We start from the raw sequence: 71,779 nt of genomic DNA, 5'->3' as shown, positions 1-71,779 counted from the left end.
AAATAGGGAAAAGAGCTTGAAATAGCTATTCTACATATCAGTCCAGTATGGTATTGGATGCTTCCCAAGGTTGCTCTAAGCTTTCCCCAGGGCTTTAAAAGCTTGTGGGTGGTGCTTGGCCACTTGCTGGATTAAGGATCTCTATTACTGATGGTAACAGGGCTATGTTAAAGCCACTTGAGCAGTAGATTTTTCTGTGAGAACAAAAAAACTGAGTCTGGGTTGATAATAAAGTGATTTAGATTCCCATTTGTCCCTTGGAAATCAAAATTGCCTCCCATTGATTTAAACATGTACTGGCTTAGGCTCTTGATTAAGCAAAATGTGCTCAATGATTCAACTTTATGGGGGATGCACAAACAAAAAAATACATGGCCAAATACCTCCCTGGCACAATTCAGTGAAATCTGGCATTTTACTCAGTCATCAGCTGCTTGTTGTTTGAGGGTTTCTCTGCTAGCCCTCAAATGGTGCAATAAATGAAGATTTCTTTTGCAGGCATTCTAACTCCTCTTTCTGAAGAGTTCAAGGCAAATAAAACACTGTATCAGGGACTTTAGGCCCAGTAAACTGCATTCGTTATTGCCACAGCAGGTGATATTTATTCTGCAGCCAAGTGAGATGGCCAAAGGGTGAAATGTAACCTAAAAAACAGGGCAGACTCTCTTAATAATCTTTAGATCCTCTGATTTCACTCTGAGATTTCATCCAGGGGCCAAATTATGCAAACATTAGTATTTTTTCATTTTATATTCCTGTCGTCATTCCCTGCCATCCCTGTGGGGTAACCTGGAGGTCAGGCATCTTATTGAAGAACATGAAAATACAGAATAATATTGAATAATAAATGCTTCAGGTCATGCAGGCTGTCTCTGTGTCCCACCTTCTTGGCAGATGCATACAGAATAGCTGAGCTGAGGGAAGTCTGAGTGGCTCACACAGTGATTTTAAGGTGTTCATATGCAGTGTGTGAAACTGTCGATGATCTTACCCTTTGCATGGATCATCAGAGCAGTTTCTGGAGCTCACTAAGCACTTTGGCTTGTGGCAAGGAGGTCCAAAAGCCACCTCCTACCGAAATCGGCATTTCCTTTTCATAGTTTCAAATGATTTAATTTTTCTTGTTTTTAAAAATCTTTCCATTCTAGGAGACATTGTAAGTTATATGATCCTTCTATACCATATGGAAATAGAATTCCCCCCATCTCCTCTTCCCAGACCATTTTTTGATGTCACTGGTGGGGAAGAAGTGCCCAAGGTTTGCTTTGTTTTCCTTTTGTCTGTGAGTGGAGGGTTAACAGCAGAAGAGGGAAGAAGGGTTAGCAAAGGGGAGTGCTAGTCATGTGGACAGAATGCCAGCAGCAAAGCTGGCACATGTTGTTCCACTCGCATGGAAGTATGTTTTATTCATTTGCTGATGGTCATCTACAGTAGCTATGGGAGAGAAACAAAAGGATCAGGGTAAAAGTGGGAATCTGGGTAAAATCCTGTAGCTTTGTCCACCTTCAGTAGTAGGTGGCCACAGGAAATGTGATTTTCTGTGACATTTTCACTGGATTTAAGGCTGGCCCTTTGAGTGGATTAGGTATTAAGCGGAAAACAATCATAGCTCACTTCCTAATTTTATTTACCTGATGTCAGCTTGTTTCCTTGCTGTTTTCACACTTGGCTGTCTTGCCATCCCACCTGCAGCTGAAATGGTCATCCTAAGATCCTGCTATTCTCAGGAAAGAAAAGGATGTGTTTTTGGGATGTGACTCATTTGACGTACCTTCGGGATGCTTTGGGATTAAAAGAGCTCTTGTTCTCCACAGAGTGTGTTGACTAAATCCCAGCTAAGTGCCTGAGGGTTTTGGTGAGTGTAGGCACATTCATTGGTGGTGGGAGTCAGATTCATCTCTGTTCAGTGCTGTTAACACCAAGATTTCTTGGTTTCCAGGAGCTGTGCATGATACTTGTCTGTCTTCAGCAGGCAGGTCAAGGAGTTTGAGATGGGTGTTGCGTAGGGAAGTGGATCCTGTGCTCAGTCAGGTGGATCCTGCTCTTGCAAGAGTGAAATCTTAGGATCTTAAACTGGTACAATCATATGTTAAAAGGCAGCAGGGCTTGGCTGGGTTTTTTTTTGCCTTACAAAGTAAGTGGAAAGTTGTCCTTGGTCCTGCTGCAGTACACCTGCAAGGCCGATAAATGCTACGATTGCTGGTTCAGAATTGAGAGAAGAGGTGCTGAGGAGGGCAAAGACGCCCACCTGCACTGTGTGTGGAGAGTGGGATGAGCTGACCAGGTGGCAGGTGACTCCCCTCAGCATGCAGAAGTCACAGTTCAGGTGCTGGAAGCAGCCATGCTATCAGAGAAGTCCCATCTTGCCTTGCCAAGCCAGCCTGGAGATCTCAGACTGTGGTGCAGCTCTGCCTGAAGTCAGGAAGGAAGCCTGGTAAAAGATGGAGCTGAGCCCAAACCTACAGCTAATTAGCAAAGGATAGCTGGGGCTGTTGTCCCCACTCCAATGAGGATTTGTTTTTTGGCCTGCTGGGAGGAAGTTTAGGGTTTTACATTAAAATAAGACAGGGTAGTTCTGCAAAAGTAGCAAAATCATTAATGACTCTTTAATTGAAGCTTTTACATTTAATATTAATAACCTATTAGAGCCAATGGGGTATGAAACATTTGGAGCTGTAGTTTGAAATCACCTTGGATGGATATTGAACTGTAACCTTTTGTAGCTGCATAACTCTTCAGTAGCTGCTGGGGAGAAAAAACTGATAACAAAAGCACATTAGGTTCTGGAGCAGACTTGTTCTGATGGGAGAGTGGAGATTGCAAGGACAGACAGTGGATATGAAGTGCAGAATTAATGGTTTTTCTGTGTATTTTAGGGGAGGTGATGTGCTGGTTCCAGGCAGCAGCTGGTGAAGTCAAGTCTGGAGCTCTGTGTAGGGCTGGTCAGAGCTGGCAGGGATTTGCCAGGTGTGTGGTTCAGACCAAGGTGTGTATTCCTGTGGAGCTGGTGACTGTCTGGGCTGAGGTGATGTTTCACAGCACAGTGTTTGTTGTGAAAACACTGATTTTTGCAGTGCCAGCTGGTTCTGCTTTATCGACAAGGAGAAGTGCTGAGGAAAAAGGTTTGTCCTTCCTTTGTCCAGAGCAGAAGGATGCTGAATGTACAGATTTGAACTGCAGCTTCCTTGGATTTCCAAGACAAACCTGTAGTGGTATCCAAGGTGAGGGGGCAGCACCTGAGAATGAGCTGCCAGAGGTAAGTTGATGACCCTGTCAGAGCTCCCTTCTGCACTGGAAAGACTTAATTTTCCTATTAATTTGTGTTTGATATGGTCCATTTTTCCAGTTGGGAAAGGAAAATAGAAAACCTCTACCTGGAGCAGTGTATTGTGAGGGATGGCTCCAAATGAGGAAAAGCAAGAGCAACTAGGAGGATAGAAATCTAAATTAAAAAGGGGTAAGGGGCATTTTTCATACACCCTTCCCACTTTGCTTTTAATTCCCTTTTTTGATAAAGCTTAGAGCAAAAGTTGAATCAGTTTATAATGAGAGTGTGCAGCAGTTTAAGATATATCCTCCATAATATCTTTGTCTTTACCAGAGTAAAAAAAAAAAAAATAAGAACAACTTATTGTGATTATTACCCCTCTTATTAAACAAATATTTTGTCTGTGATTCTAGCAGAGGTGAACTCACAGTGTTCTTGTTTGGCAGCTGCTTCCATGCACTGCAAGGACCTACAAACAGTACTAGGTTTGGGGTAGTTATGGGGTTTGTTTTCACATCAGTAAAGAACTCTCCTCATCAATTAAGCAACTTTTGAAGCTCTGAAACCTTCAGTGTCAATCTGACACTGTGGTTCAAATTCTCAAGTGCAGCAAAAGAGAAATTCTGATTTGGGCAATCCATATCTGTGAAAGGGGAACCATGATAGCAACACAAAACGCAGATCTAAAATGCAGGCACAGAATTTAATTTTAAACATTCATGAAAAGAAGTAGCAAGCTCATGGAGGAATATCTTCACTGGTGCCTTTTCACTGTTCAATGTCTCAATACCTTGAATTACATTTGGAAGTCATATGCATTGGAGAATATTTTGCAGACTCTGAGCCCAAACAATCATGGTTTTACTGTGCTTGAGCCCTTATTTTATCTTCCTCCTTTACCCAGGTCCAAAGCCTTTCTCTCACTGCCAATAGGCCTTTTCTTGCTGCTGTTTTCTCTTGTGGATATTATTTATTATCATTTGATATTTATTATCATTGAAACTGAAATTGTAGTTCAGAGAATGCTTTACCAAGAGTAATTTGTTCCCAGCAAGACCTTTTAGCTACACAGTAACATGAAAGCATCAAAATGCCAAGAGAACATTATAAAAATAAACTGCCCTGGTGCTAAAATAAGCTTTAATTGATTGAGAATTGCACTGAGCCTGACAATCTGAACCATTTATTATTATTTTTCTTTCAAGCTTGAGCTACATGTGACTTAGAGTGACTGAATTATAGTTCCCACATACCTTCCTACCCACAGTGCATGAAAGAAAACCCACGCACAAATTTCTTAGCTCCAGAGGAGCTGCTGGATACACCTGGAAGAAAATAAAAAAGCTGATTGAAAGTGATGTTTAAATAAAGGTGATGCTGATGGGAACGTTCTGAAAAAAAAAAAAAAAAACCCAAACCCATTCTGGCTGAATGCCATGCTGTGCTTCCCTCTCCTCATCCCCACTCTTCTGGGGATGTCTCTCCCTGTCAAAGGCATTTCCTTAATATCTGCTTGCAGAGCACTGGATCCTGTAGGCCATATGGTGTTGGATGTTAATATTGGCTGTGGATAAGCTACCATTCTGTCTTCCCCATTTTAGGTTCTTAGAGAAAAAAAAAACATCTCCAACTGATTGTACTCAGCTATTTAAATTAATACCTGTTACAGGGTCTCCAGCAAGAGGTCAATGTCACCAGCAAATGTTGTGGATAAAAGTGGAAAATTTTCTGACTGATGGATGTACTAGTGCTTCTGTTATAAAAAGAAATATGTGGGATACAGCACTGGAAGTAGTTGGAATATAGCTACCATCCATGGGGTCATCATAAATCATAGAATCACAGTTTGGGTTGGAAATGACCTTAAATATCATCTTGTTCCAACTACTGCCATGGGCAGGGACACCTTCCACTATCCCAGGCTGAGTTTAAGACCTCACTGTAAGTCTTTACTTGAATCATAGCCCTGGACAATTCACTCGCAGCCAAGAGCCAAACAAGGATTTTCATTTCACTCCCAGCATCCTGAGGGGAGGAAGATGCTTAAATAAGTTTTTGGCTGTGGCCCTCCATCTCCCTGCCCGTGCCAGCACTGCCTGTAATAGTGCTGTAAGAGCCCAAGCTGCTGGCAGGGGTCAGGGGTGATCCAGGCCATGCCTGTGGTTGGAGTTTATCCTTCTGGGTGGCTGGGGCTGTCCTTGAGACTCTCAAACTTGTCTGGCAGCACAATGGACCGTTGTCTTGGTTTTGCACTTGTTTGGAAGCTGAGCCGTTTCCATGCTACCCAACACGACTTCCAAATTGCAATCCCTGCCGTCTGCCAGAGGGGCTAATAAATCCCACTCTCACCTCTCCTTCTTGCCTGGGCAAATTACAAATGCTCGCGGCAGGAGCTGACTCAGCTGACACCTGGCTGCTGTGTCTGACTGTTCCAGGAATGGCCTTTATTTGTTACCCTAACACAGGAAAGCACCACCCGGGGATTCGTGGCAGATCACAGATCCAAAGGAAGGAATTTGAAAAGGCCACCAGTTTTATTAATAGCCACCTCTGTGGCCACTTTCAGCTCAGACCAGAGACTGTGCAGGGCTTAAAAGCTGAATCCACACTGCCCCAGGAGGGGCAGAAAGAGGTGTCTGCTCACAGTGCTGTAAGGGTAGAGGTGTCTGTCTTCCAGGTTCCTTGTCTAGGTTCCAGTGGGCATTTCCACAGTGTCAGAAGAGCAAAATAAAATATGCCTCACGAAGAATAGAGATTTTTAAACACCACAGGAGCCAGATTTTTTTTTATTTTTATTTTTATTTTTATTTTTATTTTTATTTTTATTTTTATTTTTATTTTTATTTTTATTTTTATTTTTATTTTTATTTTTATTTTTATTTTTATTTTTATTTTTATTTTTATTTTTATTTTTATTTTATTAATAACGTTTTGTCATGGACTGAACTAAACGTGGACTAGCAGGATTATTTAAAAAAACATGATGTCTCTGAACACATACTAGCTTTGGCTAGAAGAGTAACTCAGGTGAACAGTTAGACTAGTGGTTAGTAATGTGTGTGCCCTCTGCTGGAGGGCATAATGAGGAATGGCTCAAAACCTGAATATCTAGGCTGCTTGAAAGGTCATGGGAACTGAAGCTGATGGTTAATTCAAGAGGAATATACTTCATTACTTTGAATACAAAATCACAGCAGAACTGAGATTAAAAGTTGCCCTTGTAACTTTTTCTAAATAATTTTCTATAATAAGTCTCCTTTACGTCTTGATTATAAAAGCAGTGTAAAAATGTGAAGGTTTTAATTAGCTGATGGTTCAGAGGAAAAGTTTCATTTTCACATTTACATCCATTCCAATTAATGCCACTCACTGACAGAGCAAAACGTAATTCAAAATCTGATATACTCTCTCTGTGAATTAATCTGACTTTATAAGCCATATAATGTATTTTTGAAAATATCCGAGATTTTCATTTTTGCTGTAAAAATGTATTGTTGAAATAGTGAAATAATTATTAATTGTGGTTTTCAGCATTAGATAATGTGTGATCCTTATTCTGGTCACAGGAAATATTTGTTCACTGTGGTGTTACTGTTGGGATATTTTCATCCAAAAGAAATATCAATCTTTCAACACCCATTAAAGTGAGTACCACTAATTCAAGCACTTTCCAGGCTTTCACTGGGAAGTTTTAAAAGTGTTTTGGTGAACTATGTGGGAGTTATGACTTGCTTGGAATAGAGAGAGGATGACATTTCTTCTTTGAGAGCAAATGCTGGCCATGGAAACCCTTTGACCAGCCCCCTTGATTTGCTGCTAAACCCAGAGCTCCCATGCAGTGCTCCAAAATCAAACTAATATTTATTACTGATGATTCCTGTAAATGATTTTGGGTCCTGATTCTTTTTTTCTGCTGAATCTGGGCTTCCACTGTTCTTGGTTACTTCCAGGGCTGTGAGTCTGAACAGGACCATAACAATCACACTTGACTTCCTGTGTTTCCTAGGAGTAGGGAAATGTCACTAGGAAAGCAGAGATGTCCCCAGCACCGAGTTTTGCATTTTGCTATACATTTTAGCAGGCTCTGCTAAAAGGAACTGTCAACAGTAAATGTACAGCACTGCAGCCAAGGCAGCCTCTGCAGAGCTTCCTGCCAGAAGAACTTATTCCTTTGAGGAAGACATCACTCCTTTTCCAACAGAGATGATGTCAGCAGGGTAAAAAAGGGGTATTTTATGCACTGGGTCATTTTTTCCCCCATATGGGGCCCTATGTGACCCATAATTGGAAGAAAATTGGTCATGATTAGAAGGATGACGTAATGTATATCCAGTGTACAGACCATATGTTATGTTCAGGACATGTCCTCTAATTCAGCTGTCACAGGTAGGAGCCTGGTGCCAAATTAGCCACCGTCATCTCCACGTGGCTGAACCCAGCTCAGAAGAAAATAAATGTTTACATCTTAGCTGAATCCTTTCAGCTTCCCTCACTTTCTCAGTTTAAGACATATGGATTTGTGGCAGTGATGGGGAACTAGACATTGTGTTAAGCACTCGATTATGCTAATAAATTCATGTTTTATAGCTGCAAAAGAATTAATATTGATAAGCATATGTTTATGAGTTTTGTATTCAGCAGAACCTTCCAGCCATATACCTATGTGCCAGCTCTTTGCAAAATCAGCGATCTAGCAGTTTACACACGCATTGTAGAAACTGTAAATAGACATGATTTCATTTTAATTTAGGGGGGAAAATGAGGCGTAAAAAATGTCCTACTCAAACCGTTTACAGTAGTCTGCAGTGCTGGCTGTGAAGTTCTTTGGTCTGAATAACAGCCATGAAGACAAGAGTGGCTGAGCAGGCAGGAATAGAAAAAATCCTGAAGGGGAGTGTGACACATGTCTTGTTTTACCCTGAACCTGTGTGATTCTGTGAGTTTAACATGTTCAGTTATGTGTTCTGTGATTTAAACAACCAAGAGACAGATCTGCTGTCCCAGACACCAAATACCCTTGCTTTCAGCTGAAATGAAAATGCATGTTCAGTCAAACACTGATTCAAATGACAGGTTCAGTAAAATATACTTTAAAAAATTCCCATGCAGACCTGCCTATCAAAAGTGAATTTTTCTAGTTAATTTGCATTAAAAAGTAAACTGCAGCTCAGTAGGAAGGGCTGTGTATTGTTCTTTCTACAGAGAGAGAGAAATGTGGACTTACTCCCTCCACAAGAGAAGTAGAATCTGACCCCTACCAGATTTTGTCCTCTTGCCAATTCATCTTTCCTCGTATAGAGCTTCAGTAGCATGGTCTTGTCTCCTTTGTCTTTGAGATTTATTGCTAACTTCTTTTATTTTTAAAAATAAATAAATTCAAACCTGTTTCATTGGGCCTTAAGTGCAAATGATGAGCTCCCATTGGAGGGCGTCACTGTAAGGAGCATGTTTGTGTTTGTGTTAGAGCACTCAGAGTCTCACTGCTCAGGCTGGAGGAGTTTCTTGTGACAGATTATCTCTGGTGATATTTAGCAAGCAGCTCACATGCAACAAATAAAGGCCAGACACGTGTAAGACTGACTGCTTCTGGCAGCTTCATATTAAGATCCATTTTGCCAGATTTGCCTTAGACTTTGAAGTCTGTGCTCCAAGAATGGATGCAGGAATACCCGTTCTGAGCTTCTGTCTGTCGCGCTGGAAATGTTATAAAAGAAGGTGGATGCAGAACTTGGGGACATGGGTTAATGTAGACCTGTCAGTGCTGGGGGAATTATTGGGCTCAAAGGTCTAAGAGGGCTTTTCCAATCATTCTTAGACTCTGGAGGGGATCTGTTGTTGTCTGCTGCTTGTTTAAGTGCAGGTTGTAATATTATTTTAAAAAAAAATTTTTTTTCTTCTCTGCAGAGGCCTGATGCTTTCAAGGAGGCCTGTAGTTTAATTCTCAAAAGGCCCTGGGAATGAGTGCTGACACTGCTCATTTTCAGCCCTTCTGCTGCACTCTAAGACAGTTTCACTCACAATAAATATTGCAGACAACCTTGAGCGTCCTGTGAAGATTTGTCAATAGCCATCCTATTTCTCTGTGCTTGCACAGAGCTGGTCTGCTTCCAGTTCTGCAGTGTTGTTGTGCTGGGCTGAGGGCAGCAAACAGATTTCTTTTGCATGTGATGTCAAGAATGATGTCTGTGCAAGCTCTGGCACAGAAAACCTTTCCTATTTTTTGTAGATACCTTTGTACTTCCCTCTGGGTCTGCAGCTCTCCTGCTCTTATGTTTCTCAGGTGCTGTTATCTTCTAGCCAGTCCTGATATAGCAGGGAATGATGAGAGGATGCAGAAAATCAAAGACTGACAGAATACATGGGTTGTTTGCTGCAGCTCAGGCTCACCATCACTCCAGGAGAAAGAGCTTCTGCTAGGCTCAGGAATTTGGTGCATTACTGCACAGATCTCAAGAAAAAAAAATCCCTTTGAATGGAGGGCAGTAAAAGTAGAAAAGCTGAAAGTGTTTTCACCAAAACCTAGGTGATGTAAGAATCTGCAGAATCAATGTCACACCTACAGAAAATCATAGGAAGCCAAATTCTACTTTCTGATACTTTGCTGTTCCTGTAAAATGACTCCCAGAGCAACTGAGGCAAATGTCTGAGTTTTCACAGCTATCAGTAGAAATCAAATAGTACAAATCATTAAGTAAATTTTCCTTCACGTCTGAACTTATTGGCCTTGACTAATCTCCTGCACACAAACCTGCCTGTGTGGTATTGTGGGGTCTCAGCCTGGGAATTTTGGTGGCCATACAGCTTTTCCTGAGAGGATTTATGGTTAGATCCATCAAAATGGTACAGTTCCTGCATGGAAACAGTCTCATATGATGTGAGCTTACATGAACTGATCATTTAAAGAAACATATTTGTCCCCAGAGCTGATGGCTTTGACAATAGGGAATCAAACTACTTTTAGTGTTTAACTTGCAGTCCCCTTGTATGTGTATTATTCCCAGTACAGTGCATCCCACTGAGCTGTTTTTTTTTTTTTCTTTCCTTGGTTCTGGAAGACCCTGAATGACAAAATGGTAGAAGAGTATTTCCAAGGAAGTATCAGTGTGTCCTTACCCTCTGCCTCTACTTTTCCCTGGATAATCTTTGCTCTCACCAGGGGTCTCTGCTCTATTTATATGCAAGGTGATAATGGAAGCATTTAGCAGGGTTGAGAAATAGAGGTGTGGGAGCTCTGAGAGGCACTGAGGCAGGACATATCAGGGGCTGGATCCCTGCACCTTCTCTGCAAAGTCAGTTGTGTTTAAGGTGCTGCTCTCCAGCCTGCAGGAGTTCAGGGCGACCAGCTTCATACCTTAAACACTTGTGTGACTTTCGTTGCTTAAAATCAGGTAAGGCAAAGCCTGCTTTAGCCATTGCCTTGCCTAAATTGCTGTAGATCATGCCACTGGCTACTCCTGTCCTTAAGGACTGTTTAAAGGTTGAAAGGGTTGCACAAAGTTACCTTTGGCCCTTCTTCACATGGAGCACACCTGAAACAGTCTGTGAAAACTCCCTGTTTGCTGCTCCACACAGCTGGGCTGCTGGCACACTAGAGCAATTTGCATACATTGATGTAACTGTTGGAAAATCTGTTCACACAAAAATCTTTCTAATCCCTTAGATAAAAGATGTTCCCCCCCTCATTTTCATGTCAAAATCCTTTTCCCATCTGTTATTGGGGCAAAACAACCTCCTAGCCTGGATGTTTCATTCATGGATAAGGCTTTCATTGGACCCTGTTTTAGGGCTGGGGCAGATTTTGCTCCCAGTGGAATGAGTGACAAAACTCCCTTTGAGCTGAATAGAGCCTCTCCTGAAAATGGAGGATTTTAGAGGAGTTACGGTGGCTGTGGACAAGGTCTTGTTGCTCTGCCCTTTCAAAAGACAACTGTGTCTAGTGGAGGAACAATCAGAATATTTGTCTCTTTAAATAAATGGTTCTTAGAGCCTGCACTGAGAGGCAGGCTCCCTCTCTGCGGCTGTGAGGCTACTCAGAGCCTCCAATAAATCAGCATGCAGGCACTGAGAGCTCTGTCCTTGAAGGGATGCACAGTGACCTTGCTTGTGCTTACTCTGGAGGAATAGGGGAAGGAGAGGAGCCCAAATAGTGAGCTGTGTGTGACTGGAGGCTCTGCATTTTGCATGCAAATGCCACAGCACCGGAGCCCCGGCACGGACGGCGCGCTGCTGCACAGACTGCAGCTTTCCTGCTAGCCCGACCACACTGCTGCTGCTGCTGCGCTTCTTTTCCCCGTTTGTTTGGGCTTTTTTTTTTCCCCCTGCAGGGTTCTGAATGAAATCCTCATGATTGTTGCACGCTCGTTCAATAATAGCACGCCCCAGTCACGTCTCCTTGCGAGCACATTTGGTCGGAACCACTGAGCAGAAGCAGAGAAGAGCTGACGACTATGAGCTTCCAACGCAGGTTGCCGGAGCCCCGTGTTTGCCATTGGCTGCAGTGCTCTGGTTCGTGTGCAGCTTCCCCCATCTGGAATATGAAAATGGGACTGAAGTAGATAATTGCTAGCAGCGGGTTTTCAAGAGAGGCTTAGAGGGAACAGAATGCCTCTCACACAGCAGCGCAGGCTGCCTGCGCTGAGAGAGCTCTGAGAGACGATTTTAGATGTTACCCACGTCCGAATCTCCTGGAAACTTTGCCATGGAAGCAAGCCACTGCACACAGTCCTGGAGCTAACATCCACAAGGGGCAAGGAAGGGGCAGCAGGGCCAAACAATGGGATACCTTGTCCTTGGATTGCTCACAGAAAAGCCAGCAGACACTCCCCTCTGCCCTCCAGCAAAAAGGGCATGAAGGTGGCGATGAACTGAATTTCACCTGGTGAAGCTTCAGTGGCTTTTCGGAAGGATGGGATACACTGACCCTTCATCAAGCCGGGATCTGCTGGGAAACAGAACTTTGTTCTTCATCTTCATCTGCGCCTTTGCCGTGGTCACCTTGCTGCAGCAGATCCTCTACGGGAGAAACTATCTCAAGAGGTAAGGGGGGATAGGAAAAGTTGTCTGATCGGGCTGAGAGGGGATGGAGCTCCAGGCAAACCATTACAGCAGTTCAAACCACTTCTCAGTGTTTTGATGACAATAATAACATCTTGTCAGTCTGGGAAGGTGCATCCAGCAGCTGTAATGTCTGTTAATGACTGTGAATGCAGGAGAAGGTTAGGCAAAATATAACGTTTTGTGAGTCTCCTGGGTTATTGTTTTAATCCTCATATGTGGCAAAAATATAGGTTTGTATTCAACTTAAACAGGCTTGTGCCACCTGAGCATTTGCCCCTGATCAGACCCTGCCTTACAAGGCTTCCCACTCTGTGTAAGTTCAGGCTGAAATGGCTCAGGAGGCTGCACTGAGGTAGTATGTTCATTGCAGAAACTTCAATGTCTTTAGAAACAAACATGCAGATGCAGTTCCTAAAATCAATGTTAGTGTTCCAGATAACCAAGAGAGCACTTTATATTTGCACTGCTGTGTTCTTATGAATTGCTGCTGAGACTGCTTCGCTGTAGAGCTCATCAGTCTTTGATCTGAAAATGCTCTTTTCACAGCAAACACTGATGGGGCTCTATAAATGCTTAACCTTGACCCATGCAGAGTTGATTTTACTTATACCTGGTTTGAGAAGTTACAGCTTGTGTGGTTTTATGAAGATGAATGTTTCCCTTACACGCTTTGAGGTAAGTGTTTCAGTTGTGTAGGCAGCTGCTGTGGAATTTTTTACTGGAATTAAGCTGCATTCTGCCAGGAGAGATCAATGGTTTGGTTCTTGCCTTGCTTGCAACTCATGTAGTTGTTTGCCTTGTGCCAAGAGCAAGCAAAATGCTGGCAAATCAGCAAACATTTCTCTCTGGGAGGGAAAAGCCAGCATGATATTAATATATTTAGACAGGGGTGTTGTTTATCCACAGAGCAATTTGTGTGCCTTGTGTAGCACAAGGCTGTGTGGGGGACTCTGATTTTTGGGCACCTCAGCTCGAGAAAGATGTGACTTCCTCAGCTGGAAGAAGCAAGAATCAGCAGAAGTGTAGAAAACATGGGTTTTTTGGCTTGGAGAAAACTGAGGCGGGGGGAAAGGATAACTGACTTGAAATACCCAAATTAAATCTTAGAAAAAGGAAGCAATAAATACATCTCTCTAAACACTCACACAGTGATAAAATGTAGCAGGAAAGATTTGGATTTAACCATGATGGGGAACTTTTAAAGAAAATTACAGAAAGTTACATGAGGAGGAATAAAATCTCAATATTTGGGGGGCTTCAGGAACCTGGTAGGTAGACAAGGGTAGCACTAAGATTCCTCAGTGTTAAGAACATGACTTTATGGACAGGTCAAGGTCTTATCTTGCCTCATTTTTTCAGTTTTTCCCATTTGTCCTGGAGGCCTGGCAGCCCTACCAATCCTTGCTTTTCCAAGTCAAAATGACTGCAACAGGATTAGCAAGTGGAAAAATAAATCCCAAGTACAGACTGAAAAGAAAAATGACAGAGTAAAGATAAAATTATGAGAAGATACAACCAAAAACTTCCACTGAGTGATCTCTGTGGCCTGCTTCTGTCCTGCCTTATACCTTGGGAGCCTCTCCTGTCATCACCAGGGAATGAAAAAAGTCTGATGTCCAAATCCCAGGATTGCAATGGTTCTGAGCCCTCTGCCATCAAAGACTCTCAAGTAGGGAGATGACTGTATATTTTATGACCACATATAAGACTTGGACTGGAAAACACCACTGTTTGGTGGGTTTTGTTTGTTTGTTTGTTTTTTTTAACTCCATCTTGAAATGATTTGTTTCTTTTATTTTCTCTTTTTTTTTTTTTTTTTTTTTAATTAATCATGTGAAAATAATGTCATAGAAGGTTCCCCTAATCCAGTACAAGAAAAAAACAAAAAATCCCATCAGCTCCTTTCTCCTGGGAATTGGCAGTTCCCATCTCCCATGGAAATAAAAATGCAGGATGTGGCTATAAGTTTTTGCTGGCAGGTGATTTAAGCAGCAGCCTGTGTTGTTACCACTACATTATTATGAAGGTACTTTTTTTTTTCTTTTTCCCAGCTTTCCTTTCCCCCCTCACTCTGAATGCCCTGCAGCACCTTCTGGTGAGCATTCCAGGGCAGTGTGATCGCCAGTGAGCTCCGTGCAGGGGCAGCTGTAGCCTTTAATTACTCTCGCATTTCACAAGCCTCCGGTGTTAAGCCCCCTGCTAGAAGCTGATTCCGGCTGTGAGGCTCCTCGAACATGTTATAACCTGTACCTGGTGGTTTTGGAGAGGCTCCTTGGAGAGGGCAAGTGGGGTATTTACAGCCCTGGTGCCACTTGCCAAGCTGGAGCTGGGCCCCCAGCCCTTCACTCACTCGGATTCCACGTGCAGCTTTTTTGTGATTGCATCCCAGCACCTGCAGTAACAGAGGGCCTCTTCCCAAGGCAGCAGGAGGAAATTCTCCCGTGTGTTTGGAGAAACCTGAAAATTGCCCTAAAGTGCTGTTGCAGTAAATGTGCACGCTTTTAAGTCTAAATATAACACCGGGGTGGCTCTTTTCTCTGGTGGAAACGGGTAAAGGCCAGCAAGGGGGGAAATGTGACCTGAAACAAGCACAATGCAGGTGACAGCATGGACTCAGGAGTGGTGCCAAAGGGCAGAGAGGAGAAAGGTGCTGTTTTCTGGGAGTGTGGCTGTAAGCTGTGCCATGCCACTTGCCCTTACAAGCATAAAATGGGCTGGTTTGGTGGCTACGAAATCCCACCCGAGGCTGTCCGTGGAGGATGCTCAGGTCCTGCCCATAGCCATGCTCCCAGAGCATCTCTGGGGGTGTCAGGACTGTGGACAGGAAAGGATACCCCAGGAAATAAACTCCACTCAGTGAAATTTGATAAGGACCCCAGCCTCTGGTCAAAGTTCTCTCTTTCCGCTTAGGGGATGTTAATGGGCTCCTGGCGTTGCTGGAAGAAGGGGACAGTGCACAGATCAAATTTCTAGGCATTCACACATTTTTCACCCACTGTGTAATGTTCTCCACTACTTCCTTTGGAGTTTTATACAGTTTCACTGGGAAGCAGAATCATGTCCACCTTTTTTTTTTTTGCCCTTTTTCAGTTTTCTCCCAGGTGGGATTGATGGGGGGGCTCTCACCAAGGCCAGTGCCTCAATCCTGTAGTTCCAGCTGAAATCCTAACAAGAGAGTCAAACTGCAGACTGGAGAAACTACGTTGGGAAGCTCTGGCCTGTGTAGCTTCTGATGCCGAGTAACAAGGATGATGAAATGAGATATAATTAAGGGACTAAAAACCGATCTCTGGGGTAATTATTTTTATTTTAGGATTAATGTGATGATTAAAAATCCACCGCATTGATCTGCTAAAGTAGGTTAAATGCTGTGGACTTCTGCTTAAATCCAGAGCTGCTACTTGCTTTTGTATTGACTCATCTTTCCAATGCTCGCCTTTCAGCTGAATTTTCTTTTGAATCAGATGCTCAGCTGAGGGCTGGCCTTTTTTTGTCAGCTCTTGTTTGGCCAGCAGGGAATAATCCTGGATTACATCAGGAAACTGCCACTACAGTAAAAAAAATGTTGAAATCTGTCTTCATCTCCCAACCTGTAGCATGGGAGAGATCAATAGGACAGTCCTTCCCTTTGGCAAGGGAAAAATATCACAGCAATACTTTGCTATATACCAATATTCTGTTGGCAGGAAATTCACCAAATTCTGGGTGTTTTAACAGACTGACTTCTGCACAGGGAAAGTGTCAGCTGAAGAAGAGAATCTGCACCTTTCAACCCCCTTTTTTTTCAGCTGGATGAGGAGAACACATTTCCAAAACTATTAAAGACTCTAAACAAATATTACCCCAGGGCCTACCAGAGGGTAAATGAAAGATCTCACAGCAAGAGTCAGCAAATATTTCCATGCAGGCAGCCTGCATTATTTGAAAGCTTTGTATCTTCTAAATGAGAATAAAACAGCACTCTTATGTATGTGGGCCCTTTTACTAATATCAGAACCTCAAGACTTGAGGCAAACCCACCACTTCTGAATATCTTAGGCAGCCTTTCAACAGCTGCAAATCAATTTCCAGGAACCCTTACTTCTTTCCTTGCCATATAAGATTATTTGTGATCACTTTCTGCACTGCATGGACTAAAGGAATAAACCCAGAGAAAATAAAGCTGAACTACACATTTGAGAGATTATTTAGTCTGCACCCTAAAATCATGTCATTCTTACAGCAGGGACAGCAGAAATTGCAATGGGGACATGGAGGCTACATGTGACCCAAGTTGTATTTTGTCTTAAAATGGGTTTTTTGTCCTAACTACAGCCAGCTCAGGCCAGTTGAGAGCTCCAGCCCCATCCCTGGCACATGCTCCTCTGGCCAGCTTGTAACACCCTGTGAAAGTATTAACCATAACCTAACACCATCTATTTCTGTGTTAAAACTCTCCTTCCATTTAAATACCTTCCCCAAGTGGCACAATCTGAAGGTCACCTAGTGAGTCATCTCTCTCTGGTCACAGAGCTCTGTGCTCCCAGTTCTAACCAGAGGGAATTACTACCCCACAGAAATTACATGTATCCTGTGAGTCATCTGGATGAATCCCTGACAAGGCACTGGGCAGGTCTTGGGGTTGGGAGGTTTTCTTCAGAGAGGACTGCTTGAAACTTCAGAACAAGGCAAATTCTTCATGCAATACAGAACACCAAAAAATTGTGGGTTTGTGGGATATGGCCATCACCTAAAAGTGGCCAGATCTAGTCGAGCAGAGCAGGTGAGGCTGAGACTCCAGCCATGCTGTTCCTGCTACAGAGCATTCCCAAGACCATTTCATGGGGTGCAGGCATCCCTGTTGGCAGTAGGGTGGAGGGGGCAGAACCAACAGGGAGCTGAAAGATTAATTCAGCTATTTCCAAGTCATAGGTTCACAGAATCACTGAATGGTTTGTTTGGAAGGGACCTTAAAGCTCATCCAGTCGCACTCCCTGCCATGGGCAGAGACACCTTCCACTGTCCCAGAGTGATCCAAGACCCATCCAACCTGGCCTTGGGCACTGCCAGGGATCCAGGGGCAGCCACAGCTGCTCTGGGGAATCTGTGCCACCACTCTCACAGGGAACAATTTGTCTTAGCATCTACCCTAAACTTACCCTTTGTCAGTTTGAGGCCATTGTCCCTTGTCCTGTCACTCCAGGCCCTTGTAAATAGTCTCCCTCCATCTTGCTTGTTTCCTCCCTTTGCAAGCTGAAAGGCCACAATTAGGCCGCCCCAAACCTTCTCTTTTCCAAGCTGAACAATCCCAATTTTCAGCCTTTTCTCACAATAGAGCTGCTCCACCCCTCTGGTCATCCTGGTGGCTTCTTCTGGACTGATGTTCCTCCATCCAGAGGCTGGATGCAGTCACCCCATCCCACTGAGCATCCCATTCCCCTTCTCACTGCTGCTCTTGGTTCCTTTAGGCAATTCTCCTGAATCCAAAAATTTTTCCTTCTTCTACTTAAAGTTTTGGGGATTTTTAATTTGCTTTTAAAGGAGAGCATCAAGTGGAAATTTTACTACTAGAGTGTTAGGAAATGTTATTTCCTCTCTTGTGCCCCATGGCCCTGATGCAGAAAACCAGGTTTATATCCCTGCTTCCTCTATGCTGTGTTTCTAGCACTGTTTTGTTTCACCTCTGCTGTTGAGATGGCAAAACCACCTGCTGCTCTGGTCTGTGGATTGCCAATTTTTTCTCCACTCTTCAGATGACAGTAAATTAAGGTAATGAGCATCCGTTATTTCAGTGTTTTAAATGTGCCAATTGCATTATCCCAAGCATGTCACTCCCTGGTGTTTTACACCACTGTCCTTCCTGACCTCAGATCAGGAGAAATATGTCAGTACAGAGTGGCCTTCAGACACTTTTCCCTTTTATTGTGGCTGTGTCCACCCAGCAGCTCCTAGACCAGCATCCACAGGACCACCCTGTGGCTGGTTTGAATCATGTTGGGCTGTAGGAGCTCTCCAGAAACTGTTTGCCCTGGAGCAGGGAATTATAGGTGTCCTGCTTACCAGCCAAAAAGTGACCATTGTCCTTACTGACTAATACAGAGACAATTAAATCCTACCTCTAATTCACCTAGTACCCAGTAGCAGTTTCCTTCAGTCTAACTTCGTTGTGTGAAGATCTAGGCTTGCTTCTGTCTGTGCAAACAATTCTTCTTGTGCATTTGGCTGAATATCTGGATTAAATCCTCATTTTGCATGAATCTGTGCCTTTAGTATGACAAAATAATGGTTGAGTTTTGCCAATGCCCAGCATTCAACATCTTTTCCATACAGTGTGAGTTAACTGCTGTGATATTTCTTTTAGAGAAAAATGCCATCAACTTGTTTTATGACGTTTTGAAAATAATTAACTGCTTGGCCTCGATGTGTGTGGGCATGTACAGAGTTCAGTCTTTCCTCCATTTGTGAAAAGCCAGGCCCAGAGCCCTGTGTTCCCATTTTGGGTTGTGCTCCACCCATGTTCCCAACAGCCCCAGCTGTGATGGATCACACCCTTGACCACTGACCTCTGTGGCCAGTGTTGATGACCTGGTAACTTGATCTTTTATTTTTGACCAAGCTGGAGTTTTCTGATCATTCTTGCACTTGCTGGGTTTGGTTCAGGCATAATCACTGCGCAAAGCTTTGTGTTTTCTTACTTCCACTGTGCTTCATTCTTACCCTTGATTGCTTTTTCATTTCATTTCTCAATTTTTAATTCAAGTGTATTCATTGCTCAGCAGTCCATGTCTCCCTCAGGCAAACCGTGGACTTAACCTCTCATTTCTTTGAGGCATGCTTTCCCTCTGTTTCTTGCATTCATTTTGCTTTTCCATTAGCCCTGCAGATAGTTGCTGTCCTTCCACGTCCTTTTTATTTAGTTGGGTTTATGCTTTAGTTCTCAGGGTGAAAGCCTTGAAAGCAGCCTCTGTCACTGGTTTGGCATTTTCTATCAGAACAAATACAGCCAAAGCTGGGCTTTTGACAGTCCTAACTGAGCATCTTAGGCTGTAAATATTTTGGAGGGGTTGCATAAGTGGCAGGAGAAGACTGTGCCTTCCACTTCTGTGATGGAGAGAGGGAACGCATGCCAGTCCTGTGCCTGGCACTGGGTACACACTCACTGGCTGTGAATGCATTTTGCTCCCTGTGTTCAGCATGAGCCCTCAGGGCAGTGCAGGGACACTTCACCTGATGCTGATTATATTAGTACTGGAAGCCTGAGATGCAGTGCAATTATTTTAGTCAGATCTCCTGTGGTGTGGTGAGATTTGGAACCCATGCTGCATCAGGCATCTACCATTTCAAACGTCAGAATTTGCTGGTATATTAAAACATTTGGGATTTCCTGTGAGTCTCCATGCTCAGGGCTTTCTATTATTATTACTATTATTTCTTCTCTTTCTCTTTTTTCTCCTTACTTTTTCTTTTTTTTTCTTTTCTTGAAAACCACCTGTCTCACTATCATTTAATTCTGTTGGTTTTGTGCTGCCACTCAGTATTACAAATAATGACATTCAATTATGAATAATTATAATTAATTATAATTGTGAATAATTATTACCAATAGGATTGATAAAGATTATCAATTACTCCTTAGATGTTTATCTTCCAGTCACAGATGAGAAAAGTTAAGATTGTAATGGTTTGGAAGGTATCTTTTTATGTGTTGGATGTCCTGGTCAACATGAAATCCAGTTTAAGCCAACTATTGAATGTGTTTTATCCTTCCTGGGAAGTGATTTTAGGCCACGTTTTTTCAGATATTGCTTGTGAATATCTGATGCAAGATTTAACCCAAATGTGAAATGTGCTACATGAAACAAAACCCCTTTTCTGTGTAATAATGGTTATAATCCAGAAGCTTCCCACCTATGTTTCCAATTTTGCTTTTTGCACTAGTCAAAATATACTCCTCCACCCTTTTAATACTATTAGTTCCCTCTAACACAGAGAGCCAAACTTGTCCCTAGTATAATTCTGTAAGGCCAAGAGTGTAGTGAAACAAGACATGCTCCTTTCCCACATCCTCCAGCCATATTTGGTTTTTCATGGGGCCCATACTATTCAATTTCTTTCTTTTGCTGTGAATATACCATTCCTGCTCTTCCATTTATTTTCATACAATTTTCAAAACCTTTTAATAATCTTGTCCCTGTGAGATGGCAAGTGATCAGGTAAGTAATTACACACTGTCAGTCAATTTGCAAAGCTGTAGGTCACTGAGACAAAGATTGATCTCTATTAATGCAGCGAGCAGAAGTATGTATCTACTTGTATCAGGACTAAAACTTGCATTTTGCTAATTTCTCCAGAGAAGTAAATATTTCTCTAAGCTTGGCTGGTCAGATTCAATGCTGCTGCTTCCACTGGAAAAAATGAAATTTTTAAATGAACTCACATAAGAAGGGGAGCATCTTGCTGAAGTACTTGAGTTGACCCCAGGAATTTTTTATTTATTTGTGCCCTGCCTGGCAGGGTTATGGTCCTGGATTCTGGACTGAAAGAGAACAGCACACACATGATATTTTCCTGGCATTACATAGCACAGGTGAATTGGACTTGAACTGCAACAGGCAGATTTATGTTTCTTTCTTTCTTTCCCCTGTGCTGCATCTTTTATCTTGTTGTGCCTCATGTACTTATTTCAAAACAGATTGGGGTTTTTACAGTTATATTTAACTATTCAAGTAAGCATTTGCCTTGTTCTTGTCATCTGGCTTCATTTTTATTCAGAACTAAGTCTAGCCCTTTTGTCAGGAAAGAGGTTTTGGACACAGGCTGGTCTGAGCACTGCTAGGGTGGGTTTGATCTCAGTGTCTCACTGTTCTCTCTGGTAACTTTAGTCCTTTACTCCTTTTAGCCCCCTCTGATGTCTTTTCAAGTGCAGTGCAAATAAACTTGCTTTTTCTGGCCTGTACAGAATGGAAAGGGATCCTTGTTTTTGCTCCACAACTCCTCTTACTGCTGTCCCTGCAGGCTGCTGTGCTTCTCTTCCCTTGTGCAGCAGTCTGTCACACTGGAGATTTCTGATATTCCCCTCACCCAAGCTTCTCTCACTCCCTGATCCATTTTAGTGAGTCTCTCCAATCACTCTCATCTGCAGGTCACTCATGCATACCACGGTTTTCGTTTTATTTTCCGTACACCCTGTGGACACAGTGAGTCATAGTTTCCTTATTTTGCGGAAAGAAGGAACTGGATCTCTGTCAAGATTAACCATCTGACTTTCCAACAGCTCTGTGACATCCCTGTTTAATAGGCTAGGGGCATCACTTTCAGTTTTTAAAGAGAGAAGAGCGATCATTTAACACTAAATCTTCAGTTCCTCCTCCTGAAGGGCACAAGAATTACAAAACAGGGAAACTGAGGTACAGTGAAAGTGATTTTCCAGTGATTTTAGGCCTGGAATGCTGGTCATCAGGACAGGGACTGGATATGGCTTCTATATCTGAGTACTCTGTAAGAGGGAAGTGCAGCACCATGACCAGGCCTGCAGAAACAGGATTATAAAGTTACTAATGATATATATGGAATTAACAAATATACTATCTGTTTATAACTTCAACAGGAGCCAGAGTCACAAAACTTGTCACCTTCTAATGGCCTCTTTGTTAGGGAGAGTGCATATGGAGAAGGGATATGAGAACTGCTGGAAAGCAAGAGGAGAAGTGAAAACAAATAGTAGAGGGACTTCACAAAGACAATTAAATAATTTGCCTTGTTCTTGGGGACATCCATATCTTCCCTCCCTTCCTCTGCTTCTCCTTTCTTGCCCATCTGTGTAGGCCAGCAAGCTGAGTCAGGTTTTGGCTTAGCTTAACCATTATAAAATAACATTAATTTCTGCCTGGCTTTGCTTGGCTTTGGATTTATCCTGCCTGTGGTAGATGCCAAATGAGGGTAGTGGCAGCTGTCACGTTTTAAAGATGAGTGGAAATCACCTGCTGCTTGGGATTAAATGGGATGGACTGGTTGTGTTTGGGGGATAGATTGTGTGTGGAGTGGCAAGTGATGCCCCTGCTGCCACTCAGAGGTGCTGATGGCACTCAGCCACCTGCACCAACATGGGAAGCACATGGGAAGCACATGGATCTCTCCTGAACAAGTTCCTGTGTTGTAATCACAGTCCCAGTCCAGGGCCATGAGCAAGGGGGTCTGCAATACTTCCCCCAGGGCTCCCAAGTGTCACCCACCAGACAATCAGGGTAGGAAATTAAAATTCCACGTGCCACTGCAAGAGATGAGTTTATTAACAGAAACAGAAGGTAAATTTAACTCAGAGGCTCAGCAGAGGTGAGACACTTACAAACAAGAGGTTCTCAGGGGAGGGTACAGACACAATGACCTGTGGGGACACAAGGGGCAGGGAGCAACCTGAACCCAAAGTGGGAGTGACTAGCACAGAGTAAGATTGACAGGGGGGATAGGAGGAACAATAAATGGATTCAAGGGATGAGTGAGCTCAGCACAAAGGAAAGTGGCTGGGACCAAACCAGCCACACAAGGTGGGGTGGGGTACAGAACAAAGCATTTGAGGGACTAAAACTGTGAAAAAACTCATCACCATAATTCCACCTTTTTTGTTTATCTCGAAAGAAAGTGAGAGTTTTGGGAGATAGCTTATGATAACAATGTTAAACATAAACTAATAGCTCTAATTGAACCTGTGACACTAAATACTCTCTTAAAAGGTAGATTGACAGTGCTTCTTCAAGACACCTAACTAAACAGGGAAACATGAGCAAACGTATGGCCAACCCCCTTGTCCTGAAAGTTTGTTGATGTAATTTGAGTTTTTTTCATCTTTTAAGTCCTTTATTTGCTCCCCTACCTTCTGGATGTTCACATGGATAGACATTGAGTGTGAGCAAAGGTTGAAGTCTCATCTTCTCAAAGTCCTGGTAGCTGTGTCCGAGGGCAGACAGTCAAGGTCCATTTTTGCTTGCATTTGGCAGTGTTGCCTGCTTGATATTAGCATTTGTGACCATCTTACTCAGTGTCCAGGATGTAGCATTGGTTTGCCTGCTCAGCTAGCATTTTAAATTCTATTAGCATCTTCTAAGTTTTTGCAACAGTAACCCCAAAGGCCAATGCAGAGCCTACTATTTTCCTTTTTTCTACCCCAAAGGTCGATTTTGTTTTCGCAATCAAATTTAAATTGATGGACAAATCTCATGAGCGTAATATTTTAGTCACGAATTATGGTAATGCCAGGTGCTAGCATAGCAGGCTTCCCCAAGCTACCTGGTGTTTCAGCCATGGAACTATTTATTTGCTGGTGGGGAGCAAGTTTTTGTAGAGATTGCATGGGGTGAATAGGGTTCCCTCAGAGGTAATTTTTCAGAAAAACCTGTAAATGAAATACATCTACAAGAAATAATTTAAATTGTGATAGGCTGCAAGATAGAAAATAACAGGGAATTTTGGAAACTGAAAATATCCTTCTTTTAGAAGTCACTCTCTGTATAAAACCATTACTATTGTCCTCTAGTGGGGCCCTTCGCAAGGAGGTATGCAGAGTGTGTTATATATAAAACTTACCTTTCAAAATAATAGGAAAAAAGAAAATTGAAACTATTTGTGTCACTTTTACATATTTACCAATTCGGTAAAAAACCATACACAATAATATTAACAGAGGAATTTTGATTTTGTCAATTATTAATATTTCTTAACTGTTTCCTATGAAATGCATCTGAACTCCTGGGATCACAGGAAGAAATGAAAAGAACTGATTGCCAATTTTCTTCAATGCAAAATACTTCAGGTGGCCTCCATTTTCTGGATGTAAATTCGAAAAATAGAGAGGTGGACTTGCCTACCTTTTCTATCTGCTTCTGCTTGGAATCTCTTACCAATTTTGCTTTCAATTGACTTCTCATGATGATTCCCATCTTTTTAGACAAATTCAAACTAATTTACAAGGTCAGGCCTCAAAAAAACATACATAGATTAAAATGAGACATTAAGATATATTGATGACCCAGAGTGTAAAATGTTCGGAATACACCAGCATATTTCAACTCACACACTAATAACTATTTACATATGTGTCTATTGACTTTAAAGGTAGAAGGGAAAATATAAAGAAATGTCAACAGCATTTGGCAGCTCTCTTTACAGGAACCCAAACCCTTCTGCCACTCATCAGCTATTATCATTTATGGCACCAAAGGCACTCTTGGGGCTTTTACTGGAGCTCAGAAAGGAGGCTTTCTAGCAAACCTTTTTACATCTCAGAGAACTAGTCCCTTTTCATCTAGGGGATGCATCCTCTCCCACAGGGTATGTCCTGCAGGGTAAAGGAGGCATGATGGGGTCCCCAGGGATTTGCACATTCCAGGGAGACATGGCTCTTACTCCCTTTTTAGCTGAGGGAGCAGACATAGAGGAAGGAGGGGCACCCAAGGGATGAGGAGTTGGATTATAGAAGGGGTTGGGCAAGGGGGAGGAGACAGGGAAAAAGAGATTGTGGGAAGGAGAAGCACATGGTGAGGCCACACGGCGTGGCTGCTGCCATTTTATGCCCTCAGGAGACCATTTGGGAGCAAAGGACCACGAGGCTTTTTCCTCCCCACCAGGGCTAAAACGCCTGCTTCTCCACCCAAACTCTTTCTGCACCCCGCAAAGCCCCATTCTACCTGGGTAAAAGAAAAGTTCCACACTTTCCCTTACCATCCCAAAAACTGGGGTGGTGAAAAGAACGGTCTCCTGTTCTGAATTCTAGCTCCTGGGCCCCTCACCCCTGCTTCCATTATGTGGGACCTGAAAGGAGGAGTGAGGGAACCGGGACTTGGAAGAGGGTAAGTGGAGCTGCACAAACAAAAAATAACACTAATACTATTAAATACTTAAAATCAGCAGTATAGAACATATGGTAAACCATAACTATAATAACAACTTAGGTAAACTTACCAAAGTTAACAAAACATTGAAATAAATACAATTCACGTAAGACACATTTAAACTTCAGACATTTTTAAACCAAGAAAAGGGAATCTAAAGCAGTCCAAGCAATCTGCAGCGTTGCCCCTTTTGACCAGCTTGAAATGAAGCAATGATGGTTCCTTTTCTTTTTTCTAATCACATCTTTAAGTTTTGGATGAAAAATAGTTATGTCCATTCTTGCAATTGGGGATCGAAGAGGTGGATGTTTTACCCAAACACCAAACGGCTGTAGAGATATCAATGGGAGGACCTCCTCCTGTTGGAATGGCACAAAACAACAACACACAGGCAGGAGGTCTGCAGTGCAGAGCTGCTCCCCAAAAAGAGGCAGAGCCTGTTTATTTTTTCCATTTTTATACATTTGTGGGTCTGGTTGTGGATTGGCTTCTGGGGTTACTACCCCTTCACCCCACTGGCCACACCAGCTGTCAACCAACACCATTTTCAGGCTAGAAATATGTAGACAAAGGACAGTGAACGAAAACAAGAAAGGTTGTTTATGTTCCAAAGTGTGAGAAAGTGAAAAACTGACCATTATTATTGTACAGAAACTAAGGAACTGGCTCCATCTTATGAACAAGTAGATGGCTTTTAAAAAAAGTCAGAAAACCCAGGGCATCATCCTCCCAGAAGGACTTGGAATCCTACCCAGATGACAAGGTATTTAGTGTCTGTGTAGGGAGACAGAGAGGGATAGGGAAGGGGACACAGAGGGGACACACCTTTGTGGGGAGAGCTCAAAACAGTGGTCTTTGCAAGGCAGCCCCTGGCTCCACTCGCCCCAGAGAGGAAGGGGCTTACTCTTACAGCCTCTGCCTCCTGAGGTGGAGCTTTGAGTGGAGCTGGAGGTGGGGACTGGGACAGGAAAAGAAGGAGAAGTGTGGGAAAGAAAACTCCAAGTAGCATGGCACCTATTGAAAGGTTTCAATACTTTCCGAGGGTCCTGCCTTGCAGAGAAATGGCTTAATAAATAGTGAGATGGCTTCTCTGGACATGCTTTGTAAAATAAAGGTTTTAATAACAACAAAAATAATAAACATTATAAAACAAAGAGATACAAGGCGAACACAGTGTAGAAGACACTCTTACACTGGCTAAGGCATTCCAAAAAAGCTCTCAAGTTCTTTTGTGCTCTTTCTTAAATACTGAATGACTTAGGTGGGCTATTTGGCACTTTGCCCAATGAGATTGGCAACAGGCTTTGAGGTGCACTCCCAAAGCTCAATCACTGTGTCTGTGCTGGCAGTGAACCAATTACAGTGAGAAGGCTGTAGAAAATTCTAGTTTAACTGCCTTATATGTTTCAAGGTAAGCTGAAACTCTTTCTCTTATATAGAAACACTTGTTTGTGTGTAAAAATGCACTACTACAATCACCATCTTGGAAAGGGGGTCTTAGCTGGGCCACGTGGCCAATGTTTTTCAGGTCAGGGGGTTGACAAGGTTTTAGGAGAGTCTGAGGGGAAGAAGGGCTTTACTGAGGGAGGCTTTACTGAAGCCAAAAAAAAGGGTCACTACGCAGGAGAGAGGGACAGGATGGGGGTTGATGGAAAGGTCCCTGATTTGAACATCCTTTACCTGGACAGGGAGGAGACTAGGATCTGGGACTGAGGGGTGAGGAAAGAGGGTACAGGAATGGACAAAACTTGTGGGAGGAAGGACTGATTGCTGAGACCCCTGGCCTTGTCTAAGATGGCATAAGGCCTCCTGAACAATGTTAAAAATAGAGAGTAATTGGGGCACTCTATTCCTATTCTTTCTAAAAACCACCCATCAGCAATCACCTCAATAGGTAGCCTGGGGAAGGTATCCTGAAACCACCACACAAACCTTTTTAGATCTTCTTTCCTAAACTTCTTCCCACAAGAAATCAAAATTAAATTAAAGGGGTGATAAACGTCTCGTTGACATATGAAAGATGACATTCCCTTGCTGCTCCTTTCCACTATGACTGGAAAGAACCCTCCTGTAAGCTGCCACTCCCCTCGATATCTGCAGCTAATTTATGTGGCATTTTGGTTCCTGGCTTTCTCCTAGGGATCCAAGGGGGTTCCCTTAGGGTAAGCAGAGGGGGTCCCTGCTAGCCTGGCCCAGACTATTGGGGGATCTTGGGGTCCAGAACAACTCACCACTTGACCTCTTTGGGATCTTCTTTGGGATTTTCTTGGGGATCCAGGGGTGATGCTTTTCCCAGCTTACAGGACTCCCCAATCCAGAGTTGTTCTCAGCTGTCCACAAGAACTGCTCCACTCCCAGGCTACTCCAATAAAACTCAGAGTTTGCTTTGAAGCAGAAAGTGCCTCAGGCAACCTCTTTTTGACTTCTGCTGCTTTGTCCTCCAAATGAGCCAGGCCAGGAGACCAACCAACAGCAGAAGCCACTCCTCAAGGGCCTCTCAGAGCCTCCCCACTGGGCCAAAGTTTCCAGGGACCTCGTTGCAAACCTCACTGCCATCATGTTAGTGTACAAGATGTTGTAATTGCAGTCCCAGTCCAGGGCCATGAGCAAGGGGGGCTGTGACACTTCCCCCAGGGTTCCTGAGTGTCCTTGGCACCCACCAGAAAATCAGGGTAGGAAAATACAAGATGGGTTCCATGTGCCACTCTGAGGAATGAGTTTATTAACAAAAACAGAAAGCAAACTTAACTCAAAGGCTCAGCAGAGGTGAGACACTTATAAACAGGAGGGTCTCAGGGGAGGGTACAGACACAATGACCTGTGGGGACACAAGGGGCAGGGAGCAACTTGAACCCAAAGTGGGAGTGACTAGCACAGGGATCGACTGGGGAGATAGGGGGAACAATAGATGGATTCAAGGGATGAGTGATCTCAGCACAAAGGAATGTAGCTGGGACCAAACCAACCACACTAGGGAGGAATGGGGGGTGGTACAGAACAAAGCATTTGAGGGATTAAAATTGGGAAAAAACTCATCACTATGTACACAGTCAAGGCCTGCTTTCTGGGTAGGGCCCAGACATGACCTCCAGCTGCGCTTGGAGACTTTTGGGTCTCCTTCATTTAGCAACTCCCTTTTGTAAGTCTTGCCTTCTAGTCTGAAGTGAATTTTCACCTTTCCTTTTCAGGACAATTGGCACTGCTGAGGGGGAATCTCAGTGTGACAGCAGCATGGGTACAAACCTTCTCACTGCAATTCATCTGCTTGGTCGTTCTTTCCTTGTAGTTCAAAAACCACATAATTATCTGACATCCTCTGCTATTAAAACCTCTGCTTGTGTAGGAGTTGTTTTTTGTTTGGATTGCAGCAACAGGCTTTCAGCCTGTGCTTCCTGCTGCCTCCTGACAGCCGGTTTTGACAAGCCCTTCGGAGTCACTGCTGCTTTGTTAATTTTCTGGCTTTTCACCCCCTCCTCTCGTTATTACTTTACGCCGATGTTTATTTGACCACACACTGATTCAACGCTTACAGTTACCAATTAGGATCAAAATATTGCTTTGACATTTACCTGAAACTCAAGGTCTCTGTTGCTAAGACATCCAACTTCACATAGTTTCTCCAACGCAAGGCAGAACATTGCTCATACTTTTATTTGTTAGGGGTAAGTCTTGTGATTAATGATATCCATAACTGACGTACATCTCCCTTCCAATTTGCTTACATTCATGGGCAAAACAAAGCAAAATCTCTGCACTGAGAGAGTTTCTGGTTATTGCACCTTTTATGAATTCTTTCCTTGCCATCATCAGCATCACACGTTGGGGACACATACCAGTTTTAGAAGATCTTGTATTAGGGGAAGTTGAGCAAATGGCAAAGTTCCACTTGGCAATCATTGCCAATGATTCCAGCTTTAAAATTAGCTTTTCTCTTTTTTCCTTTTTTCTTGTTTTTCTTTTTATTTATTTTTTTTTTGAAATGTTTGACATGAACTATGTAAATTACTAGTAGACTTCTATGTCTAAGTAATTTCCTCAGCTTTCCTCACCTTCTTTTAATCTTTCCTTACCCTCCTTTTTTGCTCTGATGCTTTTTCTCTTCCTTTTTTATGCTTCCATCCTGTGGGTGCTTTTGTGTTGCAATTCTGATTCATAGAACCTTAATTTGTTTACCTGTTTAAATGCAGTTAGTGCTGAGAGTGAACATGATAGAATCTGACTGAAATAGAATGCCAAAGAAATACACTGGTGAAGCAGTTCAAGTCTCTTTTCTGTTTTTTCAGGCTGCTTGAACATTTGGCCAGACAATTTTTATGGATGCTTACAACTCAAAACTGAGAGGATTAGAAAATGTTATATTTCAAAAATTAAATTTTTCCAACACATGGCTGATTGAAATCAATGTTAAAGCTCTCTGTAATCCTGTTAGAAACAGAATTAATTCAGTGGTTTTAAATGTCACATCCATGGTTTCTACTCAGTCCTAATACTACAAACCATTATTTATGGAAGTGGGTCTGACTGTGAGAAAGAGATTTATTGTACCACCCCTGCAAAAAATGCAGAGCAGCAGCTTGGTCTCAGTCTTGCAGATTCACAGTGAGACACACATCCCTATAAGCTGTGCAAAATTTCTTTGGTGGGGTGTTTTGTGTGTTTATAAGTCTGTATTCTGTTAATCTCTGGAGTACCTGTTGGAATAAGAGCCCTTATTGTGTGGTTCAGGGCTGGACACTTAACTTTGATCTGACCCTAAGCTCAGCTCACAGCCCTGTACTTTGTCCTTACCCACAGAGAAGTGTCATACCCAGATTCCTCCCTGGATATTTTTGTACCTCAATTAGATCCCCACCCTGCCACTTCCAAGTTAAGTATATTAAGCTGATCATCATAAGACATATTTGCCATTCCTAGGGTTTAGTCTTCCAATCTCCCCTTGGATCTTACCCAAAATGTGAATGTCCTTTACACTTGGTGCCTCTGCTGCAGTGCATGCCCTTCCCAAAAACAGCTTGATGAAAGGAGGGCATGAAAGACTGATTTTACAATTTGTTTTGCTTGATGGACAGATTCACCCCCCTCCACCTTGGAACAGTTACTTAGATTTCCTTTCAGCTCTTACAAGAGGAGTAAAGACTTAGACAGGGAAAGGACATTATTGCAGGTTTTAGTTCTTCATTTAATCTGCCTGAATATTGGCTATAGGAGAGTTCACCTCTGGAGGACACACCAGCACGAGCCATTTATATGGATTAATGCTCTCTATTTCAGTTCACAAGCAAATATCTAAGCTCCAAATAGAAAATTTAAATCCAATTAGAAAGAACAATTCCAGCTTGGTTTTCCCTCACTTCTATCCTCTCTCCCAGTGTATCATTCAGTGATGCCTTTAGCAATTAAAAGATATTTTTAAGGCCATATACTTAAATGTCTCTTACAAAGATATATATTTGAAGAAACCATGTTTCTATACCAGTTACAATGCGAAAATGTGTTAGATTGTGCTACATGGCAGAGAACCACAAGTATTTATTTCAACAAGCCTCAAAGTGAAGGTGTCCAAGTAATTTTCTTATGTTGTCTTCACACCAATATTCCACTCATAATTTGAACCTTAAGCAGGTCAGATGATTAAAAACTGCCAGAGAAACACACAAGTTCTGGTACTGCTTGATAATCCAGAGCACTGCATTACCCCATGGCCATTATAGCTTAATATATGCACACGTTGAATCATAGAATCACAGGGTGGTTTGGGTGGGAAGGAAACTTCATCCTCATCCAGTCCCACCCCTGCCATGGCAGGGACACCTTCTCCTGTCCCAGGCTGCTCCCAGCCCTGTCCAGCCTGGCCTTGGGCACTGCCAGGGATGCAGGGGCAGCCCCAGCTGCTCTGGGCACCCTGTGCCAGGGCCTGCCCACCCTCCCAGCCAGCAATTGCTGCCCAATCTCCCAGCTGGCGCTGCCCTCTGGCATTCCCTGGCAGCCATTCCCTGGGTGCTGTCCCTGCAGGCCTTGTCCCCAGGGCCTGTGCAGCTCTCCTGGAGCCCCTGGAGGCCCTGGCAGGGCTGGCAGCTCTCCCTGGAGCCTTCTCTTGTGCAGGGCAGAGCCCCAGGGGTGCCAGGCTGGCTGCAGAGCAGAGGGGCTCCGGCCCTGGCAGCAGCTCCGTGCCCTCCTCTGCCCTGGCTGCAGCAGCTCCACGTCCTTGTGCTGCTGGAGGCAGGGCTGGAGCAGCTCTGCAGGTGGGGTCTCACCTGGGCACAGGGGCAGAATCCCCTCCCCTGCTGCCCCCGCTGGGGGCTCAGCCCAGGGCAGGGGGGCTCAGGCTGGGGCAGGTCCAGCTCTCCCCCCCAGCACCCCCAGTTCCCTCTCCCAGGGCTGCTCCCTCTGCTCATCCCAGCCTGGACTGATCCTGTGGATTGCCCTGATCTGGGTACAGGTCCTGCACTTGGCCTTGTTAAACCTCACGAGATTCCGCTGGGCATATTTCAACACCTCATGTTGTCCCCTCTTAACTCTCTGTGCTAATGATTGCTGCCAATTAGACTAGAGGATGGATGTGGCCAGAGAGATTCCCTTGTCATAAGCCTGGTGACCAGCAAAGCTATCGGGGTCCTGCATGCCCTTTCTTTTGGAGAAACTGTGCTGCCAAATTGCTTCCTGGCTGTCCCCACACAGCCCAACTGGGAAGTTAACTTTCACTATTGGCAGCACCAAATGTTCACAACTCAGCTTGCCAGGCTTCTGAAATAATGAAATTGGGTTAAAAAGGAGAAGTTTAAAAATAGCAATCTGCAAGATCCTTTTTCGTTGGCTTCTGAGATAAGGGAAAGGTTTTGACTTGTGTTGTCAAATATTTACCCAGCATTTTTAAATTTCTAACCTGGTATTGGTGTAGTTTCCAGAAGACTGCAGGTACATGGAGGAAGAAATCTGTGAAAGTCTAGAAAATAGGGACTTGTGATGATAGTGTTTATGGTTTGGCTTAAAATAATGCCGTGTTTCCAAACTGGCAAAAGAGGCACTATATTGTGCCTTTAGAGATGTCATCAAATGACACATCCTTTGCTAGCAGAACCAACAAATCAGAGGAAGGACCTAGTGCCCACCACATTTAGCAGCTACTGTAGATGTAAAACTGGAGTTTGGAGCTTCTACTTCTTTGGCCCTTTGGTTTTCCATGTCTCCAGCTTTTTGCTCTTGTGTTTTGGAGGATGAAATTTCCACCTCCTCATACATGTGTGTTGTTTATGAGCACAGATAATTACTGGCCTTCAAATTTGTATGGGGAGCCTGGCATTGTTTTCACCCAAGGACTTGCAGGATCTGTGGGAGGTAAAAATTAATTGTTTAATCTAGTAAGGTGATATTTTGTTGTTCTTGGTATCTTCTAATTGTTTTTGATGAATGTGTCATAGCCACGTTTGTATGTTAAGAAATAGGACATGATAACTCATGCTGACTTGACCTAATGAATGATATCCAATATCAACTACCTCGTTTTCTTGCTAGAGGGCTGCAGTTTAGCTGGCAGAATGGAGAGGAGTTGGCAAATTGGACCGGCACCTTTAATTTCACGGATGACGGAGCAGTGAAGAGTGGCAGTGACACAGGCACCAGGTACCAACACCCGAGGGAATGGCTGTAGAGATCTCTCTCTCCTTGTGTGAACCACAAATGTGAGCACAGGCTGTATGAAAAAATGAGACTTGCAGTATGCTTTGGCTGCTTGGCACTGCTCCCCACAGTACAGAGGATGTCAGGGATGTCCCAGCACTGTGCTGTTTTCCCCTTTACAAGCCTTGGACACTTTTTGGAATATGCCATAAGCATCCCTGAAGTCTGCAGGGGGGTGGCTTCTATGTCTTGGCCTCTCCTATTTCCCTGCCACTGCTGTGTGTCAAGGTGTGGCAGTATGGGAGAATGGGACTTCAGCAGAGAACATCCCAACGTGACAGTATTGGTGCACACAGAGCACACTGGGGAGTGTGGTCTTTAGAATAAAACATAGATTCTGTGAAAACACAGTTTAACTTGAATTCTTTTCAGGGCCTAGCAGGGGAAAAATGTTGTGCTGAGATAAGACTGGAGTATTTCCTTCATTTACAGTATTTTGGCAAGATGAGAAGCACTGTGATGTGCTGCTGCATTCTTTGTACTTCCTAGCTTAACATGGGCTCAGGTGTCTGCAGCTTTGTTTGCAGACTCAGAAAACTGGCCACAGTTGTGCCTAAATAGCTCCACAGCTATCCCAGGCCATCTGCACAAACCCAGGCATGGGCATAGGGTGGATATTTGGGCTCTCTTCCTGGAACACCAGTTACAGGGGTTAAAAATCCTGAGTCATGTGTAGCATCAAGTTCAATAAGCAGCAGGAAAATCTTAGAAAGAACTGTAAAATAAAGACAAAACTAAAAACAATTAAAAGAACCTTATGCTTAATATTTGTGTATAAACAAAACTCTGGGTAAATTCCCCATTTTTTTAAAAAAATCATCATTTTGTAAGCGTACACTGCTACAGCTGTGGAGCTGATAGCACTTCAAAGGCAAGCAGAAGTTGCAGAGTCTAACCTGCCAGAAATCATCCTGTCACTGAACCACAGCAATGCTGCAGTTCCTGTTCAGGCTCTTGCTGTAATGTGATCCTGTGCGAGTGCTGCCCGCTGCTCTGCTGGTTGGTCTTGTAAAGGTTCTTCTTAAGAGCAATCAACCTCCAGTGCAGGGAAAAAAGGGTTCATGTGTGTATGCGTGCGTGTGTGTATCTATTTTCTACCCTTGTTGCCTTTTCAGTATCTGCATATACAGTCTATATTTACAAAGTCTTCAGTTTAGGCACTTGACATATAAAAGAACTCAGTGTGACACAAAGACATACATTATCTTGAAGGCATGAGAAAATAAACAAATATAGATTTCCTCCCCTAGACACCTTTGACAGAGAGACAATTGAACCATCATTGATTGCATGACTGGGAACCAAAACTCTTGAATACAAAAGACACAGTCGTGAGAGGCTTAACCACGGTGCTGCTCTCAGTCTCTTCAGCCTCTTCAAAGACAAAGAAGTTCAAGGTGCAAGTGGGTTTTTTTTTCTCAAATAGACTGCACAAGCTAGATATAAACAGGAAACAGTTATATATCAATGAAAAAAAGTGTATTTGAAAGCCTGTGTTGTATGATATGTCAATGACTGTGTCTCCACTGCCCAGGCTCCCCAGGGAATGGGCACAGCCCCAGAGCTCCAGGAGAGTTTGGATACCACTGCTAGGGATGCCCAGGGTGGGGTTGTTGGGGGTCTGTGCAGGGACAGGGGATGGATCAATGATCCTGTGAGTCCCTTCCAGCTCAGGACATTCTGTGGTTCTGTGTTACTGACAGTGGAGCTGAAAGCTTTGCCATCAGAGATGAGTCTTATCTGCTACATATTTCGCACTAAGTGAGGTAGAGATATTATTTATCCTTTTGCCTGCTGTATGAAATCTAGGAATAAAAGAAAATAAAAAAGTACTGTGTAAGTGTGGAGATGAGACTATGTGGTTACTACACTGCAGAGCTGTGTCAAAATTGTTTACTATTTACCTTTGATCACCTTTCTGACTGTGTTGTCACCAGACATCTCCTGAGAGTCTTAATCTGACACTCAACTTTGGGCTGTTGATATAAAATAAAAACAAGCCTTCCTCTAATGAATAATTCTTTCCGCTGAATGGAAAACTTGCAGACTACATTTCACAGAACTGACTTTATTTGTGTATATTTACAGGACTCCAGAGAGATGTCTGAAGTGCACGAAACTAATTGTATGTCAGCATAAGCACAGAGAATACTTTTTATTGCATAGCTCTGCAGTTTGCTGTGCCATCACCTTCTTGTAAAAGGTTCAGTGTTTAAACATATTAATTGAAATAGATATGAATATGATTTTCAGTGACCTGTAGCATTTATATATATAGAAACACATGTTTATTCATGCATATGTGGTATCAGCTTGAACATATTCTAGAACTACTCTCTATCTTTTAATTACATAATTTAATACAGGGTGTAGAGATGCTGACAACTCATCCTGTAGGAGTGAAGTTTTAGATGAAAATGAAGGACTTCCAAAGCAAAAGCACTCTGAAAGAATGAGTGCATCAGAATTGCAAATCAGCCAAACTTCATGAGAATAGTGGCCTTAGGGAAACCAATGAGCAGTGAAGATTAAACACTGCATGAAAATGATCAGGTAAGAAAGATATGAAGATTATTGTGTGATGTGATTTCAGTAAACACTGAGTCACTCCTGAGATAGAATCACAGAATGGTTTGGGTGGAAAGGGACCTCAAACCTCATCTATGGGCAGGGACACCTTCCAGTGTCCCAGGGTGCTGCCAGCCCTGTCCAGCCTGGCCCTGGGCACTGCCAGGGATGCAGGGGCAGCCCCAGCTGCTCTGGGCACCCTGTGCCAGGGCCTGCCCACCCTCCCAGCCAGCAATTGCTGCCCAATCTCCCAGCTGGCGCTGCCCTCTGGCATTCCCTGGCAGCCATTCCCTGGGTGCTGTCCCTGCAGGCCTTGTCCCCAGGGCCTGTGCAGCTCTCCTGGAGCCCCTGGAGGCCCTGGCAGGGCTGGCAGCTCTCCCTGGAGCCTTCTCTTGTGCAGGGCAGAGCCCCAGGTGTGCCAGGCTGGCTGCAGAGCAGAGGGGCTCCAGCCCTCTGATGGCTGAGGACTGAAATCAAACACATTTCTATCCAGCTCTGCTGTGCTGGGGTAACTCAGCTAACTCAGGTTCTCATCACGGTGCTTAAGACAGCTCTTAAGAGTGCTTAGAAGCAGTCTGTGGAAACAGAAGTTTGTGTCATGAATGTGCTGCGACCAAGAGTGTGGATCCCATTTGTGTAATGTAATACTGCTCTGGGCAGACACTTGACAGATCTCAGTTTGCTGGGCCTTTTTGGGCACCAGAGCCTTCATTTAGATTCAGATTAGTTGCTGAAGGCCTTCTAGGTAGCAAGGAAATTGTGAATCCTAGCAAGAAGTAAAAGTGAAACACAGGAGCTCCCCAAATCCATAGGGATTTCAACCAAAGGAGGACGGCCCACACAGACACAATAACAACTAATTGTTGAACACTGGCTTATTTTTGATTCTTGTGTGTCACCCATTACTCATATTTCTATCTTTTGCGTTTTAGTTTGTGCTAAGCATCATTAAACCTTGCAGGCTCCATGTGGAGAATGAGGTAAAGGGTTTTATCTAATGCTGGTTATGAGAAGTCATATACACAACCCTTTCCCAGAGCCCTGATTCTTCTGCTCTCCTTTTAATATGTTTTGGAACTTACTGGGGTTGTGAGTCATCATGCTTAAATAATTTTTCACTGACAAGAAGCTGCCTTAATGACAGGATGACTTATCTGCCATATTGATTGGTTTATGGTGTTCTCTTCAGTCTACTGGAGCTAAAGATAAGATTGAATGTAGAGTGTATGTGGTGAGACCAGAGAAGCTTTTAGGCCTGTCAATTTGCACACTGAATTCTCTAGTATGACAAATCTGAAGCTTTGTCCCCACTGGCTACAAAATAAAAAGTATAACCAATTTGATTTATCAAATACTTGCTGTACAAGGGGGAACATAAGGATTTAGGATTTTCCTTAACTCACATTGCGGAGTTCCTCGTACAAGGATCCTAAAATCTAAAAACCACAAGGAAAAAGAAAAAAAAGAAAAAAAAAAAAGAAAAAAAAGCAGTTGTTTGCAATAAGCTAAAATGTGGGGCTTGAGATATCATTGATGTTTAAGGGTTGTCATGAGTTTTGCTCTCCTTGTAGGTGGGTGGTCATATGGATAACAACATCAGCAGATTATTTCCATCAGAGTGAATGGGAAAGGGCTTGATTAAAACACCCAAGCAGCAGTTTATTAAAAATCTGGGAGTTTTGAAATGAAATTGGGAAAATAAGGCTTCCTGCAGCATGCTCCACTGCTGCTTGTCAGGAGGCAGCATTGGTTTGATGCAGTGAAAGACAAGAAGCACCAGCGTGTCCCTGAAACTCAAATTCCATATAGTCTCCAATAAATCCTTCACACACTGCACAGTGGGAAAGCCTCTAGATGGGGATGGGTGTCAGTCTGTGTCAGAAAGGACCTGGGAAGCACAGGGGGTGGTGGTGTTGATGGACTGCAAGGTGGGCTTATCTCCAGGGAGAAGCAGGAGGCAGCCTGGACTTTTGCTGTGCCATTTAGGGCTGATTCTGCTGGAGCTGCTGCTGCTACACCCACGGCTGCTGCAGTGGAGCTGTGCTTTGCCACTCACTGTGGTGCTGTGCCGGGCTGAACCCATGGGTTTGTGTCCCAAACCAGTGGACAGATTGGAAGGGAACAACGTGCCATTGGCAGGAGTGGATGTTTGGTCAATTCACATTGCTAATGAGGTAATGAGCAGCAGAGCCAAGCAATTCCAACACCATCTGTGTGTGGAGACTTAGAGATGGGAGATCATAATCAGAATGGCAGTGAGCAGCCAGTGCCAGTTTGCCAGGAGTTGTGATGAAAAATATATCCTCAGGGCATCATTGACTGCACAGATGTGTGAGACCTTTGGAGTCATGGACTAGGTCAAAAAAAAGAATCCAGAAAAGGAGCACCTCCAAGGAGAAATATCTGTGCACTTTCCACTTTTCTGGGGATGTTCAGTGGGCTAGGCTAGCCATGAACAGCTTTTAAAGGACAGAAATATAAAAGCCACTCCTCTGCAGAAGATCAAACTTAAGAATTTAGGGCTGGTACATGGAAGCACTTTTGGGCTTTTGAAAGTAAAAATTTTAACTTGGAAGACAGGCACAATATCTTGGTAAACTGTCCTTGTCTTGATAGATGGAACTATCTAACATAATCTATTATCAAAGCTTAGAAAAAACTTATAACTCTGTAAGACCAAACTTATCAAAATATCCCAAGGGAATGAGGTTCATGAATCAGTAGCTTTTAACCTCAACTACAAGAATCTCCTGGAAAACTTGAGTCCCTCTACAAGAATTCTAGATCCTGAATTTTTGTTACTCTGATTCTTGTAGAAAGAAAGCCAAATGAACTAAAGATGCCATTTCAATCCTTAGCTTCCAGGCATTGAATACTATTTTTCCATGCTATACTGTATTGAAAACCTTCCTGCCACTGGTAATTGCTTCCTGGTGCAGCATCTCCTTACTCAGTCACCGTATGTTTAGATTAAGCTTCACATTCCTTGCATCATTTTTTAGAATCTGGATAATTTCTGCAGGTCCTTTTGTAACTCTCACTAGTGTCTCAAACCCCCAAAGATGAAATGTCAGAACTGGATGCAGTAATTCAGAAGAGCTATGATGACACAATGTATACAGAGATATACAACCATTTTCTCTTGCTTATATTTTAATATTTTTACATGACACAGCTTATGGTGGCATATTTTGTTCCCACCTACAGACATATACTAAAAGTTCATGACCAGTTAGACATCTAGTGCACCTACCAGCATTAGAGATGAATATGGTACAGGATTTAAATGAATTATTGCTGGTGATATTGTCATCAGCACATGGCAGACAGAAGGAATGTGAAGCATCTCTTTTAATATTTGTTGCCCCACGGGTGAGACAATCAAATAATTTCATCAAGCTGTGTAAAAGAACCCTGCTGCTTCTCCAGTTTCCTCTGTTGAGGCCACAGCTCTTTCTCTCTCACTTCAGCCTTTCAAGCATCATCCTGTTGTGGACAAACTGACTTGGGCCCTCAAATAACAGAAACAGCACAAGCAACAATGTGATTTTTTTTGTTTATTTGGGGTTTTTTTGGGGGGTTTTTTTGGGTTTTTTTTTGTGCAGCAGACCTGGTGAAGTTTAAATTAGACTAAGACCATCAAATATTCCTGCTTCCCTTGCCACTTCTACATCAGCTTCTTTACCTGCTGAACAGGGATCATCCCTTCCCAAAGGGACAAAATAATCTTGTGAGACCAGGCCATGCAAAGTGATAGGATGCTTTTATGAAGCAAGAAAGACCCCTAAATTGATATAAAGCCCTTAAACCTTTAGATCAAAACTTGTGGGTTTTGATGTTGTCACATAGAAGCATTAAGAGAAGCAAAGGCCAGAGGGATTTGGTCTCTCACAATGGGCTCTGATGAGGTCAACACCTATTATGTTCTACTCTGGATGAATTTCCCAGGGCCTCTATAGCTGTGATAGGCTGCACCCCAGCAGTGTTTTTGCTCCAGGGACCTGAAGGTTCCAGGAAGGCCTTGCCAGATAATGTGAGTGCCCTGTGCTTTGGGGAATGTGCTCTGGCACATTTGGAACGCTCCTGAGTAAGGAAGGTGAATCTCGACCCAAGGTTGCCCATGGATCCGCCCGTACTGATGAGCACAGGCTCTGCTAATTGGGCAGCACTCTTAATAAGCATTTAGTAGAAGCCTGCAGGGCTTGGTTCATTTATTCTCATATCTTAGTCACTGGATAATGTATATTTTTGGAAAGATCTTTGTTTTTCCTGCAGGGTAGGTGGAATCCTTCCTGCGATGCTCTTGCCGCGCGAGTGCTGCAGTGTCGAGGACTGGCACTGCAGGAACGAGCAGAGTGAATGGGAAGGCAGCCTCAAAAAATGGTCCTGCTTAAAAGGTGCCTGACCACTGCACTAAATCACGTTTTAAAACTTTGTTCAATATATCAGGCAAATCAGCGTCTCAAGCCAAGCGTCACTTGAAGGCAGGATTGAAGTCTCAGGCTTTTTAATTCGTGTAGTGTGATCAAGAAAAGCTTACTTCTGATCAAAGCAGGAGCAACTCAGCTGCAGATGATCAAAGACCTAAGTATTAGCTGATGTACTGAGAAACCAAATGTGTCTCTCACTAGCGAGTTCAGTAGGCAGCTCAGCTGGAGGTGAGGTTGCAACGGGGGATGTGAAGGTTACAAAAGAAGAAAGTTTCAGTCAGTCAAAAATGGAAAATTACAGAGTGAATAGCATCTGATTTCTGGGCACTCAGTGCAGTGGGCTGTAAAAAAACAGTGCCCTCTGAGCACTTGAAGCTTGTGTGGTGTTCAGTCACAGGATTTGATACTGGAAAAGTGTTGTAGGTTTGAAAGGTATGATTGACATGAGAGAAAAAGACAAAGAGCAGAGAGTGGTGTGTAGTGCCCAGTGCACTGGCAAAATACAATCCTACATGCAACTGAGCTTGTTGTAATTCATTTGCAGCTGTGTTCTTAAGGTAAAGACTCATGAATTCTTGTATTGGTTTTCCTGTAGACTTGTGACCTTTCCAGGGATAAAAGTTATTTATGTTTCATCAGGGCAAGTGGAGAAATGCAGGGAGAGGACATTATGGCGGTGACAGATCAAGTCTGTTTTATGGATAATAAAATCTGACTGTCATTCTTGTAAAGCCAAAACACAGACCTCTTCTGTAGCAAAAGGAGTAAGCAGTATAGTCAGGTTTGTCACTTGTCACTAATAGGGAATATAAATCAAAATAAACTGAACTACACCCTTGTTTCTTAGCTGGAGATCAGACTGAGGAGGATGATGGGGAGGACAGTTTCCATTTGTGCTAATTAAGCTTTCTGACAGGCAAATGTATCGTTCACAGGGAACTACATGTTTTAGAGTGGGAGTGAATAGGCAGAAAGAGCTCTCAGAGACCAGGGAGTGGGTGAGACGGATGCTTCCTCTGGGAAAGTGTGGAGGCCTGATCTCCAAACACTCCCTGAAAGACCAGACCCTTGCAAGGTGAGGATGTGGGATTAAAGGACATCTCTGGAGGCTGAGGAAACCCATGCCCCTTGTGCTAGGGCCTGGTGTTGTGCAAAATCTGCATTCTAGGAAAGCACATTGTGAAGCACTTCTGTGGGAAGAGGTTGTCCAGCACTCCAGGGAACATTAGCCTCTGCTAATATCCCACTGTATCTCCAGCAGGAGGAATCTCTGTGAGGCAAATAAATAGGATGAACACTCCGGGGAGAAAGAGAGGAACCCTTTTTCCTGAGCCTATTGAAAAATCCTTAATGCTGTTGTAGCATTCACAGCATTATGACTAAGGAGGGTTTAGTGGCTGGCTGTCTGCTCCAGTGAGGTTCAGGGCTGATGAAGGACAGCCCAAAGGATGTTTATTCAATAGCCTGGGGTCACTTCAGTCAAACTGAGCCCATGGCCAGCAGCATCTTCTCCCATCTCTGTGCAGAATGACACTGCCATTGGTGTCCCCTGCCTTTGCTGCCCATGTTCCATCAGCTTTGTGTCATCCAGCCCATCCTATGGATCCTCCCTCTGCACTCCCGCGAGGCAGAAAATGCTGAATTCCGTGCTCCCTGTGGCTCTGTGGGGAAAGCTGAAGCTGTTGTGATCATTAGAGACTTGCAGGACAGTCCTGTGCTTTGTCAATTTACAGGCTCATGGAATAGCTCTCTTAGAAATGCAGTGTTGCCTCATGGATTGATTTCCTTTCAGATCCAGAAGTGGTTTATTTTTGACCCAATCCTTTCCTCCTTAACCTTCTGCTGCTTTGGTAACACATCCTTTTTCATTTCTATTTTTGGTTTGTGGATTGAGTAAACAGGCAACGATCAAAGGCAATGGCTGGGACACAGGAAATTTCATCTCCATTTCATAAAATGACATCTTTGACTCCAATGCCACAGGCTGAAGGCAGCTTTCCCATGCTGTGGTGTTCCCACGTGACAGAATGTGCTGTTTGACATCTGAGCTGCTGCTCCCTGACTTAGCAGCACAGCCAGAAGTGCACAGGAAAGATAAAAATAAATGTTAATCTAGATTTTTGCTCTGCTTATCTGCCTGAGGCACATTCGAGATACTGAAATGAAGTGTTGGGTGACAGGTGAGGATGAGGCTGATAGGAACTGCTCACTCCTGCACACCCTAAGGAGCAGGAGGGGTGTGTAAGGTACTGAGTGTTTTGTGGGGGTGTGTACCTGCCCCTAGAACTGTGTAAAACACGCACATCCAGGATTCCAACATTGTCTGGCTCAAAGAACCAAAGAAAAGGATTGATACCACAAGAGACAGTCAGAAAAACGATTATTTCAGAGGATTAAAACATTGTCTGTACTGGTAGCCAGAGGGGACTCCTTCAGCCCTGGAAAATTCTGTGATCAGTAAGAAATTCTACGGTGCTGTCTAAAGAGAGATTTTGGGTTGGTTTGGGGTAGTTACCTGGAGTGCATCCACACAGGGCTTTGGCCTGGTGCAAGCAGGTGGGCTTTTAATCCAAATCCAGTTGAAGCCTCATTCACAAGTTGCTCAGCACCAGCTCAACAAGACAAGCACATGGGAGATGTGCCAGGACAGTGGATTTCAGCTGCTCCTTAGTAAATGCTGAATGTCCAGGTGAATAATTTAGCTGGAAGGAGAGTGCAAGCCTTTTGGTGAGAGCCCAGATGGAGATTCATGTTTGGTAACCCTTCAGCAGGCTGAGGAGGTATTTTCATAGAGTTCTCATTGATTTTGGAATACTTGAACTACATAATTTCCGCTGCAAAATTTATAGAAATTCATTTTTGTTGCCATGAAGGCTATACAAGCACATTTACAAATAGCCACATTTTTAAAAGATGAGCTATTGGGTTTTTCTGACTTCTTTATTAGGAATTTTTTTGTTCTTCTCCCACCTTTTAAGCATTGGCTTCCTCCTTTCAGTCTCAAGATTTGTGCCTCTCAGTGGATCACAGCAGTGTTTGGTTTGGTGTTTGGCAAAGCTGAGGTGCTGAAAACCTCAGGGAGAGGTGAAGGAGACACTTTTTAAAGGAGCACTTGACAGGACAGAAAAAATCCTAGTTGAAAGCAAATTTCTTTGGGAGGCTCCTGGGCTTTTTCCAGTCCCACACAGGTCAAACATGAATTTTTAGATTCTTTTGCAATGACACAAACCTCAAATATTACATTTCCATTGATGGCTTAAATGAAGCTTTTCCATAAGTCTTATCTTTATTATTTCCCACTGAAGATTCAAAAATTGAGTTCTTGGAATTACAGCCTCATGAATTCCAGGATTTTAAAGGATCCATCAAAAGAGGTTCCTCTAGCCTTGTTCATAATGCCTATTCCTCCAGGTCATCTTCTCTTGGGTTTTCATTTTCCTCTCAAGGGCTTCATGGGTATGTGCAGATCTCAGGAATTAGGTTTTAATACAGATTTCTAATGATTAAGAATGAAACTGATGCAGAGCTTTGTTTAAACCCTAAATCTTGTTCATCATCTCAATACAGACTCATTGAGTTCCCTTGACAGCTTGGGATTTTTCTTGTCCCTAAGCATGAATAGCTACCATTGTCTTTTTCTTTGCCTTCAGTCCAATGACTAAGGTAAAGAAATTAGGCAATAAAGTAAATATGTAGGTGTGTATTATAATCAAGAATATCATTGTTATTTGTGCTGTGTCTGACCATTCAAATCCTTTTGTTCTCATTTTTTTTCCCCCAGAATATAATCCATGTTTCCATTCCCTTTCAAATAGACCAAAGGAGTAAATCCCAGTGAAAAGCTCATTGCTCAGGAGCTATGGAATAGCCTCCAGACAGAACACAACCTCTAGCACTTCCATGTTTTTTCCAACTCAGCACAGTCAGGCATGCAAAAGATGGGAACAGTGTTCATTAAATGATCAGTGCTTTTGCCCTTTCAGTTCCAGCTGCCAAGTGCTGACTGCTGGAAAAGGTAGCTGGTCCTTGCTGCTGCTTCAAGAGAGATGAATCCTGTAGGAATAAACAAACTGGGCAAGGGAGACTGTTCTAGGACCAGCAGGGACATCTGTGCTTTCCTGTGAAGGAACAAGCTGCCTATGGGCCAGGCAGTGCAGCCTCAAGTTAGGCAAAAATCATAAATGTCAACTTTTAGCAAAATTCTGTTGATGTGCAAGACCATTATTCTAGCCTAAGCCTTATTTATGATATGTTTTCTTGTCCTTCCTCAGGTATTTTGAGTTTTATGAAGGGCCTTTGGAGTACAACTCTACGAAATGCCTGGAATTAAGGCAGGACATCATTGAGGTGAAGGTCTTGTCTATGTAAGTATGAACTAAATGTAAAAAGCAGAATTATTTAGCAATAAAAGCGTTGCTAAAAATGTTACTTCTGAGGCAGGATGGGATGTTATCTTACAAGGACACTGTCAAAAGATGCAAGGCTCAAGGGATCACTTCAAGAGGGATTTCAGAAGGGATCCCTAACCTTCTCTTACCTGTGCAAGAAATGCTTGAATTTGATCTGAGGCTCATTTACAAAACATGGAGGATTGGCCTATACATTGAGGCATTTTGGTAGGCCCAGAATTATTGCTGAGAATTGAATACAGTGCTTGTTATCATATTTCCAGTAATTAAAAAGTAAGAAGGAGCCAGACTGACTCATGCAAGTGTCCATCTAGCTTAAGGCTCTTTCACTGACAGTGGCCAGTAGTGAAGGCTAAGAAAGGAAGAAAATTCTCAGCCCTTCCTAAAAATAAATACTGGCATGGGGACTTAAGGACTGGCAGAAGGAGAGCAGACTGGAGCAATCAGAGTGGACAACAGACCTTTCTATTAATGTGTTTAGATATTTTCTGAGCCCATTGGTATTTTTGACCTCTTCAAACAGCAGAGAGTTTCACAACTCAAAACCTCTCAGTGAAAAGGTGAAACTGTGATTCTGGGAAACAATAAAATATCTTTAAATTGTGTTTTCTGGTCCAGTAAGTATGTCAGGAAACCAATGAGTTGAATGAGATGTACATATGAATACACAACGAAGGAATTGGGTGAAAAAAGTGATTTTTCCAGTGCAACAGTGCACAGCTGGGTGATTTTAGTGTTGCCCTTCTGCATTTTCAGCATTTCACTGAGCTTAGGTGCTTAGATTATGCCTAATCACTCACCATGTCCAAGGCCAGTGGTTTAGCAATGTTACAGGCAATGCACAAGGTCTGCAAAGTGCACTGGGAATGTCGGTTCAAAGTGCAGCTCCACAGGTGCATAACATCAACCAGCCAGGGCTACAGAAAATACAGTTTGTTTTGAATCTGCATGGACCTGAGCATGTCTCCCTCACCGACTTTGTGCACAGCAAGATGTAGGTTATGTCCTTGCCTTCTGCACTGGATGAAGGGTACACGAGTGACAAACACACTTTGCACCGCTTGCTGACTCGCAGCGCTTAAAAATAAATAGGAGGGGTGAGAATGTCACACTTCTGCCAAAGTTCTGCTGAAGATGGGGAGCTCTGAATTGCCTTTTTTTATTGCTTTTCCATACTTATCAGAGGACACAGAGAGTTCCTCATTTCATTTCGCCTTACCCAGTGGCCCAAGGAAGGTAGTGGAGCCCTGCTCAGCTAGATATGAGTTAATTCTACAGTAGATGCCATTTGACATCAAGCACTTTTACTCTGCTGGTCTCTTCTGATGTTCTTGATTCAAATGTGCTATGTTTCCCAAGTCAGCCCTTATGGTAATGGAAGATTTCCAAGTTAATGTGCTCTGGTGGGCTACAGAAAGTACAATATGACCTAATTCCTTCAGCTTCCTCAGCCTGGGAAATGCTAGGTTCTACTCACATTAAATATATAATTATCTTTAAAGTTTTTGTTTTATTCAAACATTAAAAGCCCTCAAGCCTGAAGAGAGCTCATTAAGACCTATCAATCTAGCAGAAATCACACACTTCCAAATTTCTTAGAGAGATTATGCAGTTGCTTCCTATGTCCAGATATTTGCAAAGCTTTCATTATCTCTGTTGTCCAAATGCACAAGAATATGTGTGAACTTCACTGTGAAAGTTCTTGGAACTGGTGATATCACAAAAAATGAGTCATCCTCTATCAGCCTAGTTGAAATAGGAGGGTTTTATGGTTGTTGTTGTTGTTGTTTTAATATGACTACAGGTATATTGATTAGCAGAGGAGGAGGTAGACATCCCTAGGTAAAGAACTTTTCATTTCCTCTTACCACCACAGACTCTTATCCCTACACGTGAGCTCATAAATTGTTCATAAAATCAATTTACCTACAGTGTGGTGGTGTAGAATCTTACAGATTAAGTTAACCCCACCAAAATACAGCCTTAGTTGGCCAAATGAATCCCCTTTTGCTATTCCCCCTCCTGAGCCCTTCTGCTGGGTGCACCTTTGCCCCCAAACCCAGCTGATAGAGACCCATTTGCTTCCCAGCAGATTTTGGTAGGGTAGATGCTTCTTGTTCAATATTGCATATTTTATCCTGAAAAAAATGGAGAAAGCATGTCAGGGAGAAGAAATCAGTCCCAAACATCAATTCTTGCATGCACGAGGCTTAGAGTGGCTATGTCTGAGCAGAAAAAGGAAGAAAAAGAAATTTTGTGCTGTCTAGACTGACTGATTTGCCCCATCAATTTGCATGGTACTCTGCCTGCAGCTGTTTTAGGAAATTAAGCCCTTATAATGAACTTAATTTTTATTTTTTTCTTTCTTTTTTATATTTTAGGGTGAAACAAACTGAATTGTTTGACAGATGGAAGAGCCTACAGATGTGCAAATGGGAGATGAATGTCACAGAAGCCAATTTATTCAAGTAAGAATGGCTTACATTAATGAGACTGAGTAAAATTTACTTTAGTTTGAGTTCAGCTTACTGCAAAGAGATCAAAATTTCATATGGATAGCAAGAGTAAGCATGAGAACATGTGATGTACCAACTTTTTGAATAAATGTGGACTTTTCCCTCTACTTAAAAAAAAAAAACAAACTCATCAGCAAGAGTGAAAGGATGCTTTTCTGGCATGTGGAACAGTCTTCCAGGAAGGGGAAGGAATTTGGTGTGGGAAAGACTTCCAGGTGTTACTTGGGCAGCAGTGAAGATGGAGATGAGATTTAAGGGCTGCCCCTAACATGTCAACCTAACTCTCTGGCTTGGAATGGTGATCTTACTGGCAATACTGCAAATTTGGCCTACAAAATACTCAAACTGGATTTCTTCTGGGTGTTTTAGGTACTGTCAGACCTTGCTTATGACTTTCTCTGGTTGTGTTTGGGGTCTTGTTTGTGGTGTTTTGGATTTTTGGGGGTGTTTTGTTTTGTTTTGAATGGCTTCTCAGCTATTACTCACAGATAATCCACATATTTTTTCTGTTCTTCAGAGACCTCTCAGTTTGTTTCTGTGGTGTTCTGTCTCTCTTCATGTAAATTCTCTGCATGATCATCTCAAGACAGTTTTGAAACTGACCCTGTGAAGGCAACAGTAGATTGAAGCCAAAACGGTTTTTGAATGTTATATATTGAAATATTCCACTGCCATATTTGAGTAGGTTTTGAGAAAACAAACTATTTCAGGGTAGCTGCTGTAGACTGAAGTCTACAAGTCACTGGTACAATTCAGAGCTCTTGTTTATAATAAGGCCCCCAGCTTTATCCCAAATTCTCTTGCATGATTCCAGGAAATAGCTGTCAGGAGTTAATGAGAGAATGTGAGAATGCATGTGCTAAGTTAGTCATTGACATCTTTAAAAATAACATTGTTAGTCTCGGGCTCATAACAGTTTCTCCAACGTGATCTCCACACCTAAGTTTTTTTAGGTGTTTGTTTGTGGGAGTTTTTTGTTGTGGGTTTTTTTCCCCTGTATTTTTTCCTGGAAATTAGTTGATAGGCAATTATTAGAGCCTGTTCTGAAGAGAGGAGTCATTCAGGACTACAGCTCATTATTTTAAAAACAACTGGAGTGAGAGGAGTAATGATTTTGCCCGGAGAGCAAGCAGCACTTCGAGGTATGGAAAGGAGCCCTTTGAGGTTTGGAGGCCAGAGCAGAGGTGGGAACAATGAGAAAGGGCAATCCAAAGACCACCAGGAGGACCATCAATCCATCTGAGCCCACCAACACCAGAACATTAAACAAAGAACCCCTCTCAATGCTGTTCACTGAGAGAAAAAAGAGATGAAAGGCTCCTGTCACTGCCTGTGCCTGCCTGACTGATACAGCTCCAGGAACCCTCATGGGCACCCACATGTAACATAACCTTTGTCAGCTGGTTTCAGGAACAACAGTAGTGCTTGTAACTAAAAAGAAAAAGATGTCCAAAGTCTGTTTGATCTGTGTTCAATTGGACAGAGACCTCAGTGTGTGAAAGTGTGGGGAAGCTGCTGTCCCTTGAAAGCAAACCAAGGTCTCTGAGCTTGGAGGTCGCTTACCAGGAGGCTGAAATGTGTAACCCCCCGAGCTGTGGGATTCTGAGCTTTGCCAGTCCTGGACCATCATGTGAGGTGGGAAGGATCCATCAGATTTTAAATGGCAGCTACTGAAGCAGCAGAGAGGGAGGAAAGGCAGAAGTCATGATAGAGTTTGTATCTGGAGACTAAGAAAGCAGTTTCCTTGAGTGTCTTCTTCCATCACATATCAGGCATTCACATAAAAAATGGTGCCTCTGGAAAACCAGCTGGACATTAAGAAAAAACATCTCCTTCAATTCCTTAAGGAGCAGCCAGTGAGGAGGTTTTTCTCTTATCCTAACTATATCAATTCAATTTCACTGTCTGCTTGTAATTATTTTTGCTGTTAGATATTATTCATTGACTTTTTCAGTCTCATTTGCTGCCTTGATCTGATGGTCGTTTTGTGCCATCTTGCACGAGTCAAGTGTATGAGAGTAATTGGACATCACTGAAATGTTTGCATAATTCTCTATTTGCTTTCTGGTGCTTGTAATAAAGCCCATAAAGAAGCCTGGTTTATTCTTCCAATTTAGGATATGAGGCCACACGCCCCAGAGACAAGGCATTTAATCTGGGTTATTTGAGAGCCATTTGGCTTTGTCTTCATGCTTGTACATTCACCATGACACGTATTTCTCACTGAAGGTATCAAATGCATTGACTGAGAAATAAACCATCTCTGGAATAAGAGTGAGCAGGGCTCAGGGCTTTCAGTGCCACCAGTAAAAGAAGAAAAGCATTCAGGGAAGGATGGGAGCAGGGTTGTTTTTTCTTTCTTGCTCTGAATCCCATGTCTAGGATTTTGTGTGGTTCTTGTTTGCACTGGAACTTTTTCCATTTTGTCCCAGGGAAGAAGAAAATTTTGATCATTTGTCTGAGATTTTGGAGTTTTAGGCATGATCAGTTTGCCTGGCACTTATCTGTTGGGGCCACATCACCTTCCTGATGCACACATGTGCAAGGCCAAGGGAAAAACTAAGAACTTTGAGAGGTATTTTTGTGTTGTAATCAAAGTGTGCTGTGCTCCACAGCAATCTGGTAAGTGGGGCAGTGTCTTTGGGTATTGCTGTGCTTAAATATTGCCCTGCCATATTTCCATATCCACAGAGGGACTCTTTAACCCCTACATTTCCTGCCCAGTGATGAGTATATAATTTATAAAATGTTGAAAACTTCTAAGGTGGAGAGGAACTAATTCATTAAGGTGGTTTTGCCAGGCTATTGGAGGCAGAATCTCATCTTTGGGGACTAGAGCAGGCAGAATTTGTACATGTATTTCCCACAGCCTGGAAGAGACAAGTGCAGGAGTCTCATTTACTCTTTTTTTTGTTTGTTTGTTTGCCATGGTTTTCTCAGGCAAAGAAACTTTCACCGAATCTGAAGTTTTCTGAATGAAATTCCAGCAAAGCACAATTTTACCCATCCTAGAGCAAAAAAATAAAAATCTTTTTGGTGAAAAATACCTTGTTAGGAGCAGCAGCAATTGCAAATCCTGTATCATGCCATCAGATCCTTGATATTATTTCTTTTTGATTTCACAGGTCTACTCTGTCAAGGTGTTGCAATGCCCCATCCTTTCTGTTCACCACCCAGAAAAATACTCCCTTGGGAACTAAACTGAAATATGAAGTGGACACAAGTGGAATCTTTCATATCAACCAAGAAATCTTCAAAATGTTTCCAAAGGTGCCTCTGCCCATTTGCAGAATCAGCTTCACTGTACTTGCTGCATTAGGCACTATCCTATAGCCAAGCATTTAGCAGTTGTTTGATATTTCTACAAAATTCACTGCTTATATTTTGAGAATGTTTATTTTTGATACAATATTTTAGATGATCTTCCTGTTTTCTGGTGGTCATCTGCAAAATATAGACTTACACACCCCTATATACATATATATTTTTAAATATATATATATATATGTAACTTCCTGCAGAATATTGCTGACTTAGGAGCAAAGTGGATAACAAAATAAGAAAGCTAAATAAAAGAGACACTTTTTAATCAGAACTATTTTAAAGTATAATATTCACATATAATAAATCCAGCATTTGGGGTTAGGTCTGCTTTGTTTTTTTGGCCTGATTATTTTATAATTCATATTCACAATGACTATTTTTATACTTATTTCCATTTGCAGATTATCTGTGCACGGGCTTCATAATTTTCAAATGTATTCATCATAATGATTATTCAAAACCTTTCCAGCAAATAACACTTGACCTCCAGGGGTATTCAAGGTTATAATCAGTGGGAAATTCCCTCTGCACAAAGTGACTGATGTGCAGGAATGGGCTGATGTGGCTGCAGATTTATCACGGGGCACACCCCTTCAATTTACAGCAGCATACTTGGAGGGGGGAGCTGAAATTTATCCCTTTTTAAAAGTGATACTTACATTCAGGTTAAGTACTTTGATTTGTGCCATTGAACCTGTCCTTCAGGGTCCAACCACTTCTAATCCTTTGAGTTTTGAGCACTGCTGAGAGGCAGGGAAGTGCTGTTATCTGAATGTGCACATGGGGAGCTGGGGCAGAAGCAGGGGAAAGGCTCGGATCCAGGAGAGAACTTTGGCATCTGGAGATGTGCAAAGAATGGGTACATCTAAGTCCAGGAGTATTATCCTCAAAACCCTGCCTGATTAGGCAGATGAGTGCATGAAAATCTGGACATCTGAGATCTGCTAGGAGTGTGGTTTGTCCAGGTAGGATCACGTTGCTGTGAAGATGTTACTACATGCCAAAATGCCTTTGGGAGTCACTGGGCAGTGACCAAAGCCACTCTCTACATAGGAGTAGGGCTGCAGCCTGGCACATGTAGGAAATAAAGGGCTGAAAACACAGCAGCAATGCTGTAGGGCCACAAGCCTTGTGCTAAGCATGGGCACCTGGCTTCTGATTTCCCTTCCAGGGCTGCCGAGGCACTTTGTGTTAAGAAATCACTTCATAAAGCACAGACAGCTCCATATTTCCTCTCTGTCAGGCAGCTGCTGCTTTTCTCAGACAGGTGTAATTGCATGCCCTTTTTTGCCTCATGGCTTATGGATGCCATGGAAAGATCCTGGGAATAATCACCCAGAAATGTCAAGCCACTCCTGCATCCCTCTGTACTTTGCAGCGTGAGATTATTGATAAAATATGTATGTACCAAAAACGAGCACTCTCATGCTTATATAAGCACATCCCTACATATTCATAAGGTGTAGTGTGGCTCAGTTCTGCGTCACAGCCCTCTCACCCTAACAGCCCAGTTTGTTCTCAGGATGTGATTTTCATTCTCGCTGGCTCTGGCAGCAGCTGCATCTGTGTGTGTGAAGGCAGGATTCTGCCCAAAGATTACAGGAAAATGCATCCTCCACAAGTCCAAAAAGGTGTCTGACCAAAGGCAGTGCTGGTAGTGAAAATGCTAATTAATAATTATTATTTCTATTAGTGCAATTAGAGTTGGTAAGCACTAAAATTTGGGCTTTAGTGGCTGCCCCAGAGCTCCATGTGCAAACTTCCCAAAAGCAGGATAACAGAGCCTGAGGAACCAGCAGTTTGCAGGCAGCTCAGAAAACACTACACTCATTTATGGTTTGTGCCCTCATGTGGAAATCAAAGGGGAAAGCAAATATCTAAAATTGCTCTCTGTGTTATTGAAACTAGGAGAAAAGAGCAGGTTATTGGGTTTTTTTTCCACTTGGGTTTGTTGCCTGTGCCATCTCTAATATCCCATCACTTTGTGCACGGGGAATATTGCACCCAGAACCAGTGTCAACATCCTATCGTTGTTAGGTGCAGCTGCAGAGGGGGAAAAAAGGGAAAAAAATGGAAAAGAGGCTTTGGCTCCACAAGCCTTTAACTGTTTCCTTGCCGTGGTGTTGCAGGACATGCCGTACCACCGCTCCCAGTTCAAGAGATGTGCAGTGGTTGGGAACGGAGGAATCCTGAAGAACAGCAGATGTGGCCGGGAGATTGACAGTGCAGACTTCGTGTTTAGGTAACCACCACAGCTCCATTCTCCTTCTTTTTGCTTTTCCTAATGACAAATAGAGAGTTGCAAAGCTGTTCTCTCTCACGTGGAAACATGATGTTTGCTAAACTGGCTGTGTCAAGCCTGCTTCTTGCACAAAAAGCCATGTTTCAAAAAAAAACCCCAACCCTCCCCCCCAAAAAAACCCCCAAACTTCTTACTTTATAGTATTTAAAAAAAAACCAAAAAAACCTTTGAGGAATTATTTCTCCTTGACTCCATGGGGTTAATCGCTGACTTGTTGGCGAAGTCTGATGCTCTCTTCCAGGATATCCCCTGCCACTGAGGTTGTGGATTTATCCTTCTGTGGACATTAGCCTGTGAGCAGTTTCCCATGAACCTGGGTGTAATTTTCTGGGGCAGATCTGAGCCAGAGGTACAACCTCTATAGAGTGACAAGCAGCTTGGTCAGATGTTAACAGCTCACAGCCAATGTGCCTCAGAGGTGTGTTTCTGGACTAGTGCAGACCTCAGGTGCTCAATAACAGGATTTAGTGTAATCAATAATCAATCCTGGGCCTCCAGAGTCACCAGAATAACTTTTAAGGTTAAGTATCTTCATTGCTCCTTGCTATATGTGGAATTATCCAGGTTTTGCATAAACTGGGATGTCCCACGATGAGGGTCCCTGGATAAGAGTGTCTAGCAGCAGTTTTATAATCCTTAATATATATGAGAAAGATTTTCTTATTATTCATATGCATGACTAATCCCTCTCTAAATCCTGTTAAGCTCTTTGCCTGGGTCATGGCATATGACCACTAGCTCACAGATTCATGACTTGTTCTCTAGAAAAGAAAAAACTCTTTATTTCAGTTGGCCTATTTTCTGATCTTAGGTGTGTTGTTTAGAATGGTGTTTGTCAGTTTAGAATACACAATTTATTTCTCCGACTTCACACCAGCAAAAATTAGATCAGATTTTGGTTCAGTGCAGTCTTAATTGCACATAATTGCACTTAATTTGACATCATATGAGAAAATTTTACAGGTCCTACATTCAGTGTTCATTGTTTTCAGGCCCTTGTGTCTGCCTCTTATTCCAACTTCACAAACTATTATCTTAGTTTTCAGTGAAAAAAAAAGTCTGTGAGAAAGTCCAGACTTCACATACTTTTATTCTTAAAAGCCTAGTGTACTCCATATGCCTTAAACAATTACTGTAGATTCCCTGCTGTTGTGTTGGATCACAACCATGAGTGTGGATGAAAGGAGCAGCCCATGTGACACATGGAGATGGCAAGTTTTTACAAAGAAGCTGAAATATGTCTGGCAAATCTCATTTATGTTTAAGGGCTTTTAGTAGAGGTCCTGTTTTACTACTGGTACTCTTCCTGGAACTAGACCAAAACTGGTTAAAAAAAAAAGAGGACATTGTCACAGAACTTAAAAATTGGCTTGTTTTTGGTAAGAGTAACAATTAAATAGAGGTTTCATCAGAACTGGAATATGAATAAATATCTCAGTGCCAAAGAAACGCCTGGTTTGCCATCTCCAAAATGTGGATTATCCACAAATATGTGCCAGTGTTTTAAAACTCAAGGTCTGCTGACATCAGTTTTAAAGTAATGGTTGTGTTCAAGGTCAGGCATGAACACATCTGCTTTCCAGTCACCACCAAACTATCAGGAAGCATCATCTTGGTCACCAGTGAAATAATTTAAAACATTCCACAAGCTGCTCCTGGAGCCCTGATTACGTTCAGCAATAACTTCAGGAACTTGGGGAAATCTTTTCTTGTGGCCAGCAGCACACAGCCGAGGTTGTTCTGTGAAATAAATTTTGAAAGCAATTAGCTATAGTAAAATAGAACATACAAAATACACACCAGAATTTCATTTACTAGTAGTTATTGTCTGTCTCCATCTACTGGCCAGAGCAGAGCTCTGTGGTGAAACACTGGGTGAATTTAGAGATGGGATTGCTCTCTTGGCAGGGATAGGTTTTTGGACTCATAACAAAAATAGTTTGTGCAGATGGGACAACTTTTATAAGGCATTATTGCCTCCAACAAATTCGGTCACTCTCAATCCTGGTGTGAATTTCCTGTTCAGAAATATTGAAGCCGATTATTTGAAAACCTTCATCAAATATAATCTAATAAGGACAGAGCCCAGTGCTAGGTGGTACTGGGGGTGCCCAAGGACTTGAGGTGCATGTCTCAGCAGAGGAAGGTTCTAGAAATGGCATTGCTATGCAAAAGATAGCCAAAAACCAATTCTCTGACCTGATAAAAATGGGACTAGCTGTAAGGTGGACTTTTGGAGTGTGAGAAGGACTTTGAAGGAACTTTATGCATTCTTCTGCTCCCCAAACTGTCCTTTCTCTTTGACTGAGAAACCATCCTGACAGCTCCCTGTTCTGCTCAGCACCATTCCTCAGAAATATGGACAACTTTGAGAATTAGACACAGCACTATTTTTGAGATGTGAGCATCTTCACAGTGATGTTTTTAATTGAGGCTTGCAGATCTCTTCAAAAAGCTTTCAAAGTGTCACTCAGTGCCTAACTCTACCTTAAACTGATTTTAAAACCAGTTGCCAGGCATGTGTTTTATCCCCGAAAACACATGCTGAAGGCTTTTTCAGCTGGATTTCCCTTGGAAGCAAAGAGAGTGGTAGCTTGTGAGTGTGCATTTCAGTAACTTCAGCATCTCTTGAGGGATGCTCTAAATTTTGTGAGATGATGTATCTAGGACAAGGCCAAGGTGAATGGAAGTTGGGCAAAGTCAGGGCTTGCAAATCTCACAAGTTTGCTTCCAATAACTTTGATGTCCTGTGATGAATTTGTAGAGTCAGAATTGCTTCTATTACTCTGTGTTGGGAGATGCTTATAAATGGAAAAGGAAGTGAAGCAGATAGTTTGGGATTAATTAGGTCTGGATTGATTTGCCTCTTGTGGAACATTTCCCCTAAATTCTCCTGGGTATATACCAAAGCATCTTAAAGGCAGGGTTTTAGATGTAGTTTATTAATTATTGAATACATCTCAGCTGCTGCTGAGCAAGCCTTTGATTTTGTAGGCTGATTGGCCTGGGAGCTTCAATCCATTTTGCATCTTAAACTGCCAGAGTAAATAGGTAAACTGCTATTAAGGAGGCAAAATGAGCATTGGCTACACCTGCAAAGAGGGGTCATCTCTCACAGGTGAGGGAACAAGAGAAGTCTTCACACAGCCCTCAAGAACTTGTTAGATTATTGTATAGTTTGGGCATCAGCATGTTTTGATACAATTTTAAAATCACGCTCTGTTTCTGGATTTGTTGCTTGGCAGAAATGCTTAAATAAATTATATTTTCTAGTCCTGAAAAGGTGAAAGAATTTTTTTGTCTTTCTTACTAATTTCTCTCTTTTACAGATGCAATTTGCCTCCTATATCTGATAAATACTTCATGGACGTTGGGGTGAAGACAGATGTCGTGACTGTCAATCCCAGTATTATCACTGAGAGGTTATTTCTGCTTTTTTCTGTATTTTCATTTCTCTTGATTTCCCAAATCTACCTTTAGCTTAATTCTGTTACACAGTGATTTTCCCCAAATCCTGCTTTATATCTTCAATATGAATCATACATTTCATTCTGAATTGAATAAGTAACAAGTTGTAGAAATGTGTTAAACACTTAAACCTGCAATTTGATGACAGAAGATGGAAAGGCAATGAGCTAAAATTAAAACAACACAGCTATCCTTCCCCTGCTCTGCTTGTAAGTCCCAGTCAAAGGTCTTAGAAACATTCAAGGTGAAAGGAACTGGATCCCGTCCAAAATGTTGAAGTCCTAGAATCAGAGCCATTAACATTGGAAAATTAAGATTGTGAGGTAAACAAAATAACACACACTGTCACATGTTTTAAAGAAATGTCAATGAAACTTCTGTAGACAGGATTGACTAGGTGATGTTGATTTTAAATCTGGTAATGCCCTAATGCTGCCTTGTGACGTATTTGGGAGTGTGAGGCTCATTACTGCTTTCCTTCCTTGATGGGGGAAAGTATTTAATTTCTCAAGCAGCATAAAATAATTTGTTTCATTTTGGATTTCTTTTAAAAATGTAACAGTTAGACATTTAAACACTTGCTAGATTTGGTGTTAGCCACTTTTTTTTTTATACACCTCTGCACTGCATGGTGCACTACAGAGCTTGGGAAAATTACATACTTCTACTAATACCATGAGAAGTGAGCCATGATCAGAAATGTCCACAAGGTTATTATGAATTTTTTTATGCCCTGAATTTTTACCCTACATTTCATGCTGATGAGGCAGCTAAAAATCTAAGTACATTGCTGTGGATCACTGAAACATCATCTCAATTATCTCTGTGTCAGAAATATTTCAGTAAATACTGGATCAGTCAGGGTCTCGCAAACAGGATGGGACTCTGTCTAGTTGCAGACTTAGGATTTATTATTTGTCTGTATCATACAAGCAATAAGCAAGAGATACAGAAAAACAAGAAAATCTATGCAAAGCTAGGTCAGAAACAAAACCACAGCTGATCTGGAGCCTTTTCCTAGATATTTTCTCAACAGTTTACAAGAAGTTTAGAGTCATTTTATTTTAGCAAATCAGAGAAAGACCCACATAGGTTTAATATTAACAGAAAGACTTTTGTAAATGTAAGAAACAATGCGCAATAATTCATTATTTAAGACTGAAACATTTTCTGTCTTTGCAAAGCACATATCTAAGACGTTTTACATCCTGACCTAGCAATCTTTGGCTTTTTAGATTCTCAGAAATAACACCCCCTTGGGGTTTTCTTGCTGGGAATGGGCTTGTCGAAAACACTAAAGGTGAGAAGGCTTTCAGGAAGCTGTGACAGCAGAAACGGAAAGAGCAGAAGAACTTTGGAATTAGCTGCAATTGAAAACTTGAAAGTAGGAAAGTTACATTAGTGTTAGGGCTCAGGCAGAGCGGGACAGAGCTCGCCCAGGCTTGTCCAAAATCCACCAAGAAAGGAAGAGGGGAGGAGTGAACCAAGGTAGAGGGACAGCCAGGTGGGCCAGTGTTCTTCTGGGGTGGAGACTTCCTTTGCTTTCCCCTTATCACTCGACACCCTTCTGTGGAACTCCCCTGGGGGGGAACACCCCTTTTGTTGATGGACAGGGCTCTGGGGAGGGGACGAAGAACATTCTGGGGGTCTGGGTAAAGGGGGACTGACCCAGACCTGGAAGGCGGGGTGCCCACGGAAAAACCATGAACTGCGAATGGGGTACAGGAATGAACTCTTACATCACAGTGTGCTGGTTTGAAAGCAAAACCAGTGAGACTCTAAGTCAGAAATACAGTTTAACAGAGAGAGAACAAACAACAAGAAAGGTAAAAATTAAAATGAAATTAAATAAGATAAATGCAGTAGTACAAAGGACCACTGACAGAGTCAGAATGCAAACCTGACACCCTGTTGGTCAGGGTGTTGGAAGCAGACTGAAGTAAATCCTCCCACAGTGACAGATGTGGCTCTGTTGGAGTAGAGATGATCCTCAAGAAAGGGTCCAGTCATCCTCTGGGAATCCAGTGGGAACAGCTCCCTTGGTGTTTGGGATTTCTGTTTTATCCCGGTGGAAAGGCTTTGGCTCCTCCACTGGGTGGAGCATCTCCCAGTGGGATGAGGTGATGTTATCAGTGATGGGAGAGCCTTCAATGGCCCATTCACAGGGGATGTCCCTGGGAGGAGGATGGGTGGAGGAAGAGATAAGGAGGCCCTGCCTTATCTGGTGTTATCAGGTGTCCCATTAAGAGAGGGCATCTGCCCTCTTCCCCCCCTAGAGTTACAAGAGATAAAGAACAATATCTCCCAACCCAATATCTGTTTCATCAACAGATGAAAATAAAACACACATTTTTGCTTACATTTTTCAACCCAAGGCACACAGAAAGCACCGCAACCCATTAGTACAGCAAGCAATGCCTGACCACCACTCCCGCCCTCTCCCCTTCAGATTCCACAAGCTGGAGAAGTGGAGGAAGCCCTTCTACGACGTGCTGCAGGTGTACGAGAACGCGTCCGTGCTGCTGCCGGCCTTCTACAACACGCGCAACACGGACGTGTCCATCCGCGTCAAGTACGTGCTGGACGACTTCGAGTCCCAGCAGGCCGTCTACTACTTCCACCCCCAGTATCTCATCAACGTCTCGCGCTACTGGCTCGGCCAGGGCGTGCGGGCCAAGCGGGTCAGCACCGGCCTCATCCTGGTGACTGCTGCCCTGGAGCTCTGCCAGGAGGTGCACCTCTTCGGCTTCTGGGCCTTCCCCATGAACCCCTCAGGGATTTTTATAACTCATCACTACTATGACAACGTGAAGCCTCGCCCCGGCTTCCACGCCATGCCCTCGGAAATATTCAACTTCCTGCACATGCACAGCAAGGGGATCCTGCGGGTTCACACGGGGACCTGCAGCTGACGGGGGACGCCGCCAGAGCGTGGCTGGATCTCGATGGCCTGTGTAAGGTGTAGGAGGTTTCGTTAAGCCCCGAGATTATGCAATAATTGTTTGATATAAATTTCCTCAAGGCATCGCATCCCGTAAGATCTAGGATACCAGCATCTTTCCTGCTAGCAGAGTTGGGTCCATAGTAGTGTAGGAGAAGCAGAACTCCTGTGCCCCAGGGTACACGCTGTCCTGGAAAGCAAATCAGATAAGAAGCACATTTACAGTACATTTAGGGATAAATAGAGCACATTAATATATTTGTCATTTCACTATGGAGAAAAGCACCAAACTTTTGAGGAAAAACAGTGGTGGAGAATTTTAGCATAGACTGTGTAACTTTACATAGGTTTCTGAATCGAGTACCTTGGGGTATTGCCAGATTTTACTGAACACTCTGTTCTCTGACCTTTAGGTTTTTGAAAATACTCTTTAGCATTATAGCTTAATGGGGATATATAACTTAAAATCTTTGTTCTTTAATGTCACAAAATGTTGATCAAAAATAGCAGACAGATGTGTTAGGAATAAACAAAATCTCTTTGCGAATTTTTTCAGCCAGGATAGAAGAGAATGTTGAACTCCCACTCACAGCAACAGGTAACTGTGAGAATCATGTTGTGATATTGTTTTAGAGATTATTGCTTCTTCCTTCTTGCATCTTGCTTTTCTGTTCTCCTCTGCTGATTGTGCTTCCTTTCTCCTTGTCTGTGATGCTTTCCATCTGGCTAACACATGGCAATGTGTGCACTTCCTCCTACAGTCACCATCTCAGCATCACACTGGAGTCCTTGCTGAAGAAACAAGCTCCTTCACAAGGTTTTCTTGAGATGAAGAGCCAGGGGATTACATATTTATACTTTACAAGTTGATTTTTTGTTCAGCATAAGATAGAAAAAAATATTTCCTCGTTGATTTTTATTAAAGACTTTGTAAAAGTATCTGATTGTTGATTCACTGTTGTGCAGGTTGAGTTAACACTTTCAGGTATCTGTAATAAATTATTGTCAGGAAATGAAGTTAAAATTCAGAAAAGTTATTTTGTGGCTTAGATTATGATGCTTATTTTAAAATCATGCTTCTTGAGATGTCAAATGTCTTTATGTGGCGTTTTTATATATAGAGAATGTTATTAGGATAGTAAAAGGGCTGCTGGTGTGTTCTTCAAAGGTCATCAGTGTAGCTCTGTCAGGTATGCCAAGCCTAATTCTTTGCCTGCTACAGTTGACAAAATCCTCAAGCAGAAAAGATGCCACAAGTTGCTGGAGTTTATTTTGTTGTAGTAGGCTGCTGGTATGTCTGCATACTGGTATGACTGCATACACAGGAGGTGAGGTTTGCTGTTACAGCTGTGCTGGCATAGTTAGATGAACAGAGTTTCCCTGTCTAAGTTCTTAGTCTGAAATACTAGGGCTGTTGCCTTGTCTTGTCTTATGCAGATCACGAGATCTTTGATCAAGGATTTGAAGTTTATAGTTCTGTATGAGGGATTTTTTTTTTTTTTTTTTTTTTTTTTTTTTTTTTTTTTTTTTTTTTTTTTTTTTGTGGGGGTGAGGAGAGAGGGTTGAAGTCTAAAAGTGGACTTGGATTTTGATTTTGTAATGCATGAATGCACAAAGCTTCTTTTAAAAGCCTCTGTGCTATGCTGAGAGCTGTGCAGCTTGCTGACACTACAGATAAAATGATCACAAAGAAAGTGAAAGCACAACGGTCACAATTTCAAAAGTCCCTGCTGGCCAGCAGTGACCTGGATGGTATGTGAGAGTGTATTTAATTTACACTAGACTCCCAAGGTCTGACTGCCTTAGAAGTAACCCCTATCCTTGATAAAGGTGTCAGAACTCACCTGGGAAACACCAGCCAAGGGCAGGTGATGGACCAGTGCTTAAGCTTAATATATTATTTGTGGTGTTGTGCTTTAGGTCTTAGAGTTACACTGTGTGTTATTGAGCACCCCCTTGTATCGTCTACCTGTGAAATAGGCAGCACACCCAAGAACCTGCAGGTGAAATGGTTTTCTTGATTCAATATGCAAAAGGGGTCCTTGTCTTTGCTGTGTTCTGTGAATTTGTGTGCAAAGGGCTTTGACAATGAAGTGCTGTGATGAAAGTGCTATTTACAGAGCAATGTGACACTGCAGGTTGGCCGTCTCGCTGTGCATTGAGTTTTTTGATAACAGTAATGACACTGAAGCTGCTTCTTAGAGCCCTTACTCCTTTTTCTGCCTGAGTTTGGGACAAGTAGTGACTTCAGGTTTGCTTTGCTGCTGCTGCTCTGCTAAGGTTACCTTCTTTAGTAAGAGATTTTTCTTTACTATGGTGATTGAAGTGAACAAAATCCACTGAAAGGAGTCTGATACGTTGCAAAAGGCACTTCAAAAAAGATGGGAAAGCACTTGAGAAGCATCCATATGTTGATAGAAATAGTGCAAATCCCTCTTTTTAGTTGCAAGAAATCCTTTTGGACAGACAAAAGGATAAGCAAAACTGCATTTACAGTTTATCTGTAATTACAGAATCACAGACATTTCCTTTCCATTGTTTGCTTCATATAAATGAGCAATGTAAATTCACTGTAATAAGTGCAGTTTTACTGTGTTTAGATTTTTGATTGCTTATAAATCTATAGCTACTATATTTTTTTAATGATTTTAAGAAGTGTGTGCAGGATACTTGCACGTATGCACCAAAGGCCCAATCTTGCCACATTTATCTGAAAAGAGCCCCCATTCAGGTGGGTGGGTATTTTATTTGTGTAGGGACTGCAGAAACAGGCCCAGATATTTCTGTGAAGGTGTATATAGGTGTACAGTTAGATATAAGGAGTGATTTGCAAGCCAGAAAGGTAATTAAAGAAATATATATAAAGTAGTCCTTCAGATGAAATGTATATTGCAGCATGTTCACTTTCTAATTCATTTTTCAAGTGTTGCTCAGAAAATGATTGCAAAACTATGGCATTTGTCAGAAATGCCATATGCAGAAGGGCTTTTGCAGAAAGAGGGACCCTCCTTGTTTTCTGCCATCATTCTTTTGTGCGCTGAGCATAAGAAAATATTCTTTTGACTTCAATCATTTGTCTGAGTTTGGGGCTGGTTTTTTTTTCCCCTTCTCCTATGTGGTCAAAGCTCCAAATGTCCAATCTCAACCTCTGAACAATGTGATGCTTGAGTGATAAGAAGCAATTGTCAGGTGTGTTTGCTGCAAGTAAGAGATGTGTGTAGCACGTTGTGCTTTCCCAGAGAAAAAGCTTCAGGCCCCAGAGAAATCCCTCCCGCCAATAATTCTGATCTGCCCATGAGGAAAGGCTGTCAGCTGTCTGGTACCACATCCTGAGCTTGAGCTCTAATCTCAGCTGTGCTGCTGAGGATATGAAGCCTGAGACAGGGAGAGAGAAAATGTTATGGCTTAATCCTCAATTCCTCACATTATTTAGGAGAATCCCTTAAGAAGTTCCTGATATCTGCATACACTGGCAGTGCAAATTCAGTTGGAAATCGTAACTAGGATTGCTTTGACTTCATTGTCAGGTCAACAGAGGAGGCTTATGAATCTGCCAGTGCTTGTCATCAAAGGGGAGGAAGTATTTAGCTGGAACAGTTCAGCTGATTGCTTTTGATTTATGAAATCCAACTTTGCTGTTGTACAGAGCGGCTTCAATGGCGATAGGGCCATTATAATATTTTAGCATATTTCCTGTGATTGCAACAGAGTTGTCAAAGCCAGCTCATGAATTGCAAAAGGGAGAGCCATGCCATGGCAGCTCTTCCTGCTGCTGTCTCAAAGAGGAGAGGCACCGTGCTGAGTGGGCCTGTGGTCTCCTGGAGAAACCAGGTGAAGGGAATACAGGAGACTGCAAGCACAACGCTGCTCCAGAGCCTTTAGTGCTGTGGAAGAACAGGGCAGAGAAAACAGACAAAGTCAGGGGTGGCTCCTCCAGACCTCGAGAAACCTACCCTCTTGCAGGCTGGGCTGATGATGATCTGAAGGCGCCTGGGGATGGCCAGATGTAGTAGACAGAAGGAAATCAGCTCCAGGAATAGTCCCCTCTGTGGGTGTTTGGTGAATCAGGGGAAGTGTTGCTCCAGCCCTGCAGGCAGGAGCGTGGTGGTGACGCAGCTGCGTGGGTGGGCTGCCCGTGCTCAGCCCTCCCTGGCAGTGAGGAGCAATCTGTACTTTGTCTGTGGGGGGAACTGAGGTGGGCAAAACACCGAGACCTGGAGAGGAAGGGAGTCTGTCCTTGCTGATCTTCTGAGACCTGTCCACTTGTCTGCTTGGGTAGTGAATGCAGAGGGCTCTGAAATGGGCCTTTTCCCTGATCTCTGTCACATTTGAGTGTGCAGAGAGCCTTGGAGCTTTTTCAAGTATAGGGAAAAGGAAACGGCAAAATTCAGCAATCCCCAAAGGGCCAAGTTCCCTGGGAGATTCTGGGGTGAGCTGAGGTTTCAGGAATAAAAAAAGTCAGTATTTATGCTTAAGGCCTTAACAAAACCCAGTGAAGTGTGTGGAAATTTTGGTGTGCTCCAGAAATGGGCCTTAATCATGGGCAAGAAGAGCAGCCTCTTGTTTTCCCCTCACTTGATTTCAGATGCGCTTTTTAGTGTGCTTAAGATGCAGTGCAGCAGCAATACCATGTTTTTTAATGGTGTGAGTAAAGAACAAGCTTCTCAGGAAGCAGAAGTGTTGTGACTGTCACTCTCCCTTCCAGACTTCATCGATTCATCTTTTCAAACTCATCTATGCAAAGCATTTCATCGTGGTTGTGTAAATCATACATGAGCCCTCTGTACCTGGCAGTGTGAAACACAGGCCTCAGGAGAAGAGGGTTTTTTCTGCTTGCTTTAAAATGCCATCATGGAATTTGTCAGTGATATGAATGTATTCAAGGCAGGATGCAGCCCACTACCTTTGAAGCAACCACAACATTCACATTTGGGTTCAGCAGAAAGAGAATTCAGGCCTTATGTCAGTTCTTGTAAGTCAAGCCAATAACCTGCATCTCCCAAAACCCTCTCCCAAATTATTATCATTTTGTGTCTTTGTTATCATCCTGTCTCATGTGGGTGAGCCTTCTTGGCATCTTGTGTTGTCTGCATGGTATTAAAAAAAAAAAAAAAGGATTCTATTTAAAATTGAAATTGTACTTAAGTGCTTTTTAAAATAAACTTAAGAGAAATCCAAATGTACAAGAGGCATTAGGTTGTCCCAGGCTGTCAGCACCTCCAATGCTCCCCAAAGCTCTGAGCAGCCAAGAGACATCAGAAATAAGGGACTGGGCCAAAGTGGGAAGCTTAAAGGAAGACAAATCTGCCTCAGCGCTTCAAGGATTGAAAGATGTAAATATGTTACCAACGTGTCTGACTTTTTATTTAGAAGCCATAGATGTTCTCAGTGTTTGGTCTTTGGGTAAGCTGATGTACATTTTTAACTGTACTAATCACTGTAAAATGTGTTAGCATGTAAAACAGTGACAAATTAAGCCAGAAAAATCAGATACTGTGTTTGCTGTTTCTCGAGATGTTTGTTGTACCTGAAACTGTCTGATGGACCAAGACATTGAAGTATCTCCAGTGCTCCATATGGCTTGTAGACTCTGGTTATTGCCTTCTTGGCATTGTGGGACAGGCAGAATTAATCCCTTTTTGTTGACCTTGTGTTGGCCAAGTGATGCACACTTATGTGTGCATTAGAGCCTGTCCCCTTAGAGATGAGAAAATGAGGAAAACTCCCTTCTGTGTCTAGGACAGGACAAAAATGTGGTGATTTTTTCCTGCATTTCTGGGCCCTCCTTGCTGTCAACCATGAGATTCCTGATCAAACCTCTGCACTGAGCCTGTGTAAATTGTACTCAAAAACTGCTTCCTGTTGGAATATGTCCCTGGTTTTCACCTGGTGGAAACAAATGCTTAGTTTGGGAATACTGGAGTAAAACTTTGTGTCTTCATTGTAGGGGAGCTTGGGCTATGACAAAAATAAAGCTGTTTCATGTTTGTTGTTTCTGTAAGGCAGTGGCAATGGGGCTGGAGAAATCCATGCAGAGTCAAGTTGGTTTATAATAATGTTAATCTCTCGTGTCCTTTGACTGACCTTTATTTTGTCAACCTTACACCCTGTAATTTTGGCTTATTATTGTTTCTGTAGCTGTACTATGGTTGTGATAGAAAGCCTATCAATTGCTGTAAGCCATAACTAGAACAGTAATCAGGGTTTTTTTGGGTTTTTTGGTTTTCTTGGTTTGTTTTTTCTTTTTGGTCTGTGTCACTGTGTTTGAAAGATGATTTAATTCTATTGAATAAACAAACCACTTTAACAGTTTTCTGGGAAAGGCAATCTTTGGGCCACTTATTGTGCCTTCAAACTGATTTTGTATTTTCTGCTGTTCTGTGTCTCTGAACAGGGGGAGTTGGAAGCTTGGCTGGTAGAAATTGGTTCACAAAACTAGAGAATGCCACTGTGGAATTATATGATGATATAGCATATATATATATATATATATATATATATATATATATATATATATATATGGTTATGCAACAATACAAATTGAGAATTTGATAATTGGATCCCTGAATATTCAGTATATGTCCTGGAATGGAGTTTGTAAAATATCTAGACATGGTAAGGTAATTTATTGCTGGAAGTAGCAATCTGTGCACAGCCAGCCTTTGAAAAGCCTCTGCAATCCCTGGGATTTGCCTACTTACACTTTCCTAACAGCTATGTCTTTCTTCATATAAAATCATCTTCTTTGGATCTGGTCCTGTCTTATTCAGCCTCAGACTTTCAAGCTTACACTTCCATCAATATCCTCAGAGAATTAGAAGATAGATGTAAAAATATTTGTGTTAATGCATGATAGCAGATGAAACAAGCATCTATTTTTTGAAACTGGGTATTTTCCCAATTGCCATTCTATTGTTCCTAGATTATAAACTGAAATGGGAGTACGTAACAGAAATAATACAATCTGGGTATTAGTGCTGGTATAAGGAAAATGTAAATGACTTTGAAGATGCAGAGCTGTGGTGAATGCTGGAGGAATCAGCCCTCATTCTTGCTGACATTAAAACTGATGGATGTACTTCCTTCCCCCAGATGCTTGTGATTATTGTTAGTGATTATTCAATCAAGGAGAGGAAGCATGTGGAGAGGGAAAAATGAATAGACAAATTGACACTGGATGATATAATTTCTGTCTATCACACTGCAAATTGCTCGGCTAAGCAAGCAATCAGAGAATGGTTAATTTCCTAAAGCCTGCAGCATCCGTCATTTTCCTCAGTGGTATTTGCAGCCTTGGCTCTGAGAAAGTCTCCATAAAAAGCTGCAGTGAATTAGAGAGATGTTTCACCATAGTCTGACAGTGCCCAGAAGTGGGCACTTAGAGAAAGAGCAGAAGAAACAGGGGAAATAATAAATGGCCCTTCTGCTGGTATTCCCTCAGACTGGTATTGACAGCTTGTATTTTTGGCCTCAGCAGTGCTGTGCAGTACTGAGTGTCAGATTTCAGCTCTGTATTTGTGATGAAGTGGTTTCCTCTGCTTTTATGAGCTCCCAAGGATGCCCAGCAAAACGTTTTTGGGTGGTGGGCCCTGCCAGATGGAGCCAGGGCAGGTGCTGACCTCCCTTCTCCCAGCACAGGCACCTCAGGGAGCACCTCTTGGAATGGAATAGTTTTATGAATCTCTATTTTTCTTCTGCTTCCCTTCCCTTCCCTTCCCTTCCCTTCCCTTCCCTTCCCTTCCCTTCCCTTCCCTTCCCTTCCCTTCCCTTCCCTTCCCTTCCCTTCCCTTCCCTTCCCTTCCCTTCCCTTCCCTTCCCTTCCCTTCCCTTCCCTTCCCTTCCCTTCCCTTCCCTTCCCTTCCCTTCCCTTCCCTTCCCTTCCCTTCCCTTCCCTTCCCTTCCCTTCCCTTCCCTTCCCTTCCCTTCCCTTCCCTTCCCTTCCCTTCCCTTCCCTTCCCTTCCCTTCCCTTCCCTTCCCTTCCCTTCCCTTCCCTTCCCTTCCCTTTTCGTTTCCTTTGTGCTAGCAGTCAGGTAGTCAGGTAATTTTATCTCTTAGTTCTCTACATCTTCAGTCATCTTTCAGTCACCCCAATGGCTCTGGATAGAAGAATAAACATTGTAATTTGTAAAGAAACTGTTGTCCATCACAGAGAGGTAAAATACTACATTAAGTGTGTGTAAGTGCTGCCAAAGGAATCTTTTTTAGGTGGAGAAGCTGCTGGTTGCAAGGCTGTCAATGCTAAGGCTGCCTAAGAGGAGGATTTCAGGATTTCACTTTTTTTTTTCTAAACCTTAAAACTTTTGATTTAGCAAGTTCAGGTTTTAGGCCAGAGCTGAGAGCATGAGCATTTTGTTGAAGGTGAATATAGTCTTCTGCAGACCTCAGAGGCAGTAATAGAACCTCTGGGTTTTATGGAGTTCCTTGCTGTCAGGGTAGCTGGTCCCACAGGGAAGGACCAGAGGGTCTTGGAATTCCACTGAATTCCTGGGATTCAGTTCTGCCTTTTGAGAGCTCCAGATATGCTGATGAATTAAGGGCCTTCCAGACACAAGATACAGATACAAGGTGTGCTGCCAGGCCTGAGAGAGTGTGACAAAACTCATCCACAAAACCCAGCTTTCTCTGGGTTTTATTGCATCTTTAGAAGCAGAAAGGGCTAAAATCCACTGTTTTCCCTTCATGTGGCGTCTCTTGTTTATTTTTGCAAGGAATAGATTTTGCCAGCCGTACAAACACTGTCAGTTTCAGCAGCATTTCTGCCTTGCTGGGCTGAGAGAGGGATTTTAGAAAGTGCAGTTCCCCCTTCCCCCAGACGAGGTGAGTGAAATGCCATCGAGGTGTCTGAGCTGGTGGCCTGCACTCAGGTCAGGCAGGTGAAACTTCAGGCACTGGAAGTTAATCTTGGTGACATCTGCATTTCTGAGCACGTTATTTCCCCTGAGGAGTGCTGAGGCATCGAGGGAGCCTGATAATTTTGCAAATAATTTGCCATTTTTGCTGCTCAACACAGACACCAGCAGGCGATAAGATTAAATACTGAGTCCCTAATGCCCTGCTCCTTGGGGGTTTCCATGAGCATGTGGTGCAGGATGATAAATGTGGAATATGTGTCCCTTCCCTCTGAAAAGATTAATGAAATTTTTGACTTCCCATGTAAGTGTTTCACGAAGTACTGTGTACTCAGAATGGGTTTTGGTGGGGGTTTTTTTTGTTTTTTGTTTGTTTTGGGGTTTGTTTGTTTGTTTGTTTGTTTTGTTTGTGGGTTTTTTGTTTTTTTTTTTTTTTGTTTCAGACCTGTCTCCCCAATCAAGTCTTTAACACTAAATCTCTCACTATTTTTCCTTCATGTGGCAAGACTCTGGAAGGATTTGCAATAGTGATGAATTTCGATTTCTCCTTGTGTGGAAACTGCTTGAATGGGCTTTTTTGGATGGTGGTGAGAACTAGAATACACCACCCTCAGATATTTCCCTTTGTCCTTGATGGACAATCAGTTGCTTGTGCAGAGCTACTGAGTCCAGATTGCTGGACATGTACGTGCCCTTCTCTCCTGAGATTTGGGTGTGCAGACACAACTCCTTGAAGGGAATACAGGATCAGAGAATCATCACTGATGGAAAAGGCCTTCAATATCATCAACTCCTGCCATCAGCCCAGCTCCACCACCATGTTCACCACGAAGCACATCTCCAAGTGTCACACACACACATTTTTAGAGCATTTCCAGGCTTGCTGACTCCACCACTTCCCTGGATGCCCTGTTCTGATACTTTACAACCCTTGACATGAAACATTTTTTCATAGTACCCAATCTAAACACCTAAATATCTTAGTGCAGGTTGCTGTGTTCACCAGCTCCCTTCTCCTGTTCCAGAGGGATGAGTCTCACTGCTCCTCCTGCCTACTTCTGGGAATCTTGTTTGCATTCTCTGCAAGGTGATATGGATGTGGTTCTGCCAGAGCACATTACTCCAGAAAAACTTTGGTCAGTAGCAAGCTCAAGGCTGCTGTTTATGGCCTGGGGGGATCTTTCTGCTTCCTTTTCTTCCCAAAAGCAGAAGGGAGACAGGGGGATTGGACAGAGGCTCTGCACATCACTCTGCACCACTCAGACCAGCCCCACAATCAGGCTTCTCTGACCTTCAGCAAAAGATGCATTTTTAATGTATTTCTTTTCCTCATTAGCACTCACAGTTTCATGGCTCTTTGGTCTTTCTTGCCTCACAGCCTTTTACAATGAGGTGTACACATCAAGGCAGGTGGTTGGAACAGAGGGGTATCCCTGGATTTTCCCTTCTTGTGGGAGCAGAGAGGCACTGAAGCCCTCCCATTGCTTCAGGACTGGCTGTGGCAGCAATACATGAGCCAGTGGTATATGTGGTGGTAAATATCCTGGAATCACAGAATGGTTTGGGTTGGAAGGAGCCTAAAGCCCATCCAGTGCCACCCCTGCCATGGCAGGGACACCTTCCACTGTCCCAGACTGCTCCCAGCCCTGTCCAGCCTGGTCTTGGGCACTGCCAGGGATGCAGGGGCACCACAGCTGCTCTGGGCACCCTGTGCCAGGGCCTGCCCACCCTCACAGGGAAGAATTCCTTCCCCAAATCCCACCTAACCCTGCCCTCTGGCAGTTTAAGGCTTGCTCTCTGCCTTGGTTGAAATTTAGCACCAGAGCTAGAAGGCAGAAGGATGAGACTGACCAAACACTGACAGGGCTCTCACACAACGTATTCTGCAAGAAATCATGTCAGTAGGCACTATTTACTCCAAATATTAAACTCAAATAGATTTGCAGACATTTTACCAGGCAGATGCTAAACTTTGTCACAGAGAAAAGGCTGATAAGACATGTACAAATGCAACTGTGTGATTCTCCGAAGAAAGTGGCATGTATTTGCATTTTTACAAGCTCTTATCATTAAATGTTTTGGGTGCATTTTCAACCAGCTCACCAGATGCTGACTGTCCTCAGCAGGGTCTTTAATGCACCAGCTGTGTGCCTTTATGGCACAGATCATTTCCATCTCCTCTGCTGAGTATTTTTGGCCACCCCTAGTGCAAACTTTTGCTGAGTATTCCCGAGCTCTTGCTTGAAAAATATATTTTTGTGATTAGAAAATTTTGTAGCTGCAAGAGCAAAAGATTTGATTTCTGGGGATTAATTAACCTTTATGTAAATGACTTTTTCATCTATTAGCCTTTTGATTTTTAATGCTATATGCACAACCAGCAGGAAAAAGCAAACAAGATGCACTCACTGAGCAATCAAATATGACATTAAAATAGTTTGGCCCTGCCTCCTTATCCTAAGTAAGATTATTTTTATTAAAAACTGTTGTTTTCTTTTACATAATTTCATAGCCTGATCACAGCTATTTAAAGGAGCTTGCTGTGAAGGACAGCTCGTTGTAATCCATCCATAAATCACACAGACTTGGATGGATCAGGTTGAGTTGTCAGACTTGACTGTTTCTTTTTTAGGTCTATTCCTACTCTGCACAAGAAAACCAAATCTGGCTCATCTCACAGTGTCACGTTTCATGGTTTTTGAGTGAAAAATGAACCTTCTGCCATGTAGAGAGCTCAGCCTGGCTCTTTCTAAAGCTGCTGTCAAGATCTTTCTTGCTGAACATTTGAGGCAAAACCCCCATGTGAAAAGACCCTGGCAAATGAAGGGGTGAGGACTTGTCCCTTGATTCCCAACAGCCTCAGGAGCACTAATGAGCCCAGCTGTGTGTTGCTCACATTCTCCATTTACACACGGAAAAACAGAGACAGAGAGAAGTTGACTCTGTGCCTCCTGCAAATTCAGAGCAGCACTTAGTGTGAAATGAGTCTCTCCCATCTTCAGGCATGTCCAGAGTGGAGATAATGTGTGAGCTCCTTGCCAAGGCTCAGTTTAGTAGAAATACACTCCAGATTTATCAGTTTAGGCCAGGTGTTGGTTTTGTTCCCTACAAAATCAGCCTGATGGCAGTTTTCCTGATCACCATCCTGCCTTTGTTCTTCCTCCCTCCTCTGCACCAGCCTGGAGGCACCAGAGCTAAATGGAGATGTCATCCCACACCTTGCCAGGGCCAAAGCTGGGCATTGTTCTCTCTGAAAGATGAACTCACATCCTTGAAGAGATCTGCTTAAGAAAAAAAAAGATTAAAATTGGGCTGACCCTAAGCTTGGAGCAGATTTGCATAACTCCAGAAGGAGTGAACATCCAGCTGATGTGTAAGGCTGTAATTTAGGAAGGGCCTTCATCCCCACACAGCCAGCTTGTGTTGCAGAGCAGTTTGTGCTCGTGATATGGGCTCTGATATTGGGACGTAATTGCTTTTCTAATATCCATGTATTATTTACACCATGCTACTGTTGCAAACTCCTTCTGACTCCAGATCTCTTGTTGCTGTAATGTATTTATTAGAGCAATGCAAGGTCAGGCTAACCTCCACTACTTGTCTGTAAATGACCTAGCAGAAACCAATAGTTTCAGTGCTGGAGCACCAATGTAAGTGAGACACAAATCAGGACCCTGGAGTATTAATTTACTTTATTGCCATATCTTTACAGACGGTTATTAAGTGCTTAACTATTAACTATTAATGTTGCTGCTTTATTTACGGCACAGAGATATGTCTTAAGTGTTTCCTGGGTATTTTTTCAGGAGAAGGGCTTCAAGGGAAAATAAATCAAGCCAGGCTCATCAAAGGTGATTGGATCAACAATGACTGAGACAACATTAGTCTTCAAATTCTAATTGGAATTAGTTAAGATCTTTGCAAACCACAGTCCAGAAATAAAAAAAAAAAAAAAAAATATATAAACATGACCCTGCAGAAAATATTTTAGATTATTCTGATTTTCTTCAATGTGAAATCACAGACTAGAACGGGCTGAGGGGAGTGTGAGGGCTTAGCTGGCTTAAAATCTAACACAACATATTAATTTAGTCAGCTCTGTCATG

At 42.8% G+C, this 71,779-nt stretch overlaps 1 protein-coding gene across 3 annotated transcripts; it reads left to right on the top strand.

Moving 5' to 3' along the window:
• Positions 1 to 11,715: 11,715 nt before the first annotated feature.
• ST8SIA5 (ST8 alpha-N-acetyl-neuraminide alpha-2,8-sialyltransferase 5) lies at positions 11,716 to 60,353 on the top strand. Of its 3 annotated transcripts, XM_063423475.1 has the most exons (8): positions 11,716 to 12,304; positions 32,701 to 32,808; positions 44,135 to 44,227; positions 46,654 to 46,740; positions 49,914 to 50,058; positions 52,242 to 52,354; positions 55,744 to 55,836; positions 58,332 to 60,353. In XM_063423475.1, exons 1-8 carry the CDS (start codon positions 12,174 to 12,176, stop codon positions 58,792 to 58,794), a joined length of 1,233 nt encoding a protein of 410 aa, XP_063279545.1. In that variant the 5' UTR covers positions 11,716 to 12,173; the 3' UTR covers positions 58,795 to 60,353. The 3 variants fall into 3 exon arrangements, with proteins under 3 accessions (XP_063279545.1, XP_063279546.1, XP_063279548.1); XM_063423476.1 differs by lacking the exon at positions 32,701 to 32,808; XM_063423478.1 differs by lacking the exons at positions 32,701 to 32,808; positions 44,135 to 44,227.
• Positions 60,354 to 71,779: the final 11,426 nt, after the last annotated feature.

The sequence above is a fragment of the Prinia subflava genome, chromosome Z, assembly GCF_021018805.1.
Source record: "Prinia subflava isolate CZ2003 ecotype Zambia chromosome Z, Cam_Psub_1.2, whole genome shotgun sequence".
Lineage (NCBI taxonomy): Eukaryota > Metazoa > Chordata > Aves > Passeriformes > Cisticolidae > Prinia > Prinia subflava.
The sequence above is the reverse complement of the archived record's forward strand: the minus strand, read 5'-3'. Positions and strand labels throughout refer to the sequence as shown.

What these genes read in the sequence shown, in the direction of transcription:
- ST8SIA5 (XM_063423475.1), top strand. Translation starts at nt 12,174, where the DNA reads ATGGGATACACTGACCCTTCATCAAGCCGGGATCTGCTGGGAAACAGA. An exon ending in ACAGAAGCCAATTTATTCAA is followed by an intron (nt 46,741 to 49,913) that starts GTAAGAATGGCT and finishes TTGATTTCACAG; the next exon opens with GTCTACTCTGTCAAGGTGTT. An exon ending in AGTGCAGACTTCGTGTTTAG is followed by an intron (nt 52,355 to 55,743) that starts GTAACCACCACA and finishes TCTCTTTTACAG; the next exon opens with ATGCAATTTGCCTCCTATAT.